The 72,089-nt window shown below is 36.5% G+C and overlaps 1 protein-coding gene across 2 annotated transcripts; it reads right to left on the bottom strand.

Annotated features, from left to right (window-relative positions):
* Nucleotides 1-11,852: 11,852 nt before the first annotated feature.
* On the bottom strand, nt 11,853-57,434 carry LOC129279841 (dystrobrevin beta-like). 2 transcript variants are annotated; one of them, XM_054915898.2, is made up of 18 exons: nt 57,263-57,434; nt 48,518-48,604; nt 45,454-45,534; nt 43,293-43,506; nt 37,516-37,601; nt 36,688-36,845; nt 35,090-35,204; nt 33,536-33,708; nt 33,003-33,124; nt 31,708-31,788; nt 30,771-30,864; nt 29,738-29,820; nt 27,297-27,501; nt 21,483-21,711; nt 18,566-18,625; nt 15,276-15,429; nt 13,338-13,509; nt 11,853-12,988 (listed from the first exon to the last, which is right to left on the bottom strand). In XM_054915898.2, exons 1-18 carry the CDS (start codon nt 57,303-57,305, stop codon nt 12,983-12,985), a joined length of 2,163 nt encoding a protein of 720 aa, XP_054771873.1. In that variant the 5' UTR covers nt 57,306-57,434; the 3' UTR covers nt 11,853-12,982. The 2 variants fall into 2 exon arrangements, with proteins under 2 accessions (XP_054771873.1, XP_054771872.1); XM_054915897.2 differs by having other exon boundaries at nt 12,318-12,992.
* Between the last annotated feature and the right edge of the window lie 14,655 nt (nt 57,435-72,089).

Here is a 72,089-nt window from a genome sequence, read left to right as displayed (position 1 = left end):
CATAGCATTAGTGATCTCGACATTCAAATGCTCATAACTCTTTTATTGCTAGTCCTATTTTACTCAAAGTTTTGTTGATCTTATTCTTTGATTTTTCTGCTTTCACAAAAGCTAACTTGCTCCAAGAGTTTCATTCTCCTTTAATTTTGGTGTAGAAGGGAGGGGTGTTACCTAGAGAGGAAATCTACCAAGTTTCATATAATATATCCTCTTTTCCAGGAAATGAGAAAAAAAAGTTCATGTTTTCGGTAACTGACATTACATACCATATCACATACTTCATCAATGTTTTTTTATCAGATGAATGAATTACTGGAGTTTCTTTCTATGGGATTTTAAAAAGTGTAATTATAATAGCAAGCTAAATCACAGGCGAAAACATCATGATCAAACCTGTTCTTTAAAAATCTGTCAAAACAAAATATGTATCAATATACTATTTTCAACACTTAATTTGTATCCATACTTTGGCAGCCATTTTGAAATAAAAAATGGCTGCCAGAGTCTGAAAAAAAAATTGTCTCAGAAACTTCAGGTCTTGTTTCATTAAAAAACATAAAGCATTTGACATGAATATTAACTTGATTTTTTTGCCTCTGTGTCCATCTGTGGTGAAAATGCCCCAGATGTTAAAGAAAAGCCAGGAAGTTAAATAAAAAAAAGAAACCTTCATGTGCCATATAATACACAGGTTGCACGGGCCTAATCACAACTGGCAGGCCATAGATATTCATTCGAGCCAACCCATTGCTCAATTGTTAAATTTGATATTGCTGATTGACAAAAATGAATGAATATGACTGACAATTTAACACTGATTTTAGGGAGGGTACCTACTGAACTTACTTTTTCAAAATGGGAAAGATGTATCACCACTATGGAACTATATTTTTACTGGCGGAAGAATTAGGGTCATTTTACTCTCTCAATTGATGAATTTGGTCCCGTCAGGTGTAGTCTTCATAAATGCTGATTTATTTTTCAAATGAGCGGGTCGAGGTACCCTTTTCTGGTCAGATATGGAATGTCGGACATTTATCCTATCCACTGGTAGTAAACATTCAACCCTCGAATTTCCTCCTTATTTTTTATGAATTCTTTTAAGTGCCACTTTAATACACGTGTCTATGGGAAATGAATTAGGCCTGTGAGCCCAATAAGCAAACAGAGAGACGAACCGGAAGTATACTCTGATTAGTCAGATCTTTCATGGTGCCCACGTTAGCCCCCTTTAGAATATTTTCTGCTTCTGTGATAAACCTCCGGCAATTTATAACATTCAAATTCAAATTTCAAATTCAAATTTATTTATTCACTTCCATCAAACAAAAACAAATTGTATACCATATATAAACATAAATATTTGTATCCGTTGCAAAAAAAATTAATGATACATATGTTGTGAAAAAACACTTAGACAATTTGGGCAACACATTGTAGTTTTAAATATGTATACTATATTTCAATAGAAATTAAATTAAGATGGAAATGGAGGGACCCACTAAAAAGCAATGCTTGTACAATGTGGGCCCCTCACAAAATAGATAACACAACAAATAACAAAATAACAAAGTATAAATACAGATAATCAAATGAGAAAAAAAATAAATACATGAGAGGGAAATACTCACAAAATAAATACAAAGTTATCAAAAATATATAGTTTGATAAAGGACAAAACAACCCGTCCTAAAAAATCCACCCTTCCCCACCCCACCCCCCCCCCCCCAGAAAAAGAGAAGAAAAAAGGGGAGAATGTCGAGGGGGATATATCCCCAATCCCCCTGGATTTACGCCCGTAAAATCAACACTCGCGTAGAAGCGTACGCATGGTCAGAGATGACATTTGAATGGAGAAATTTCGTTAAAATATACATAATACATCTTTATCCTTAATAGTCCCGAGTTGAGAAAATGATTTATGTTAGCATTACAGACCATTATTTCACCATTTAAAGCCTGGAACAGAGAAATGAAATGTGTATTAGGTACAATCGGCCGTCCGATGCACAGGAGGAGTGAAACTAGAGTACTCACTTTTTGTCAATTGAATTCAAAAGTTAAAATAAAACATGTTAGTCAGTTTCGCTATGTAATTTCGCCGGATTTTTTGGAGAAATTGAAAATTATACATTTTTTGAAAGGTTATTGTATAAGGATTCAGAAAAACAATGTTTCCATTTGCACCGTGGCCGCCATCTTGGATTTTTCAAAATGGCCGCCCAAAAACAGGGTTTTCGCACTGAACTAGAAATACGTGGAATACGTGTCCCTATTCCCAACGTACACAAAGCCGTGCGGCAACGAAGAGCATCGGGCTTCACGCTCGACTGAGCGCGCCGCCATTTTGCTAGGTCAATACTGGCTGGTCGACAAATTATGCTGCGTGTAGGCAGATGGGAGAAAGGAACGCAAAGAAAGTGTTCCTTGTGCTGTTTAAAGGTCAAGTCCACCCCAGGAAAATGATGATGTGAATAAATAGAGAAAAATCAAACTAGCATACTGCTGAAAATTTAATCAAAATCGGATGTAAAATAAGAAAGTTAGGACATTTTAAAGTTTCACTTATTTTTCACAAAACAGCTAGTGATATGCACAACTCAGTGACATGCAAATGAGACAGTCGATGATGTTCATCACTCACTATTTCTTTAGTTTTTTATTGTTTGAATTATACAATATTTCATTTTTTTTATTGATTTGATAATAAGGACCAACTTGACTGAACCATATAGTATTAAACAGTGCTAATTCCACTTGTTCAGGGAGGAATTAATCGTTAATCACTTGACAATGAGGAGAAAATTGGAAAATTTCATATTTCATATAAAAAAATACAAAAGAAATAGTGAGTGGATGACGTCATAGTCTCCTCATTTGCATACCGGCCAGGATGTGCATAGAACTGTTTTGTGAAATTAAGCGAAACTTTAAAATGTCATAACTTTCTTATTTTACATCAGTATTATGCTTGTTGGATTTTTCTCTTTTTTTAATTCAAATCAACTTTTTGTTGGGGTGGACTTGTCCTTTAAAGTTTTAGTTTGCTTTGTTACATCATGAACTTTATGTTTTTGAATACTTTCATAACTGAAAATGTTGATTTAGTCACATTTTTGTATTAAAGCGGAGTAAACATACAGACATCAAATTATAAAAAACTCGACCTTTTTCCCGCGCACACTGTGACAAAGAAAGGCCCCACAACAAATATGCTTTCTGTAGGGCCTAGGCCTACAATTTGTCTGCACAATAAAGGCCTACTAGCTGGTTGCATTAAAAAAAAATCTTTTAACGATTAGAAATCATGTCCCTTTTCTCTAGCTTTTTTTTAAACCTCCCTTCTCATTCAACTATTCATCTCAATCTCATCTCATTTTCTCTGATTTTCCTCTTCTGTCCATCTCTTGTATCCTCCCTTTTCTCCATCCCCTTCTATTTCTTCCATTTCTACTTTCATGCCCCTCTCTCTCTTATTTCTCCCCTTTATATCATCTCGATCTCCCTCTTTATTATTTTTCCTTTCTCTTTGGCTTCTTTCTCTCTGATTTTCCTCTTCTTTCTCATCTCTCTCTCTTACCTTCCCTTTCTATCTACCCCCCTTATATCTCTCTTTTATTTCCCCATCTCCCTAGTCCACCTCCTGGACTTGTTATTTGGTACGATACGACTATCAAACACATAACACACTACATCCCCAGAACACGCATACACACACCCCTGAATAGTCACTTTTTTTCGGGGAAAGTGAATCAGTGGGTTAGGTGAATCACTGGGGGTAAGTGAATCAGTGGAGGGCGTGTGTGTGTTGGTTATGTGTGCACGCGGGGGTATCGGTACGGTCCGATAGGGTTTGCCCCTTGGCTTTGGTTTGCCCAATCAATAAAAAATTTTGCACGATTTTAAATAAAGAACGAGTTGTGTATCTCAATCTCGCTTGCTGAACATTACAATCTTGTTTTTTTTTGGTACATCCGGAATTATTGGGGGGGCAAAATGATATGTTTGCCCCCCCCCCAATATTTTCATTGGTGGGGCGATCACCCCCCCTGCCCCCCAGGATCGACGCCTCTGCTACGTGTTAGAGACACTGCATTGCGAATTTTCATGTGGATACGATATTCAGCTCTCGGTGAATACAACAAGGTGTGATTAAGGACAACCTGATATCATTGACAAAATTGGAATCGGTATAAATCAGTAAAACACCAACGAGAAGTTGGTATGATCTGTAACTGGAGTTAAAGAGATGGGACGGAATCATTGGTCCATATGTCTATCCAGAGATAGGAGCTGACGTCAGACATCGTCAGGACACTCAACAAGAAGGGGGATCCACACTTTACAAGCGTTGCTTTTAGTGGACCCCCTCATTTCCATTTATGCTAAATTTTATACTTTTTTTTTTTAACGAAATATGTATGTAAAATTGTATCTGATTTATATTACTTTGTGTTTTGAATGGAAATGGATTAAAGAATAGAATTGAAAAAAAAAAGAAACCAATTAAGAATCAGATAAGAAAAGAAGAAATACATGTACATAAGCACCATCATTAATCATTGAATTGTATAAATCTGTTAATATCTGCATATGTTTATACTTTGTTTATAACCTGCAATCTTTGTTAGAATAGTTCACTATGATAAAGGTTTTCTGAAACTTAATTATTGGTGTGATTGGTATTCTGTTAACAAGACCACACACTGCTGTCAAAAGATTCCAGACACAGGGTAGGCCCAAATCTACTGTGACAAAACTACTACTACTACTATTAATAATAATGATGATAATAATAATAATGATAATAGCAATAATAATAACAGTAATAATAATTATTATAATAATAATAATAGCAGTACTAGTATATCTTAAGAGGAAAGCTGGATGAATTACTTTGCAGTTCATTGTTACTCAATTCTTGAATGCTTCTTGCTTCAAAAATGTGCCAGGAATTTAACCTGGGACTTTCATGTGTGTATTCCATGTACCTTTGATTTTTTTTTTTTTTTTTAAATTAGCATAAACAAACTTTTGCAGGATCGCTGGAGCAACATACTTTTAACATCAATCCCACTCTTTGTATTTACATCTTTAATTGCACACACAACAACAAAAATGATTTAGATAGGTACATGTATGTCTATTTGTTTCATTTAATTACAATATATCTAATATACAAGATTTGCGATTCAACATGTTCTTTCCTTCCTGACATAAATCACTGTTTAAAGACCAAAACATTGACTTTTTTTATACAACAGTAGCATCTAATCCACAAATGAGTACTAAAATGAAAATCTATATTATTTTCTATGCATACACTACTTCATGAATACAAATATTGAGTATTTTAAAGGTTATGGTTAATTTATCACTAAAATAAGATTTAACTCTTTACACCTGAACAACCAAGCAGGGGCGGATCCAGGATTTTCCAAAAGGGGGGGGGGGAATTTTCGGAGGAAAATTTTGACACGCCATAAAAAAAAAAATTCAACCACAAATTAAGGATAATTCGTACCCGAGAAAATTTGACAAGCCAAAAAATAAAATAAAAAGGTCTTCAATTTAAAAAGAGAGGGCACACCTCTGTTTTAATGGAAATTTTACATTACAAATTTTAATTTTGCTTCTCAAAGGGGGGGGGGGGGGGGGTGGGCACGTGCCCCCTCCTGGATCCGCCAGTTCTTGATTATCATCCCCATAATTTTAATACAAAGATTTATTCAAGATTTTAATGCTAAATGCATTGAGATCAATTACAGAAAATTGCATTTTGAAAATAATTGATAATGATTTGAAGTCCAAATATATATATATATAGTGCATCCCACAAAAAAGAAAATCTGTTTTCAGAGATAGATTTTGCAATTACTACCGGTACACGTTTTTTATTATGACTTTGATACTTATGGCAACAGTGGAACCTCATGTTTGAGACCAACAGCTTAGCAAATCTTTCATGCATGGCAGCTTACAAACCATGAATATTGAGGCCTATCAGAAACAATTTGTGCAGACACTCAAGTGTTAATCTCAATCCACACTCTTTCAAGGTTCAGCGAGAGAAACTTAACAAAGAATAGAAAAGAAATGCTCATGAGTCAATCATCAAATAAGCAGGGCAGTGGTATCACAAATCAATCTTGTCCAATTTTTCTGCGCAAACAGATTTTGACATTAAAATTTCAAACTCGTCTAGCTCATCAATACGTGAAGTGTTCATCACATATTAGGTTTCAAAATGTAGAGGAATGATTGAATTGTAAGATGATGTAAATGAAATTTTTTTTTTTTGGGACGCAATGTATAAACAGGTATTTATAGATACATATATATATAATACATACATGTATATATATACCTGTGCGTGTATATATATATGTAAGAAATTAATGAAAAGAACAATGGTAGGCAGAGCTTAAATCAAGGTTCCCCAGAGCTATCTGCCTATTGGAAAAATTGGTGATGCCGAAAAATGTACCTGCCGGGAATAGAACCCGGGCCCTCAGCTTTGAATGCCGGTGCCTTAACCACTAGACCACAGAGACAGGTTTATAGTGGCTCGGGCGACCCCGATCTGATTGACCGTCAGATAGACAGATTTTCAAAACCACCAATTAAATTTCCTTTGTTGGGTGAAGGTGAGTTTTATATACATATATATAGCTGAAGTCATGTTCATGAACTGAAATCTTTTTTTGACCTTGGAGAGTCGTCCAGAGCGATTACAGTAGGGGAGGGTAGTCACGTATTAGAACAGCCATCTTGTGCCTACTATATGAGTTGTGTTTGCAGGCTGCCCCAGGCTGTAGCAGAGCTGTTGACAGTGTAGTCTCATGAAAGGACCAAATAAATAATTCAAAGTAATAATTAATATTTAAAAAATTTGTTTTTGCATTTGTTGTTCAAATTTTCGTGAAGGTGATAATGGTTCCAGGCCCTTTCGCTAAGATTCGTCAATTCAGACATCCATTTCCACCCCGGCCTTGGCCAAGCTAAAAAGTAGTTCATGTAAAAGTTGAGATTCTGGCGGAAATTTTGGTACGCATGTCGTTCTGGCTAAAAAAATAACGAAAATGGTGATAAACTGCTCCAAATTTAACGATTATTCCGGAAAATTTAGAATTTTTAGATGTTTCGTTTGCGCTCGCCGCTTCACGTGACTTTCGCAAAGAGGTGAATTTTCCATCGGAAATCGTCTCTGCCTGCTTGAACTTAAGAGCGTGCACTAATTAATTGCAGTCGCATATATAGAATTTTGTGTTATATATTTTCTGTGTAAAGCAAAATGGAGTTCCCATTTCACGATCAAGGCTGCAAACCCTTTCTACCTTCTTTGTTCAAGTTTGTATTCATCATTACACTATCAACAGCACGTCGCTGTACATGCAGCCTGCAGACAGTAGGAATGAAGTGAATGTTCTAATACGCGACCATCCTCCCCTATAGTAACTGCTTTGGACGATAAGGTACAGTATATATACATATATATATATATATATATATATATACACATTTACTCGCACAGGATGCATGATCAGCTTTTTGTACTTTACAGCATTTGTCTTGTTGTCTATGTATGGTATGACCAGTTTCAACTATAAAGTCAATCTACTGCTCAGCATTCACCAACCTTGCCTATTCTGAGCAAACAACACTGGAAGAGGCCCATTTATTACACATACCTGCATACATTTGTATACAAAGCCTATATGTTACCTATGCCAAATCATCTCTGACCAATGTGTTTATTAAATTCAGGGGTGGCCCCAAAGTGGTAAAATCACAATTGGAATGCCCCCGGTACTCTCACATGTAACTCCAGTACTGCTAACTTTGAATACAATTATTTAATTTTCCAGAAAGAGGAAAACAAAAAAAACTTTCATTTTACAATGAAATCCTAGGTTTGTTGACCTAAAATAACCTTTAAGACCATGACCAAACATATTTCATACATGTATCATCAATGTTCAATTACCATCTCTTACAGTTTCATTTAATTTGATGATACTACTACTACTACTACTGACAATAATAATCTGTACGATTTAAAGAGCACATTTTCCATCTTCATTAAATGCTCACAGCGCTTCGCAATAAATACATTACAGGTTCAAACCTTATCAAGGAATACACTGAAATGAAAGTGACCATCCATCAAAAACACTAGGGCCATGGGGACAACAGGGGGTGCTGGTTTGATTGGATTGGCCCTGCATGAGAAAAGGCCCATTACCCTAAGATTTCTTAGAAACGGAACTAGTAATAAATTAAAAGTCGAGGATTGTAAAGTACGGGAGCATTGGTAATTATGAATCAACAAGTTATTATGACTAGGGGAAGTTTTGTAGACAATATGAAAGCCCAAAAGAAAAATCTTGAAGATTATGCATCAGGGTCAACCACTAAAGAATTTTCCAGATAGGGATGATGTGACTGTGCTTGCTGGATAACGATACGATGCATGCAGCTGCTCTTTGTAACTTCTGAAGTCTAACATTTAAAATATAAATTCTTATTCAAATTAACTGATCTGAAATTATGTTTGACCGTGAAGCATTAACCTGAAATTAAACTTATCTAATATTATGAGGCATGTTAATCATTATATCCCAAGTTTTATTCATTATCTAATAATTTCAAAATCCCTCTTAAAAATTCAAAATGTTGACCTTGGTTCAGGATTTTTTAATTAGAAACAAAATACCACATGGTCAAAGACTATTTGCCAATGCAACTCAGCAACTCATATGGTATGAATACATGAAGAGAATTTCAAGTAGATCCATTAAACAGCTTTCTTCAATTATCACCAGAACAATATACATGACCTTTGGTCTTTTGACCTCATAACATACTTGAAATACATCAGTCTTTTAATTATGAATAAAAATGGGATGGACTGATAACCTGAAAATATAATGACTAAGATAACCACCTACAGTGGGCAGTTGCATAAAAGAAAAAAAGAAGAGGGGGCAAAGAAAACGAAATATAAGATTTGAGCATGAATTGCATATTTGTGACAATTTTATTCTTACACAGAAAATAGGGAACATTGTAGCCAAGTAAATTTGCTCAAATCCTTTTGGAGCATTACACTTTGGCTACTAGCAGATGCTCCAATGCTTTTTGGTCAAACTATTTAACACTCACTAAGCCTACTGGCCATTTAGTCTATTGCAAATATGGCCTTGTCTCCTTACAGTTTTGCATTATTACAAATTTGGTTTATGAGCAGTTCATCTAATCGTACAGAATCAGTGGTGCTAGACTCAATGGCCCGTATTCTGAAGTCAGGTTTAACTTAAACTCAGGTTTAAAGTTGTGGTTTAAGTATGGACAGCCAATTGTTACATAAATCACTAACGGTAGAGATATCATATTTCAGCTCATTTGGCTCTCAAATCATTCATAATCGTCTAGGAAGTATATATAGATTATTGTCTTCACCATCGATGAATCAGGAAAGAGCACACTAAACATAAGAAACGTACAACTTAATAAAAAAATTTGATACTTTTGGCTTCCCATACTTAAACCACATTTTAAAACCTGAGTCTAAGTTAAACCTGACTTCAGAATACGGGCCACTGTATTCTGAAGTCAGGTTTAACTTAAACCATGGTCTAAGTCTGGTCTCAAATCATGGGGAGCCAAAAACTAAACAATTCTGCTTCTATTTCTTATATTTACTATTCTATATCCTTTTGCTTTCATAATGAAGAAAATACTTCAAAATAATTCAATTATCACTCCCTGAAAATTTTGGCGTCATATGAGTTAATAAATTGGATGTGTACTGTTAGAGATTTGTACCCTGATTGGCTCTCCATAGTTAAACCATAACTTTAAACCAGGGTTTAAATTAAACCCGAGTTCAGAATACAGGCCAATGAATATGTGAAATGGGTATATCCTATTCACCTGAAATTGACTAATTATAAATGAGTAAAATGGCAATTAGACCAAATTTGTAAGCAAAAAAAAAATGAGTGATAACAAGTTGCAATTGACCAATTCTTGTTGTGTCATGCTCACAAACGTGTACATCTTTGTAGTAACAGGAAATATTAAAACAATTAGGAAAACATATGAATCCCTAAAAATTTCAGTTTAAGGGTTAATAAATTTCTTGTTGCTATATCGTATATGAATATATTGAGCAGAAGTTAAATGCCATGTGTTCAGTAACATTTGTCATTCAGTAACAAAAATGATCATTAAGTCCCTAAAACTTGAGTTGTAGTACATTTATTGTAGGGCTAATTTGTTAAGCGCACATGAGGAATAATCAATCACATATAATAGGCCTACCCTTTAATCAAATCTCACATACTCTGTATCACAAAGTCACAATAATATGTACAAATAACTTACATGTCATACATTTTATCTTCTAAACTAGTTACTTCCTGCCAATATACATCTACTGAAATACCCTATATTGGTTTATTTTAATTCTCTCCTGATATCATAAAATTTGTTAAAAAAGAAAAGGGTAAACTTTTTATACACAATCTATTATAACAATTAAACTCAACTAACATTACATAAGCAAAGACTTTAAGCTTGTAAACTACATAAATTATATTTTAGTACAGATGAAAACAATAAAAATGATAATAAAATGTAATTAAATGAAATTAATTCATGACCTCTAAAGCAATTCACTATTATGCTTTAAAAAATATGTGATAATAGAGAGATCTTAATAAATAGCAGAGGATCAGACGTTAACACACCAAGAAAATATGCAGTATACATGTATATACAAATGAAATAAATATTTTGTGACAGCATGGCAAATCAAACTGGGAAAATACAAAGATAAATAGATTCTTATTTATGCACAGTTGAAATTCATGACTTCATCAATGCCAGTTCAGTTATGAATACATGCGCCAAACTTTAAAAGTTTGAAAAAACTTTTATCTAAGTAAAGCATCTTTCCAATATGAACTATGAACAGATTCTCCACTGGACACAAAAGTTGTTGCGAGGAGTTTTATGACCTTTAACCTTTGAAATCATAGCCCAAAAGTCTAATGAGATTATATTCATTTCATTTTATCTGAGACAAAATGGATCTAAAAATACCATCCCTTGTGTGTATCCCATACAACCAACACTGTGTACAGATAATCCCCCCCCCCTAAACCTGTGTAACTGTTTCAGTCATTTAAAATTTGGATGTTAACTTCCTGTAGATGATTGATCCAATCATTTAAACATGCAAGTGAAGGACATATGTAACAAACTGGTATGTTTGTACAATCCCATCTCATTTTCATGGGTCATTCTTTTGCCATTCATAGACCAATTAAATCCAACCAATCTCTTAGTTATTAACTTGTGCTTAGTAAAGATAAATGAAGCTTGCATGTGTAATAACATCGTTCATTTTGACCGAGTAGAATTTGTGCAGTACCCTTGTAAAATTATATTTTCAAATCTTGATCATTATTAAAAAAATCACTATATCAATCAATCAATCAATCAATTTATATATATATCTATATATATATATGCATACATCCTACGAAAGGGTGAAGTCTATGAATGGGTTGATTCCATCATAATACACATATAGACATAAAGACGAAGGTAGAGGGCGTTAAGGCGCATTACGAACATTGAAAGAAGAATAAAAAATTCGCCTTAAACACAGATGTAGAGAAATATACATTTACATGTATTTTTTGAACAAACATGCATTTTATATGTTGACTTTGCTGGCTTTCCTTAGTTGCGATTGCAATCGCAACTCTTTGTAAGACGGCACCAGTCGTCAATACATACCCAGTCCCATCAGGGTTAAAATCCATTTCAAAACATCTTTTCAATAATTTATACTTTTTAGTATCATCTCTGGGGCCCATCTTACGAGGAGTTGTGATTGATCTGATCAATCGCAACTATGGACAGCCAGCAATGTCAACATCTATTATGCATGTTTGTTCAAAATATTTTCCAACTTTGATGTATATTCATGCATTAACTGTTTTCTTGAAAATTCACTGTGCTTCTCTATGTTTACCAAGGACAATGTGCAAATTTCCTGTAGAAAAAATTATGACACTGATGGATTTCCATAGTTACGATTGATTGGATCACTCGTAACTCTTTGTAAGACGGGTCCCTGAAGTTAATTTCATTGGCATCTGGATTCATTGCAGTCATGCCTTATTTTGGCAAATAAAAAATTACATCACTGCAAAGAATACCTCCTGATTATCCAAGCATGAAGAGATACCACAGATATATGGTATCAAATTATTTGGGAGAAAGATTGTTTTCCTTAAATTGGGGATTTGTAAGGTGCCAAGTATTTTTTTACTCACTTGGCATAGTTGGGTTTGGAGATCTTTAGTCCCAAATACTTGGTATAAACTCCCAAGACTCATTTGGGACTTGCTATTTGTTTTTTGTACATTGTCTAGGATAAATCCAATTTAAACTGAGATTCAGAAGAAATCGTAATAGGGATTGGGTCTGACTTGATTCCACTTGTTTCAACCACAAAAGGTCTATCTAAGATCCACAGAAATTTGTAAGGACATTAAGAGAGGAAATAAGATTATAGGAATAATTTTTCCAACAGCATTGTTTGATCATTGTACTGAATTGTGCAAACACATTTGGTGAAAATGTGTTTTTTCTGTCTATTTGTACATTAATTCCTGAAAAAAAATACATATATCACAACCACAAGATTCAAATTCAAATACTCATAAAGCTGGTATTAAAAGATGCTCTGGATTTTAGCTCTAATGTAATGTTTGTCATGTCGAAACAATATTCAAAACAGTATTGAGAGGATGAGGGGTCGGTGCTTAAGGTAATACGGCCCTTTAGCGATTGATCCACTGGCGTACGTTCTCCTTGTGTCTGGTTTCATCATCAGATCCTCTCTTACCTTCCTCATCAGTTGTGGTTCTTGTAAAACTATCACGCTCAAAGGGCCCTCTGCTTACATCTAGCTGGAGGAAAGAGAGATCATAAAGTTAACAATTTGTTGATCTATCGCCCATGATTCACACATTGAAGTCATTTGAAGGAGTTGTAGTAACAGGGATCACAAATTAAAAACAAGGGGAATGGCTCATGCAGTCTTGCCTGGAAATACGCAATTAAATACACGCATGATTGAATTTTCAAGAAGAGGCAATAATTTTTTTCAATTCAAGGTAAAAAACAGTGACATTTTGTCTCGATTGAAATACCGATTTTCATGACTTCAGCTTTCAAGCTGCATGTTCCTTTTTATTGTTAATAATGCTAATTTTGAAATCAAAATTGAAAGAAAAATTTGTATACTTGCTTACCCTTGCTGGGTCGCGATGATCGTCATCTGTAACTGATCGTTGGAACTCGTCATCTGTTCTCATATTAATTTCTTCATCTGTCCTCACATATGAATCAGCATCATCGGTAGTTGCAATGTAGCTCTCATCATCTGTTCTTCCATATGATTCACCCTCGTCAGTATGACCATATCTAACATCAATAATAATTATACAGTGCATAATCAATGAAAACTACTTTGTGCGCTTTACACATAGCTCTACACTACCATGTACGACAAAATAGACATGTTTTAGATGTCCTTTAGAAAATCTAACTCATGTATTAGACTGAAGTTGGCAGGCAAATTGTTCCACAATTTAGGATTGTAAAAGTCAAAGATATAATTCCTCTTTTCAGGTAACCAGTGCAAGTGCTTCAACAAAAGAACCCTATCATGCTTGCTTTCAAAACTATCCCGAAAGCGCAAGTGTCAATGCGCAGCAAGCTTTCATATTCTGTTTTTTTTTATTCAGAAGTTTTAAATCTTGCGCATGCCATTAAACAAATACAAGATTGTTAAGAAATAAAGTGAAATGAAAGAAAGAGGAGAGGGGGAGGGAGAGGGGGAGGGGAGGGGGAAGGAGAAGGTTACCTTATGTCCAAGTTTCATGAACTAGGTCCATATATTTTCTAAGTTATGCTGTCATTTCAAAAACTTAAACTAAGGTTAAGATTTTGATGTTGATTCCCCAACATGGTCTGAGTTCATTGACCCTAAATGACTTTTGACCTTGGTCATGTGACCTGAAACTCAGGCAGGATGTTCAGTAATACTTGAAACCTTATGGCCAAGTTTCATGAACTAGGTCCATATTCTTTCTAAGTTATGCTGTCATTTCAAAAACTTAACCTTCGGTTAAGATTTGGTGTTGACGCCACCGCCGTCGGAAGTGGCGCCTATATTGTCACTCTGCTATGCAGGTGAGACAAAAACTGATTCTTTTCACAAACTTATATCCTGCAGATAAACTAAATTAAAGGTTAAAAATTTGAGCAGAACCCAATAACATGAGTCTCAGATATTCATCTAAATCTATATGTGGTAATAATAGTTTGTGAGACAATGGCTCATTTATATGATATATATAAAAAAAAAAACATGAATATTGAAAAGGTGAGCTTATTATTGTTTTTATGATCAGTATCCATATGAAATTAAGTGAAACAATGCTGAAATACAAGATGATGTAGAACAATTTGTCACCCCAAAACCTACAATAAGTTGCATTCTTTGTAAATAGCCAAAGTAGAAAATTGGTCTTGAAAAAGTGCCATTCAATATAGCAGCAGTGATGACTTTGAAAAACAACTATTGAATAGTTATTTAAAAATAAACAAAATTCATATGATAATGAAATATATTCATTGACTCCAAATGGACCTTTGACCTTGGTCATGTGACCTGAATCTCATGCAGGATGTTCAATACTACTTGAATTTTTTTATGTGTAAGTTTCATGAACTAGATCGATAAACGGTCAAAGTTATGATGGCAATTCAGCAAATACCTCCAATATGGCCAAAGTTCGTCGACACTAAATGGCCGAAAATTTGGTGCGAGAAGGGGGTCATCAAAGCGACACGTCCCCGTACCACCAATATATGTGCGGTACGGTAGGTACATGCATACATGTATTAACCTTTGTTAAGATTTTGATGTTGATTCGCAAAAATGGTCTAAGTTCAACGACTCTAAATGACCTTTGACCTTGTACATGTGGCCTGAAACTCACACAGGATGTTCAGTGTTATATCATTACCCTTATGTCCAAGTTTCATGAACTAGGTCCATATACTTTTTAAGTTATGATGATATTTAAAAAAACTTAACCTTAGGTTAAGATTTCATACTGACGCCGCCACCGCCGTCGGAAAAGCTGCGCCTCAAAGTTGAAAAGAAATTGAAGTTAAATTACCCATCAGTATGTTTCCTCGCTTCTTTCCTAGCAGTCAACTCAGCAATAAAATCTTCATCAGACATCCCTCTAGTCCTCCAACCTGCTTTTCTACCTCGGATTAGAATAGGCTCACCCGAGGCATTCTTCCCTTCTACAACAAGGATTGCACCATCTGGCAAAAACAAAAATAAAACATAGGTAGAAAATGCTTGGAAAGTCAAACAAAACGCAAAATCATTATTTTAGTCGTCGACCACACGATCACACCAGAAATAGGCACACATGTTTTCCATGGTACAATCTATAAAATTACATATTTAATCCATCAAATGATTGTATAATTGCATGATTTATGTTAAATAAATTCTGCTCTAAATCATGAAAATTACGAGACAATCGGATGTTATCCATCTACATGTACTTTTGCTTGTTCAGTTTAATGAACTACCCTTGAATATATAGAACACATATTTTTGCACAATAGCACCATCCCCTGGCAAACTCATGACCACTTCTACTTCCGTTCACACCCATATAATGCTAGCATGCACGTTTCACGTCCTCTTTGAGCACTTGCAAAAGTGACATGTTGCCACGCAAGGCAAGGGGACGGGGTGAGGGATAGGTATTTTCATGGTTTACATCAATAAATGTGATGTATCCATCTACTTTTGCTAGACTGGCACAGATAACAGTGGGTAACTTAGTAACTAAGTTCAAGGGAGATGCAGATGCTGAAGCTTTCAACGCTGTTTCCTCCTTGGAGGGCATTTGGGACAAAGTACTTCAACAATCTAGAATAGATTCTAGATTGGAGTTTGAAAAACGAGCTAAAAGGAAAACAGCCGATGCAGCAAAAACCGAACGGTAAAGCCCTGAATAGGTATGCCCCTGGCCATGAAGCTCTGTGAGCACACATGGCAAATCAATAGAGCATAAGCCTCTGTATATCTAGATGCAAGATAAAAGGGCAATGTATATATATGCATACATCCTACGAAAGGGTGAAGTCTATGAATGGGTTTATTCCGTCATAATACACATATAGACATAAAGACGAAGGTAGAGGGCGTTAAGGTGCATTACGAACATTGAAAGAAGAATAAAAATTTGCCTTAAACACAGATGTATATAAAAATATATATAAATATATATATATATATATATATATTTATATATATGCATTTACCTTGGACACATTTGCTCTACGGTGGCCATACGGCGAGTCGAAAACAGCCTTTTTAACATTTTTTTTGTCCAACTACATGTAGGTGGTTTGAATTAAAATTAATATAACGGCTGTTTTCGACTCGCCGTATGGCCGCCATAGAGCAAATGTGACCAAGGTATTAGTCGCATCTTACAGCCATGCATGCGTTAGTCGCATCATACAGCCGTTTCAATAACACTAATAACACTATATTGATTAACCCAAAAATCAGAATTTTGGTTTTAAAATTCGGAATTCAGAATGGAGGTCGAAAAATCGGTATAATTCCGCCAAAATCGGAATGGTTGGCAGGTATGCATTATGGCCCCCCTCCCTGAGATCTCGGCCATGAGTTGCCCGATTGCCTCAAAATTTTGCACAAGGGTCAAGAATTAGGTAAACTACAAAGTTGTATAGCTAAATTTACGAAAGTCCTTTCATTTTTTAAAATTGATTAATTTATACTAGTTTATGCGAGAAATCATAGATTTTGGCATTTCTCACTGAATAAAGCCTTAGGAATAGCAATTTTTGCTACATCTTTCATAACCCCCTCATCAATTCCTGAAAGAAAAAGATGTGGTAATTACCTATTATGTATATTACTGTTTTTCAATTTTCTTATGTATTTCTTTCTTTTCGTCAAGCGTTTTCACATGCGTATGTGTGGGTGTGTGTGTGGTAATTATTTACACTATTTGAAACAATGATGATTTACTTAAATTGGAAAAGCTCCTGATTTTGTCCATAGGGTTATACACAGTCATATAGAGAAATAGCAAAATTTCAGTGACATGTGTTTGGTAAATGTAATTGGACATCCGCACGGTAGGTCAGATCGCCATAAATCTGGTATCAGAATGGGCATGGAGATCAGGAAAAAACTTCTTGAAATTTTGTTTCGAAATTTTGTGGTGTTAGGAAGTACCAGCAAAAATCTGACAGGGGGGAGGGCATAATGCCCCCCCCCCCGGATTATTAGGGATACACAGCACCCGAGAAGCAGGTATCCACTTCAGCTCCCACCCCATCATGTTGAGGGGGGGGGATGCTTTTTGCCATGAAAAGACTCGGTCTTCATGCATAAAGGAATAAATCATTTCCGTAGAGCTGCAGGGAAGATAACACTTTCCTGTGGGTACGTTCAGCCTACCTGCCGCCCTTTTTCAAAGGCGGACATAAAATCATTCGCAAGGGGGATGCCCTTGAAAGAAATCAAATGACTCCTCTCCATTATCAGCCGACTAAGTCAGTGAGTAAGGATGGGGAGGTATCGCAAGAGAAGTGCTCATTATGTGGTGTAGGCTGGGAATGATTCGTCGACAGACAAATAATCTTCCTCAATATACTGCGGGGGGGGGGGGGGTCATCCCAATGGCGGCTTCCCTGAGCGTGGATAGGCCTCTTACACCTGGCTGATCACTATAGTGCGCTGGAGCACTGGCAGAGTCGATCTGTGAGGTGTAACGAGCCCTCGTTGCTCTAAGGCGCTATGAAATCAAATTTATTAGCGACTGAGTGCCCATGCAAGATGAGGCAGGATTGCAAGAGACTTGTATTCCTGTGACACGTCACTCTTCTTCAAAATCTGTGTACTATATATTCAAGGGCAGTTCATGAAGATAAACTAGCAAAAGTAGATGGATACATCACAATTATTGAAGTAAATCAAGAAATAAAGGTTCAAATATCATGATTTTGGGTCAAGAAACTCTTTGTGAACTTCTATGTAATATGAAAAAAATATATCAAAAGTAAGTAGAGGACAAACTAGACATTAAAAATTGAGAAGGGACTGTTTTTCTTAGTAATTCGCTGGTCAATTACAAATAAAAGCGGGGAAACAAAGAGAGAATCTGAAACAAAAAAACAAATTAGGCCCATCACATAGCAATTGTACAGCTAATTGGTATGATTTATCAGTCAAAAAATTGTCAATTAATCAAAATGTAATCAACTTTAAAATTCATCCCTTACCAGAATTATAGTAAGGATTATCACTATTAGAATTCTTCTGATTATTACTACTTCTATCATCAAGTTCAAAATTATTTTCATTATAAATATCACTGAAATTCAAACTGTTGTTTTTATTTACCATTGCTTGTATTCAATGGGTTTCCATCATCTTCATCGTCATCGTCATTCTGATCATCCTCTAAAAAAAAAAACGGAAGAACAATTGAAATTAAATATTGAAAAATAAATAAAACATATTGAAAAGCTGAAAACAAACAACGTGGACTAACAATTTCTTTCCACATTAACGAACACGAAGGTGATGAGACCAGCCTACTTGCGCTTCAACAATCACTGTCAAGATTGAATCCAAGTCAGCTTGTTGTCATCGGGGGCGACTTCAACCTACCAGGCTGGGACTGGACAAACCAGACAGTAAAAGCGTGCAGCCATCCTGCTCTTCACCATAAGTTTGGGGAAATGTTGGATGATCATGGCCTTACCCAACTTGTAGAAGAACCTACAAGACGGCATCACACTCTGGACTTGTTCCTCACCAACAATCCCACCCTTGCCTTCAATGTGTGTGTCCTTCCTGGCATATCGGATCATGACTGTCCTCTGCTGACCTTTGACATGAAACCATCAAGAAGACATCAAATGCCTAGAAAGGTCCCAGTCTACAGCAAAGCAGACTGGGAAGGGTTCAAGGACAGCATGTCAAAAGTAGCTGATGAAATATCATCCAAGCTTGAGGAAGCCTCCACTAGTGAATTGTGGGACATATTTCAAGCAGGAATCAAGAATGGTATCGAGGCACACATTCCTCATGCAATGTTGAAGCCCAGAGCCAACCTACCTTGGGTGACTGCAAGAATTAGAAAGCTCATCAAGAAAAGGAGTAGGGTTGTCAAGAAATGTAAAAACATCTTGAAATCTAGAGGACTTCTTTCATATAACCTTGAAGAGTATAGCAACAGTCTTAAGAGGATCATCCAGACAGAGATCAGGAAAGAATACTGGAAATATCTTGAGTCTATCTTTGATGGATCTGATGATGAAGACAATCAATTCATGGCAATGAAACGATTTTGGAGCTTCATTAAGTTCAACCGAAGTGACAGTGGAGGAATTTCACATCTTAAGTCCGCCGGAAAGAAGCTTACCGACCCCACTGAAAAGGCCGATGCACTCAACCATCAATTCCAATCAGTATTCACTGAAGAGACTCCAGTGCCTCCTGACTTGCTTCCCCCTTCTTCACCTTATGAAACCATGCCAGATGTCATCATTACAACGAAAGGTATCAAGAAACTGCTTGACAATCTGAAGCCAAGGAAAGCACCTGGTCCCGATGGCATCACCCCTCGAGTACTCAAGGAGCTATCAGGCATTATCGCACCGTCCCTGAGGGACATCTTCAGGAAGTCCTATAGCACCGGGGAGATACCAGAGGACTGGAGAAATGCCAATGTAGTGCCTGTCTACAAGAAGGGAGATAGAGCAGAACCAAACAACTACCGACCCATCTCACTAACTTGCATCGCATGTAAGTTGATGGAACATATCCTTGCAAGTAACATCATGAAGCATGGAAACCACCAGGATATTCTGTACCCTCTTCAGCATGGCTTTCGACAACACAGGTCATGTGAGCTACAATTGTTAGGACTGGTAAGTGACCTGACCAACAACCTTCAAGATGGAAAGCAGACAGACATCTTAGTGCTGGACTTTAGCAAGGCATTTGACAAGGTGAGTCACCAACGCCTTCTCCGGAAACTGGAGTTCTATGGAGTTAGAGGACATAACAACCGCTGGATTGCCAACTTTCTTCATAACAGGAAGCAGCAAGTGCTCCTGGATGGTTGTAGTTCATCTCAAGTCGACGTAACTTCAGGCGTGCCACAGGGCTCTGTCCTCGGCCCCTGCCTCTTTCTCTACTATATCAATGATCTGCCTGATCAACTCAAGTCAAGAGTTCGACTGTTTGCTGATGATGCTATCATCTACCTCACAGTTCAGTCAGATGCTGATGCTGACCAGCTGCAACAAGACCTCAACAGACTATGTGAGTGGACCAGTAAATGGATGATGGAATTGAACACCAATAAGTGTGAAGTCATCACAGTCACCAGGAAGCGAAACAGGATTGTACACCAGTACAAACTCAAAGATGCTATCCTTACTCCTGTAGAAGCAACAAAATATCTTGGTGTCACTATCACATCAGACCTAAAATGGAACAGTCACATCAGCAATGTTTGTCAAAAGGCTAACAACACCCTTGCCTTCCTACGAAGAAACCTGCGAGTAAACTCTCCCAAGTTGAAAGCTACAGCATACCAATCACTCGTCAGACCTTTGGTGGAATATGCATCTACTGTCTGGGATCCATCAACCTCCAAGAACATCCACAAGCTTGAAATGATCCAACGCAGAGCAGCTAGATTCACACTGAATCGATATCACAATACATCAAGTGTGTCATCGATGCTGCAGGAGCTAGGATGGACATCCCTTCAACAACGACGGGAAATCTCTCGCCTTGTGATGTTCTACAAGATCCACAACGAGCTTGTCCCATTCAACTCTGATGCATACATCACCAAATGTACTAGATCAACAAGAGCTGTTCACATTCAAGGATATCTCATGCCACAATCACGGACCCAACAACATCAATGCTCCTTCTTCCCCAGAACCATCAAGATGTGGAACACTCTCCCAGTAAATGTTGTGACAGCCCCATCAACCGAAGCCTTTCGTCTGCAACTGACGAAAGGCACCAACAGCTAGATCCATACCTGTTTTTACTCGCACCATGTATATATTTGGCACATGCACTTTACCCTTGTGACACACACTTCACCAAGTTCTGCAAGAATCTTCAGGATTGAAGGAAGCAGACTACAAAGAAGAAGAAGAATCTTTATGAACAGGAGAAATATGATGCTGTCCCTAATAATACACTGGCATATGAATTCTGGAGTACATGTATATAGAGATTATCTGAAGGTAATATTAAAAAAAAAAGAGAATGCCCAATATCATACCTGAATTGAGTTCTCGCACTAATGAAGACATAGCATTAGTCACTGAGTCTGCTGCTACAAGTAAATCATTGCGTAAACTCCTAGATCCAGCTGTTCCTCCAGTTTGCTCTCCATTTCTTACAGAGTCTGAAGTGATAGCTGCCCTGGAAGGTTGTGTGGAAGAGCCTAGGGTGAGAGGCTGATTAGGTCTTGGGCTGTGATTGGGACTGTTCCTTGGTGAACCATGGTTCTATGAAGAAAAAATGCAATCTTACATTATACTATATAAAGGAGTAAGAAACTATGAAGAGAGCAAACAAATGGGAGGATAGCAACAGTCTGGGAGTACATCTCTTAATCCTGGCTCACAACTTCGCGTTTTGGGCTTGTGTTCAAGCTGCAGACTGCTTAAATGCAGATAAATGCAACATAAACCAATAAAACGAGCTAATATGATGTCAATATGCAGACTAAATGCAGAGGCCTTGCGTTCAAGCTCAGAAGTTTGAAATTTTTCAAACATCTGCAACTGAACGCAACCAAACACAACCAAAATGCATCTGAGCAAAGACAAGAGGGAACAAGCAGACTTTAGCAAGGAAGTGCAAAAACGAGCAACAGCGAGTAGCTTGCACTGGCATTAACACAGCGTAAAAGCTCAATTTACCTCGAATAACCAACGCTTTAGCTGGCTTCACCTCGTTTTGCTCCATGCAATTTTGTACTCCAAGGCAGGCACGCCGGAACACTTTCAGTTTTGGGGGGGGCAAAATCCCGAAGGGTGCACAATATTTTTGACAGCGTGAGATACCGAGGGCGATCGAGCGGGAGAGGGTGTGGGACCCCCCCCCCACGGTAAGGACTTTGTGTAAAAATGGAGTATAAAAGTTGCGTTTCTAAGAGCATTCAAAAAATAAATTTCTTGAGAATTAAACATAGAATTCACTACGAAAGACTATACTCATAATCTATGAGAACCTATGAAATCTACGCGCAAAACGATCGCTTCGGAATGTGGTTTTCATGTCTGATCAATTAAATTACGTATTACGCTTATATTGACTCAAAATACCAGAAATTACATTTTTCATGCAATATCCTTTCAGAAACATTTATTTATGTACATTTACATACACGGACGATGCGAGAGAGCACAATCATCATAAGTTTCAAGTAATTCCTGTCAGAACAAGGAGTGTATTAAGCAGAAGAAGCGTAACAACAGAAACAAAAGAAATTCTAATGAATGTCTTTTCAAATTCAAAATGTCATACTGTTCTGACGTGACAAACGTCGATATGCACTTAAATCCCCATTCTATGCAAATCATTTCTGACATGAGCATTGGAGATATAGTCCCTGATTATCCATGCATGGGCAATACGTTTCATATTTTGTAACTGGAGGAAAAAGAAATATGACAAGCTTAATTGTCTAACAATTTAAAACTTTTCTGAAAATCATTAAAGTTTAAAACATTACTCGATTTATGTGTTTCCGTTTGCATGTTTTGTATGGCTGGGAAGCACTTTTGGATGACTCCTTCAAAATCTTCTTTTTTCTTTACATATTTTCTGGGGAAAATGTGACCATAACTAGGAAATGATGAATATCAAATTCCAGGAAATATTCATTTGTAAATAATCATAAACTGATTAACAAACTACCGCAGTTCATAAGTACATTATGTAACATTATTTAAAAGAAAACAATTACATTCCAATAGCGGATGTGGTTGACGGTACACCATGTAGAGTTTTCGAAAAAGTGAAATTGATAGGGGAGGAAGTGGACAGTTGATAGTCGAGTAATTTTTTGTTTAAATGAGCGTTGTTCTGAAAAAGACAGTAAACCAGAAAAGGTTGAAGAGTTGAAAAGGCTTGAGTAGTTGATAGATGAGTACTCCTGCTCTGCACTCCATTCGCCGACTCAAACTAGAATCTTCTCATTTATCCAATAATCCAACTACTCAAGCCTCTTTAACTCTTTAACCTTTTCTGTTTTACAGTCATTTTCAGAACTACACACATTTTCAAGAAATATTACTCTAGGACCTACTCTCAATCTTCCAATTTCTCGCCTATACTCTCAATCTTCCAATTTCTCGCCTATCAATTTTACTTCTTCGGAAGAAGTCAAATTGATAGGCGAGAAATTGGAAGATTGAGAGTAGGTCCTAGAGTAATGTAATATGACGACCTCGAGATGTTATGGTTTCTGGGCTTGACAGCTATGACATAGATTCCATAATATGTTGCTCGAGTAACTAGCGTTCACGCGCGTTAGTGATATCGGGTCCGGTCTGAGCGTGTCTAGGGGACCGCGCGTTTGTTAGCCGACACAGCCAGCATGCATTGGTGAACCACTTTCAATTTGCCATTCGGTTTTAGTCTGAAATGTAGTCATTAAAAGGTTAAACGTTACCACACTGTAATCAGATGGAAAAGAGGCTTATCAAAGGTATGTTTCACAGAGGGACATGTTCGTCAAAAGACGCGAGGCTTACTATGATATGTAATTGCCCCGTCAGGGGCAAAATTTTTTCATTTTTGACAATGGAAATTACAATTTTTAGGCAGAAAGTGCCTTAATCATTTACTTTTGTCCTTAAATAATTTCTCATTTTTCTACTTTTAGGGGGGCACATTGGGGGGCAAAAATCTTGTTTTGCCCCCAAATTTTTTTATTTTTATGCCCCCCCGCTTCCGGCGCCCTTGCTCCAAGGACCTCCCTGGAGTTTACCGAATTCCCTGTGAATGCAGTGAGACGGGTCGGTCCTTTAACACTCAGATTAAGGAACACAAGGCCCATGGTAGGAGAGACGAGAGGGACAAGTTTGCAACCATCGATCATGCTCATACGCATGATCACCGGATCCTCTGGGATGAGAGTAGATTGGTCACACGTGTCGCCTAGTGGCATCAGCGGAGAGTCAGAGAAGCGTTGGAGATTGAGGAACATAACACTGTTCCTCAAGACAGCGGCCTCCAACTCAGCAACATCTGGCTTACAGTTCTAGACAAAGAGGCTAATTAGACTAATTAGCCCCACACATAGTGCCATACGCTATTGTGTAGAGCCTGCCGGGTCGTTTCACACACTGGCAAGCATTGCAGTGATACCGGAGGAAGTGGCGGCTTTTGCAATTCATGCCATTTTCGGCGGGAATGATAATTTGACGGCATTTCCGGTCTTCGCTGGTATTGCGCCCCCAATTTTGTGTGCTATCACCCATGTCCGCATATGTGGATGTCATGTGACTTATCCAGCCAATCAGAGACATGCACCCTACAAGGTACCGTGCATACGGCACCTTGACAGAGTATACATGTATGAGGCCTGCTTTTACAAACTTTGCTCATTCTCCTGAAGACGACAAGAACACACTTGTTGAGACGTCGAGTTTGGGTGGTCCTTTTCAGGACCAACACTTGCCAAAGAAAGATACATGGTGTACCGTGAAACCTACACCATTCTGTACTCCTACAGACCTACACAAAGGTATGATTGCGACCAAATATTTTGTTGGGTAGTAAGCGGCATTGAACTTTGTGTTGCGTTTTTTGGTGAGCGCAGCAATATGCAGCTTAAAAGGTGTGAGACAGGCTTTAACCCTAATTAGACTGGGCTATTTCGAGGCCTAAGAAGACTAAGGGGGGGGGGCTGATTCAGCCCCCCCTTATGATCTTGGCTGTCGATCACGCGGTCACGATGATCTTGGCTGTCGATCGCGCGGTCACGACGAAAATTGGCATGCGCATTACCCATGGCATTATCTACAAAACTATAATATCAAATTCTGTGAAAAATCTCATTGCTCATTAATTACGTTAATCTATGCGTAAAACAAGAAGTTTGCTGTTATTAACAAAATAATGCCCCTAAAATGCTAACTTTTGTTTCACATACTCTTTATAGGCATCTGATTAAATTTATTTTTTTTAATGTCAACATCACATTTATTTTTTTTATGTATTTTATTTTCTAAATTTCTTATGTATTTCTTTGTTTTTTCGACTTCTTGTTTTTTCAATGGAAATTGTCGGAGACTTTATTTTGTCCATAATCAAGATAAAATTAATTGATTTTAAGCAGTAAAAGGAAAAATAATGATACTTTTATGAATTTTGGCTAAAAACACTATTTGCATTGGATTTGTACACAAAATCATGTTTTTTTTGCAATTTTGGGTCTGCATGCTCTTACGAAAATTTACGTAATTTCGGAACCACGTACACGGTGGTCACAATTTGGGTTTCATAAGTTGCGGGAGACATGAAAGTAAAAAGTGACGCGGTCAAAAAATTTCGCCTGGCGGATTTATTGCGAAGAATGTCAAGGGGGGGGGGTTTCTTAGGATTAAAGGGGAATGAAATCTTTGTAACAAATGGGCTTGTGTGGAAAGAGAAAAATCAAAGAAAGTTTGAGAAAAATCGGACAAATAATGAGAAAGTTATGAGCATTTGAATATTGCAATCACTAATGCTATGGAGATCCTCCAATTGGCTACGCAACAAAGATGTGTGATGTCACATGTGAACAATTTTCCCTGTGAGGGACTATAAAATACCCCTGAAATGTCCTTTTTTGCTCTTTCTGATAGTGATACAATTTCTTTATCCATAATGTATTCTTTAAAAAATCTGTATTACATGCCCTCTTATAGAAAGAATACATGATCTACTGATAGATGTGATAAAAGAGGCAGTTTAAGTGAAATATATAGAAAGGTAATGGGAAAGTTGTTCACAAGTGACATCACACATCTTTGTTGCATTTCCAACTGGAGGATCTACATTATGATAATGATCTTAACTTCAAATGCTCATAACTTTCTTATTATTTATTCAATTTTTCTCAAACTTTTGTTGATCTGTTTCTTTGATTTTTCTGTTTTAACACAGGCTATCTGTTTCAAAGGTTTCATTTTCCTTTAATATACACATTGGCTTGCTACATGAAGCTGATTCAATTTCTTTTTTTACTGTGCTCTTGAAATCCCAAACAGAGTGTCTATACATGTACACCAAAACGGAAATTTTTGGAGCATATTTTCAATATATAAAGAAAATATTCTAAAAGTATGCATAAGTAGCATCTGAATAATTTTTGAACAATTAATTGTACAATTCTTTGATTTCTTTGTGCGTGACATGCTTCCTGCTAGCATGATCAACTGCTAGGATATGTGAATGGGGATACAGTCCCCCATTCTAAGAGAAGAATTAAAGATCAAGTCCACCTCAGAAATGTTGACTTGAATAAATAGAGAAAAATCAATCATATTGCTGACAATTTCATCAAATTTATTACATTTTTAAGTTTCGCTTATTTTTCACCATATAATTATATGCACAATTTAGTCACCTGCAAATAAGAAAATCGATGATGCCCCTCACTCACTATTTTGGTTTTTAGTTGTTTGAACTATACAATATTTCAATTTTTACAGATTTGACAAAAAGGGCCAACTCTACTGAACCATAAAATGTTAAGTAATGGTAATTCCATGTGATCAGGGAGAAATAAATCTTTGTTTCACAGGACAATGAGGTGAAAATTAGAATATTTCATATTTGATATAATAAAAATACAAAAGAAATAGTGAGTGAGTGATATCATCAATTCCCTCATTTGCATACCGACCGGAATGTGCATATAACTGTGTGTGTACATGTAATTAAGCGAAAATTAAAAATGTCATAACTTTCTTATTTTGCTCTTGAGTTTGATGAATTTTTCAGTGTTATGCTTGTTTGATTTTTCTCTTTTTATTCAAATAAACTATTTTGGGGGGTGGACTTGTCCTGTAAGTATAGTGTTTCATAATGTTACCTTCAGTAATTTCATTAGTCCTTCTAGTTGTACCATAAGCTCTCTCCTACTCTCTTGAAGAGCTGCCATTCTGAGTTCTAGCTCATCTTTGCGTTGTCTCAGGAGTCGTAGCTCAGCAAGAAGAGTTGGATTACGCTGAGAGTGAGATGACCGCACAGCTTCATCATGTTCCTGTCGTAATCGTTGGATTTCTCGCATGATCTCTCTGGAAAAATTGAAAATCACTTTGAATTGTCAGTTCAAACTGAAAATGAAATTTGAAATTGAAAATTGTATTAAAATAAAAATTAAAATGGAATTTAAAACATAGGGACTCAGTAATAAAGGTAATCATACCTGATTTTGTTATTCATAAGACAATTGGATATATAGTGGAAGCGTCGTGGTGTAGCGGTTCTGACTCTCGCCTTGTAATCAGAGGGTCGTGTGTTCGAATCCCACCATGGCCTAGCGTCCTTTGGCAAGGCGTTAAATCAAACTTTGCCACTCTCCACCCAGGTGTTAAATGGGTACCCGGTAGGATGTGAAAGCCAACATGTAGTATGCCTAGCAATTGAGTCTTGGAACTCTTGTTGGAATGCTCCCCAGGGAGTGGAGAAGGTGCATACATTGTATGCGGGCATGCAATGATCCGATGACTGGGGTAATAATATGTCTGTAAAGCGCTTAGAGACGTCGTTCTGATGTATTAAGCTCTATATAAATGCGGAATATTATTATTATTATTATAGCTTTTCCAAATCTAAGTTGTTTTCAACACATTCACTCACAAGCTATGAGTAAACTGCATAGACTCCAGCTTCACATGCATTGAAGTGTGTCACCATATTGAGCTGAGAAAAACACAAGGACATTTTGCTTTTCAAGAAGAGATTTAGGAAAGCACACTGGTAGATTCATTCCTAATCATTTTTTATTGATAAAATCAGGTAATATTGTTCTTTTTCACTTCAATAGGTACATGTAGTCTGTAGATCTATCACCTTGTTTAAAAACGAGCATGGATAAACAACTGGAGTCAACTAGAAACAGCAGCCTACAAAGTTTGGGGAAGTACCATTAACGCTGTTATTTTTGCGGGATTAATTTTTTTTCGCGCTTGACGGCTTCAAATCATATTTGCGTGTTTCATACATTTATTTGCATAATTAATTATTTCAAAAATATAAGCAATTTATTTTTTGAAAATTTTACTATAGTCTTGTAACTTACATACGGCTCTATGCGCGTGCAAATTTTCGCGGCGATCACGCAATCAACGGCCGATATCTGAAGGGGGGGGGGGGGATCAAATTGACCCCCCCCCCAGTATGTGTTGGTCTGAAATCATTACGTCAAACCCTCTTGCAGATTCACCGTACCAGCTCATGGCCTTGCTACGGTCCTATACCCCAATAACAAAATCCTCGTTGGAGGAAACAAGATATTTCATTTCCAAGCGCTATCAACCCTGAATCGCCCGATAATCCCTCTTATGTAATGTTTCTTCTCCGCAGGAGCAAGCCCGAGGATTAGACCAAACAGCTGTGATTTTAGGTAAGAGCAGCTCTACCTGTAGTAGGCCTTTCAGAATTAAATTACTGTACTTGATATTTATTCAAGTTTTCAAAGGCATATTGTATTTTGAAATTCAATGTTAATTTGTTTTCCATTTCGAACAAAGAAAATCGGCCCCGAAAAAAAGGAAACTGAGAATAAAAATGATTGCATGCGCTGGTGGACCGCATAGTTTGATTGAATAGAGATGCTGCGTATGCAATAAAGAAAGAAAGAAAGAAAGAGAAAGATTTAAAGGTAGAAGCCGAAGGATGGAAGGAAGAAAGAAAGATAGGAGCAGAGGAAGGAAAGAAGAAAGAAAGAATAACATTTAAAGAAACAAATATAAATGTAAAGAAGGAAAAGTACAGAGACGTAAAAGGAGATTGAGAGAGAGACAGAAAGAGAGAGGATCCATGATATTTCAATTCCAAGCTCAACCCTGTATCGCCGATAATCCCTCTTATCAGGCAAGCCGAGGGTAGACCATAAACAAGCAGCTCTGCCTGTATTAGGCTTTCGGAATTCAATTATTTTTATTTGATATTCAACCAAGTTTTCAAAGGCATATTGTATTTTGAAATCCAATGTTATTCTGTTTTCAGTTTTGAACAAAGAAAATCGGCCCCGAAATAAGGAAACTATTAAAGAGAAATAAAAATGACTGCATGTGATGGCGAGCGAGTTTGCTTGAATCGGCGCACTGCGTATGTAATTGCGGTTTAGTTTTTTTCAGACCCATCGAGGTCAAGAAACACATGTTTAGATACTTAAATAACTGGCCCGGGGTGATTGAGGTTTTCCATGCTTCGTTACAGGGGTTTGCCTTCTCCAACGATGGAATTGCCTCATGATAGCCCAGTTAACATATGGTTAAGCACTATATATATGTGTAAATACCATACCTGTTCTTAGATTCTAGCTGCATAATGAGCTCTCTCTGTTCTCTATTAGCATCCAGACCAGGAGGCAATTCAGGGCCAGAGTTCTACAGGATTAAAGGAAAATAAAGCGATGTGATATCATATAAAAACAGGTGATTGGTTCTACCCTTTCTCATCCCCGCCCCAACCCCGTCCCAATCCTGCCCTTTTATTCTTTCAATCCATGGCAGGAGACTTATTAAAATGACATTAAAGCGACCTTTCATTGACAAATCATGGGGAAATCAAGGCTTATCTCAGAACAGAGAAGGGATTCAAGTCTTTCACTCGGCTGCATGCCTGGGGTGTTATGTAATAGATGCCTGCCTGGGGTGTTATGTAATAGATGCCGGCATGTCTGGGAGGTCTATAGGAGAGCAGTAGCAGTAGTAGACTAACCAACCAGAAGTAAACTGCGTGTTTTCACTTTGAAACATGTAACTTCACAGTGGTTATTTATTTTGGTTTAGCAATCAAGAGACCTGCTAAAAGTCTAGGAATTGGGATTGTTGAAAACTGGAACTGCGATGATCCGAAGTAAATAGCCATCACGAGTTCGGTCAAATTCGTGCTGTCCAAACTTTTATCGCATTAGTCTGACGGGCGCTCATGACGGACGGATTATATTATGCAAGTCAATTGGCCTTTTGCAAATTTCGTATTGTTTCAATTTCCCCATGATTTGTCAGTTGCTGGGCCCTTTAATTGGAGTCTGGATGCAATATGGCACAGATTCATCAACCCCAAGGACCTGTAATCAAATCCCATTGCATCACTCCTGTCCTTTGACATGGTGTTTATCTACATGTACATTTGCCACTCTCCACCCTTGTGTAGTATATAGGTAACCAGTAGGAAGAAATTCCTTGGATGCTCAAGCACTTGACCAGAGAAGCCGTGCTCAATCCTGGGTAATAGTATGCAGCGCATCGAAACATTGTATAGAGCACTGGACTCACATATTATTTCATATGGGAAAATAGAGTGAAGAAAAGATCAAACAAAGTTTGCTTACCGGGTTTGCAGTTGCATTGGCGAGGCGTGCAGCATATCTAGCTATCAGTCTATGCTCATCATCTAACCTTGCACTATCAAGACTGTTGTTCATCCTACAAAAAATAACATATTTTATATCCTACATAGATTAAATCCTGTATAGTGATTGGTTCAAATAGGATCATGTGACCAAATATATTTCAACTATGATGTTGCGTGACGTCATACCTCAATATATTTTTCGCTACACCAATATTCTGACGTCATTATTTCAGAAAACTGGATATTTGGCTAAACTCTTGGGCGCAACGGTCAGCGAGCTGTCTCTCCTGGGCAAGTCAGTGACGCATCGGCACAGGCACTAATCAGCGTTCCGCTTGGGGAAAAGTGCGTCATTCAACGCCAGTAACCAGACTCTGCAAGCTTAGCGCATGGATTTTTGGTTCTAAATTCTAAAGTACCATATAAAACAAATATATCAGGCGTTTCCTTCGAAAGCGTAGTGGGAATTATCCTCGGTTGGACTGGCAAACTACTAATCGGGAAAGTAATTGCCAGACCAACCTCGGATAAATAATTCTACTGTACTTTCTGAAAACCTGATATATCTGTTTATTATACAATGGTTGTTTGGATCCTGAACATGTGAGATTAATATAGTTCTGACTATTGTGGCCTAATGAAGATACATGTATCCCTTATTGTCAAATCAGAAAAATATGAAATATTTATTATTTAAAAAACAAAAGATATAGTGTGTAACATTGGCTGTGTCATTTGCATATCACCACTTTAAATTGTTTGGTAAAAATAAACCCAAATTTAAAAATGTCTTAACTTTTCTAATTTTATATCAATTTTGCTGCAATTTTTAGCTTTTTGCTTGCTGATTTTTTTTTGTTAATTGAAATTAACATTTTGATTGGATCAACTTGACCTTTCATAGTTGAACTTACTTCTTGAAGTCTTCCTCTGTTCGTAGTATCTTTGTACTGTCTGGACTGTCGTATGTCAGAATTGTGATGGGGGAAGGTGGCCTACACATAAAAAAATACATAACATTATTTGTTATATACATAATATCGTCCTCATCTAATAATTGACAATGGAGGTCTGACCCTCATCCAGAGAGCATTAAATTTTGAAGCCCAAATCACATATAAGGGCAAGTCCAAGAATTTGTGCGCGTTACATATGGGACATTTCAGAGGCTTTAATGACCTGAAAGCTAGTGTTAAATGACTTTGATTGCATTGAATACCCTTATGATGGTAGACATCATCTAGGAGAAGAAAAAAAAATTAAACATTTTTTTTTCAAGTTGAGAATTCTCTGAAAGTATTTCATTTGACAACTTGTAACTTGGTGTGATAGAAGTCACAACACTCTAGTATATCTATGGCAAGTTTCATGTCATAGGCCAAAACTCTACAGACTGAATTGGCCTGAATATTTTAAATGCACACAGAATGCAGTCAGAATTGTCAGAGTGTAGCACAAATTTTCAAACTGACTCTATTATGCCTTTAGTGTGACTAGAGTGTGATAAGTCATCTAGTAAATTTACCGTATTTTAACTCCAGTTAGGGTGAATTCAAAATCCACAATAATTTTTCCATAATTCTAATTATCACTTTTTATTCCAGTAAATTCAGCTGGATTCCTGTTGATTCCAGAAAAGTTTGATGGGACCTTTACAGATATTCTACGTATCCCACAAAAAATGTTAATGGCACTTGAGATGAATATAATATCAAAATTAAAACATTGTATGGTGTAAATCTGAAAGGATGTTCTTTTCTTTAGGACTTGGAGATGACCTACATGTATTCATTCATCTGATGAATAGAAGTTTGATTATGAAATTGTTATGAAAATTGGCACACACAGCACACGCGTAACATGAAATCAATTGCTTTTATTCAGTAGGTAAAAGAATATATTTTATGAATATTGGCTACATACAGAATTTGCGTTAGATTTGTATACAGAATTTGCATTAGATTTGTATAAGAAATAACATTTTTTGTAATTTTGCGTCTGTCGGCCAGTGGGACTAGGCCTTTAGGAATAGCATATAAGGCATTGCAAATATAGTCTAACAAGTTGTGCGAGACTTAAAAAAAAACCTCATGAACATCACAGCACAATCTTTTCACATTCCAGATTTATCGCGAAAAATTTCAAGAGGATGGGAAGGCCTAAATAAAAAAATAGAGAGACCAGGAGCTGAGGGCATTAATTAACTTACACAATATGAGAAAGATCAAGAGGTCTTTCAGGTTCCTCAGGATAGTGTGGAACTCGTGGTTGTTTTAACGGTGATTTAAAAGGTTTCTTCAGTGCTTTACCCATCTTCTTCGCTGGAGATTTCTGAAATTACAATAAAATCATAATCCTCAAATTATTTCAATGATAAGTAAGGATATGCATACTATCTGATTAAAAATAGTTCCTATCAAAGTATTGATATTCACTTTATAACTACATCTATGAAAGTTAAAACTATTGTAAAACTAGGTTGTCTATTATAAATGTACATGTGCATTTAGATGAGCAATACAAAAACCTGTACCAGAGATGTATGTGTACTAAAAACTGTAAGTGTTCTTCAATTATCAAAAGAGGGGGGAGGTTGATGATTTTTATATACATGTATATCTGGAAATACAAATTTTTGAAAATACTCTTTGTTGTTCAAAAATACTTTTTTTTCAAGAAAACTTTTTTTTTTTTGGTAGAAGGTTGGCAAGGTCTGTTATTGATCTACTAGTGATTATTTACCTGTACATATGAAGAATATTCTTTCATTTCATGTTCCGTTGAGTGATTTCCTGACGTATAACCTCTCCAGAAGCAGTTTTGACACAACTGATAATTTGAACAACGCTGACATTTATATCTGAAGCCCATCATACTATCACCGTGACAATGACTGCATTCAACAGGATGAAATACTGGAAAAATACAACAAATAATCACAATCAAATACAAGAATTGAAGAAAAAAAATTGTTTCTCAAATCAAAATTACCAAATGGAGTAAAATAGGCATTAGTACTAAATATTGTTTCTCTTCTGCTTCAATAATACAGAGCCAGAACTTTTTTTAAAACATCAAGAAAGAAAGCCTTTCAGGTATACTGTTTAAGCTGTTATTTTTTTGCAGATTTCACGAATTGCCAATCAGCCACGAATTTAATAACGCAAGAAAATATTGACACATTTATTAATCAGTGCCAATGTCCTCAACACTGCAAAGCTTTACTATTGCAAACATCCTGTGTGGTTAAAAATTGAGATATGCACCTATATAAGAAATAAGGTTGAGAAAGTACAGTTGGCAATTCGAAAAGTTAGCTAGAATTTCACTTTTTTATTTCTCAAACAAAATCAGAGCCTAAATTATATCCTAACATATTTTTATCAATATTTATTCACTCACTGTTATATTACAATGTATTTTCCATGAAATAATTTAATTTTATTGTCGCCTGATTGGCTCTATGCACAGGTACACTGGCAGCTATTTGCATACTCATTAATATTCAAAAGTCACATGACCAGAGGTTTTCAAGGAGTAAGATTCTGTTCACAAAATTCTACATTTTTGCACTTCAACTAACTTTTAAAAATTAATCTACATGTAACATAACTTCCAAAGATTGATTTTACAGATCAAACTTTGACATGATGAATTATCAGATCTTGAGGTACAAAAAAGTGAAATTTAAGCCACTTTTTTCACACTTAATAACTGTTTTTTACAGGTGCATATTCATGTAAAAAAGACACACCAGCATGGGGGCTTTGAGGAGCATATTTTTGCACATTTTTTGCACTATTTTTGCTTCTCTAAATTGCTGTGGAAGTACTTGGTACATCTTCCGATCGCGAATTCAACAACCTGCAAAAATGTTGGGAAAATTCTGTACGGGAAAATAACAGCTTATACTCCAGTATTTGAACCTATGACGCAAAACAACCTTGGAGCTCACTATGTAATCTCTGACACCAGTAAAACATGAAAGTACCTCCATTATTATGCTCTTTCATTTGATATCAAATTGGTCATGGTACCGGTAGTATGTATATTTTGAAGATATAGTAAATTTTACGATGTTTGGCAAGCGAACAAATTTCACTGAATTCCATGGGTGTATGTAAACTTTTGGCCTCAACTGTATAAAGCAGAGAGTCATGATGTTGATATCACTAACGACGGAAAGGCGGCATTTACAGCAACAAAAACTGAATATTATGATGTACATGTACATTGTTTACAAATATACACATATATGTAATTTGTTTGTTTAGGAAGGACTGAATGAAAGCATACCATTCTCAACATTAGCCATCCTATGCATGAGAGGAAGCCACATCAAACACTGCGGTCCTGGTTCAGCTAGTACTGTATCTAAGAACTCATTCAGACTCACTCGCCGATTTGCACTCTGTACGAAGTAAACAAAATATAACAAGACACGTAAAACATTTTGCACACATATTTTTCTCCATGAATCCAGAAATGAAATAAGAGAATAAGAAAACGATCAACCCTAAAATGGCAGGGGGGCAGTTGATCTAAACATCCTCCCTGGACATTCCGCCGCAGTGCAAACTTTGTTGACCAAAATTGTCTTTCACTTTAAGGTCTCCTGCACCTTAATAAACCAAATTTGCAACACCTGCGTACCAGCAAACAAAATAACACATTATTCAAGTGCATGTCAGACCCAAAGTTCCTCCAAAATGAGATATTGTGTAAACAGTCAGTGCAAATTGAGTTTTCCCACCTGACCTATAACTATATGATTATTTTTACTTTCCTTTGCTGAGATTACAGAATTTTAGCATAATTATGATTCGATAAGATTCTGCAATAAATTTTGTAAAAAAAAATTAACAATCATATAAACAAAAAGAAATATTCAAGATATTCATAAAATAAATTAATAGAAAAATGATTTAAGCTCATTTAGAATGTTACAAAGAAAATTTGAAATTAGCAATCTAGGAATTTATTCAGTGAACTGGAGCAAAATAAATGAATTATAAAAACAAATGAGCATAAATAACTAATAATATATATAATAAAACCAAATCTGTTTGTGCCCCTCACGTGAACAGTGGCATGGATAACCAAGTTTGGGACAGGAGCAGAGCTACCGACCTGAAAAAGAACATTTCACTATTTAAAAAGCTCAGTATTTTGGTGAAAAAAAATCAGCATTTTGAAAGAAACACCACTGGAAAACACACAAACCTAAACAAGGAAATCAGTATTTTGCCTGAAACCATCAGTATTCTTCTCATTTTTTCAGTACTAAATACTGAAAATGAATATCAGTTGGCAACTCTGTGGGAGGAGAGGTGTTCATTCATCCCCAACCTTAAAACACCTCCTCCCAACGACAAAAAAACCTGGCGGTTGAAATAATACATATGGCAAGTTCCCCCAAGTCTGCGCAGCCCCCCTTGTCTGCGCACTCGCGTATCTGCGCGATTCTAGTAAAAGAAGATACGCAACGAACACAGACTTTACACATGCAATACATAGACAGGTATTCATTAAAAAATCTGACTCAAAATAGTGGAAAAATAATGAATTTAGGGCATTTCATGTGACGGCCTCAAAATGCAGCCTTTCTCATCAAAATCCCCCAATCATGTGCACAGTGAATGAGTGCGCAGACATGGGGTACCATTTTTTTTTCAATCTGAAAATGACAGCCCGAGGTTTTTTCAAGAAAATCCTATATTTTCTTTCATTTTTCAATGAGAAATTTGGTACGCTTACTCATAATAATATAAGGAACATTATTAACTGAAAGATTTTGTGAAATAAGAAGAAATTCATGTTAAATCTTAACTCAAATTGTTAGGCGCGCAGACTTGGGGACCACCATCATAAATGTGTTTGGTTTGATTACGTACCGGACCTTGGCCAAAGCATGCTTTAGCAGTGTTCTCATCATAACCAAATGAAGGACCTTCAAATACTGATGTAGGAAGCTGAAGTACTAGCTTAAGATACTCATCAAACTTTGAATGTATCAAGATTCCATTACCATCTGATATCTGAGAAAATATGTCTGAAAATTATACAAATAAAACATATAAATATGGATGTCTCATGCTATATGAAAGAAAAAATGAACTGTTTTTAATATGGGGGTTGGTTATGGCTATCAGTCATGCATGAAAGATTACAGTGTATGAATGATTAAATGTGATAATGCTTTTCAGTCCCTCCTGCAACTACAGTATTGAATTTTGACTCGTTATGAACAATCAATCATCACACATATTTCTGAGAGAAACAGGGATATCCTTCCATTTGATATAAAATTCTGAGACTTTTAATAGATTGATTTTATTCTTTGACAAAAAATAGAATATGACATATAAATACCAGTATGAGCAAGCCTCCAAGCAACCCCAATACCAAAGTCAATGAGGCAACAGCAGTTAGACATCCATTTGTCCAAAAACGTTTGCTTAATGAGTATTACTTGAAGAACTAAAGATAGTATATCAAATGACATCAACAGATCATGAAGAAAAATATAATTCCAATAACAATTCTATGATCACAGAAAGGGCAGAGAATATGTCATTCCGCCAAGATGGATCATATTTTGCAATTACATGCAGGTGAAAAAACTATAGTTTTATCGCTCATAACTGATTTTATGACAGCCAGGTTACAATCATTTCTAACATAGTCCATCTTCTCATTTAAGAGTGTTGTACAATACTCACATCTGAGTTTATCTGAGAGCTTGCCAGCACACAATGTAGAAAGTGCTACTTTGAGGGCGAAGACTGTCATCTTGCCAGTAGCTCCACTGTATTGAAAGAACAAAACAAAGGAAGGAAGATAACATACATGTAGCAAACATCACTTCTAATATTACCGTCTTCACATTGGCCTCAAACACCGCGCTAGTCCCGGGACTATCCCGAGACTGAAGCTGTGTTGCCTTCAGTGTGAATGCTTGGATCCGCAATAGACTACCCAGGGATAACTTTGCCTTGCTATAACTATGCAACAAACTCAAACCATAGTCATAGCAGCTACTGTCCTGGGCTCCATAACACAAAGGTAAGCGATGAATTGCAAATATAAAAGAACCACACTGATTGGTTCCCAGTCAGTATTTTAAACAGAGTGCGCAAGCAACAATGATCTTGATTGGTCATTGGTATTTAGCGATTGATTGCAAACCTTTGTGTTACAGAGCCCAGGTCTGCCTTCAGTATGAAGGCAAACTGCTACATTGGGATAAACCAATCGTACTACTTTCTGACTATAAGCCAACAAATCAATAATGAATTAATGAAATATTTAACAAAAGTTAAGATCAAGGATCCAGCGAACAGATGTGTTTCCGGCAGTGATCTGTAAATTAAGATTAGAAGTATTAAGACGAGTTTCATGGTCACTCACGGGGTCACGAGCTTACATGATTGTGTTTGATACAGAGGTTATTTCAATCTCTGACTGCAGTGTGAGGAGTGGTTCCATGAATTTATAACTCTTCAAATGTGAATGCATTTATAGCGGGGTTTCATCGGTCCCGCGACAGCACTGGGATGAATCCCGGGGGGCCACTCACATTGACAAGTGGATACCATGCGCGACCAAAAAAACACATAAAAGGGATGTCTTTTTCAAGATAGGGCACGTTACGTACATAACGTAATAAGGATGTCAAAAACACTAAAATAATGAAAAAAGGGTATCTATTTGGCTAGGAAAGCTATACGTGTTTAGGGTCTAATTTGCAGGGGTATAAAAAATTAAGACTAAAATGTTTTATAAAGGATGTACTTTTTGCCCCAACAGTCAACACTACGTGTTTAGAGTACGATTTGCGCGAGGTGTGGGAGGTGGGCCGTACACTAAACCCAATGATGTAGGTAAAGGTAAAACCGACGACCAACGTCCGTGACATAACAATTAATATCTCGCTGTACTTGTTTAGGGGTTCAATTCAGGGAATACTTGCCAAGAGTATCGTTTTGTTTCCAATACTTGTTAAGGGTAGGGTTACACACGCCAATACTTGTTAAGGGGTGCTTTTTCAGAATATGGAAAATACTTGTTTAGGGTGCTTGACCCAATGGTCGCGCATGGTATCCACTCGTCAATGAGAGTGGCCCCCCCCTGGGGATGAATTTGAAAACCACTGTGAAGACGGTATAAGATTATCAAAAATATTGTCAACAAGAACTGCACATCAATTTTCTGAGATTTGAGTAATTTATTATTATCTGCTCATATGGTTTGTGCAATACATTAAGGCATTCCTGCACCAGCCCGAGTTTGCTCAATCTCGAGATTTTAGCCCGATCGGCCCTCTTCGCAATTAATCTCAAGATTCAAGAAATCCTGTCTCCACCATCTCAAAAAGAGCGATTCAATGCATTATGGTGTGACGCCATGAATAAATAATCCCGAGTGCGTCTGCACCTGCGAATTAGCGTGATAATTCATAAAATAGCATGATATTTTGCAAATGATCACAAGTTGACTTGGGATCCAGCGAGCTAGCGCTATAATTCAATCTCCATTACAAATAATCTTGAGATTGTTTAGATTGGGATAACTTGCCGGATCAGGTAAAGTGCCCTAATTTGAAAACTTGGGCTGGTGAAGACGGCCCTAATGTGTCAACCCATGGCCTTATTCTCAGGGACCAGGGAAGTGGGAGGTTAGAAGGAAATGCAAATCAAAAAGTTCCCTTTATCGCATGCGCAGTGCCGACGTTTTTCTCCATAACTGGCTTAAACCCACTAGATCAGGCAAGCTCATAAGAAAATATCAATATCAATTACAATTATTTAAGCATTTAATAGTTCAGTCAAGCTGGTATTTACTGTCAAATCTGTAAAAAGAGTGTCGCTAGGGCGAGCACATACATGTAATACGCCTGCCTGTAACGTGGAAAATGGAGTTATTGGTCAAGCAAGTAAAGTGAAAGGTGGCGACCTTTGATCTTTTGACCTAAAAATCAATAGGCTTCCTGAGATCCAAGCTAGTATCATGCACAACAAATTATATCGTGTTTACAAGGACTTCAGAAGGGTAAGATGAAAGCATGTCACTGTGACCTTGACCTTTTGAACTATTAAAAAATCAATAAGATTCCTGGGATCCAAACTAGAATCATACACAACAAATTATATCGCGTTTACAAGGACTTCAGAAGGGTAAGATGAAAGCATGTCACTGTGACCTTGACCTTTTGAACTCAAAATCAATAGGATTCCTGGGATCCAAACTAGAATCATACTCACCAAATTATATTAGCCTAGGTTAAGTTAAACTTATACCCCTTTCATACTGCGCTTTTCCCCGGTCCGGCGAAGTTCACCAGCGAAGGGGAAAGTGTCCAGTATGAAAGGTACACAGGAGAACTTCCCCACCTCTAGAGGTGGAGAACTTCGCCAGTGAAACTGTTTCCTCGGCAAAGTTCGCCGGTGAAACAGCCAGTATGAAAGCTAACCGGAGAACTTCTCCTCTTTAATGACGTCAGAGGTCATTTTTTTCTCCCCGAAATCCCCTGAACTTAGATTCCGGGTGCTAGTTAGCTATTATTTCCGTGGCTAAATGTAGATGGCCACGCTTTATGAGAAATTTGATTATTCCATAAAGTTAAATACCCTCGAGCATTCAGTTTTTTTTTTTTACTAACGATAATAAAAGTGATATTTTACATGCTGAAAATGCGCTTAAAATATCAAAATACTTTGATTATTTTTTGTTTTGCTTCTAATATTTCTAGAACATGTTGTAATTTTTTTGTTTTTACACCTTTTTGTTATCAGTAAGAAGCAGTGTTTACAATATTCTTTTCGTTCATTCTAATTCTGCATGCACGTGCCGAGTGAGCTGATCAGCAGCAGCCGTCATCTCCAAAACTTCCCTGATAAAATTAATTAGGTATCTGCAATTAAGGAAAGAGTACGATTAAAACTCAAATTAAAACAAGTGGAGCACCTCTGGTAGTCTCATCTGCATCACGCAATTCAATATAGCAGCAGTGCTGACTTTGTAAACTACTATAAAATAATTATTCACAGAAAACACCATTCATATAATGATACAATACTACGTTCATTGACAATAAATGACATTTGACCTTTATCATGCAACCTAAGACTTGTCAGTGATAATTGATTACCCCTATATCCACATTTTATAAACGATATCTATGAACTTTGAAAGTTATGACAGCAATCTAATAATTGGCCTCCAAAATGGCCAAAGTTCAATTACCTTAAATGACCTTTGACTTTCATCATGTGACCTAAAACTCGCACAGGATGTTCAGTGATACTTGATTACTCTTATATCCAAGTTTCATGAATCAGATCCATAAACTTCTAAAGTTAAGATGGTAATTCAACAGATACCCCCAAAGTGGCCAAAGTTCATTGACCCTAAATGACATTTGAACTTGATCATGTGACATGAAACTCACACAGGATGTTCAGTGATACTTGATTACTCTCTTATGTCCAAATTTCATGAATCAGATCCATAAACTTTCAAAGTTATGATGGTAATTCAACAGATACCTCCAAATTGCCCAAATTCATTGACCCTAAATGACCTTTGACCTTGGTCATGTGACCTGAAACTCAGGCAGGTTGTTCAGTACTACTTGATTAACATTATGTCCAGTTTCATGAACTAGATCCATATACTTCCTAAGTTAAGATGTCATTTCAAAAACTTAACCGGTGTTGACGCCGCCGCCACCTTCGCCGTCAGAAAAGCGGTGCCTTTAGTCTCACTCTTCTATGTAGGTGAGACAAAAAGCGCAAGCTTTCATTGACAACGGGTCTGCACTTACTTCCGCCCGAGCAAATCACCCGTCGACTTTCGCCAGGGAAGAGATGTCCGTGCGAAAGGGTACATATTTTTCTTCGCCGGAGAAGTGAGGAATGCGTGCCGGAGAAGTTCGCCGGGGAAAAATGAAGAGGCCAGTTTGAAAGGGGTAAAAAGTTATCGCGTTTACAAGGACTCAGAAAGGAAAGATGAAAACACGTCACTGTGACCTTTTGACATTTTGATCTCAAAATCAATAGACTTCCGGGGATCCATGCATGTGAGTATCATACTCACCAAATTATGAGCCTAGAATATGTTAAACTACATGTAAAGTTATCATGTTTACAAGGATTTCAGAAGGGAAAGATGAAAACACGTCACTGTGACCTTGACCTTTGATCTCAAAATCAATAGGCTTCCTGGGATTCATGCTAGTATCATACAAACCAAATTCTATGAGCCTAGGTTAAGTTAAAATGAAGTTATCATGTTTACAAGGACTTCAGAAGGGTAAGATGAAAACATGTCACTGTGACCTTGACCTTTTGACCTCAAAATCAATAGGCTTCCTGCTAATATCATACACATCTGAAATCATGAAAATGACGTCAAGTTATCGGCATTGAGTTACTGACATCAAAAGACAGAGCGGGGATTAGGAGCGGGGCAGGGAAAACAATAAGAGTTGGCCTTGGTTGCATAATAATTGCAGCCTGCGGGGGGGGGGGGGGGGTATCAGCAGTTACCAGCGGGGTGTCCCCTCTCAATTTCACTTCAGATTTGGCTAAAGGGGCAATAAAATCTTTCATTTCGAGTTTTATTTCCTTCTAACCTCCCACTTCCCTGCAGAGACCATCATAGCCAAAGAAGACAAAAACAAATAGAATGTTACTCAGCTAAATGACAACCACAAGTTTATAACCAATGAATGCCCACCTCTTGGTAGGTCGATGCTACATCACTGTAACATTCTTTCTTGTATACATATGATCTAATTATTAAAGCAAAAGTTTCAAGCTTTGCGTAGGGCTCCACAAAATTCAGCAAAATGCAAGCAAAAGCAATATAATTTTTAAGCAAATACTTGATCTTTTACTCCTCCAGAGTTCAACACTTCATGTAGCAGGTGCTTCAGCCTTTTGAAAAAAAAGTTTGCAAACAATTGCTATTTCAAATTCATTTGGCGAATATAGCTGTTTCTTTTTGTCACTGGCAACTTGCGATTAATACCAAAGATACTACAAGGGGAAGATCGGACAGTACATAGTGAGCGCAATGAAATGCTCTGGAAGAGCACCCTACAGCATTGAGTAAGTATCAACCTTTTTTACCCTTGCGTATGGCGATATGGTTGTGTACAAAATATAAGAGAGACATGGTGAAGGGGTGAAGGAATAGACGATTTTACATTTTAGAATTTTCTTTATTCAAAGTTTTTTACCTTAAATCAAAGATGGATATATTTCAGAGGTTTCTGGGTAATAAAGGTGGAATTAGTTTCATGCGCCACCCATGAGCCCTCTTCAAAATCCCCTCTCTCATTTTCCCCATATTTTTTATACACAGTCGCATGCTGATGTGCGGTTTACTCACTCAACGATCATGGGCGCCCTACCCCATGAGCATTAATCGAACATTTCAAAAAAATCACCAAAGTGGCCGATCTTCCCCTTGTAGTATCTTTGTTAATACATACTCATCATATGCTGTCTGAAGGAAGTTACAGAGCAAACTAAGGAATTGATCCACATTAATCTGATGTACAGCAGGCAATCTCTTGTTGAGTTGATAATAAATACTTGATAAAATGGTTTCAACTCGACTCATTGATAGTTCATCCGACAAACTCATTGTATTGAGCCCATTCTCTCGGAAGGCTTCTATCATGTTCCAGATGTCAACCAAGTGCACTGTTAAAAAAAGAACAGAATAAACAAAATACACATTTTACTGACAAAAAATGACTGAAAGAGCATTTTATTTATACGTCAACTATGCACGCGTAGGTATCTTCAAAATCTTTGCAGATGGTCATTCTGAAAATTATTTATTCTTCACGATAATTCAGGTACATCCATTTTTATGAAATAAGCAATAAGAATTGTAGCACTCTCATTGCACTTTCCAGCAAACATTTGCACAGTGGTAGTGTGTGATATAATCTACAAGGCTGTATGTATGGTTAATTTTTTTGAACTAATAAGATTTTTCATTTAATGAATCAATTATGCTAATTTTTTCATGAAATAAAACATTTGCTCTAATCAACTATCATACTGCCTCAAAATTGCTAATTTTTTAATCAGACTCTTTGTAGGATCCTGATCAAATGTACATGTACATGTACTTCAAAAAAAAGTTTGGTATCTATCGCAATTTTTTCTTATGTATTTCATTGTTTTTTTAATTTCTCATGTATTTCTCTGTTTTTTACTTTTTTTTTTTTTTCGTTTTTTCGATGGATAACATTGCAGACTCAATTCTGATCATAAACAAGACAAAATTAATTAAGTTTCATCAGTAAAAGTTGACATGATGATACATCTATAAATTTTGGCTAAATACACAATTTGCATTGGATTTGTACATGAATTCACATTTTTGAGCAGTTTTGGGTCTGACATGCACTTACATGTTGCATAATTTCGTAACCGCGTACACGAGCATTGCAAATTCGGTCAGTGAGCGGCGCGGTCGAAAAATTTCGCGCAGTGGATTTATCATTAAAATTAGAGGGGGAGTGGAATCCCACCCCCCCCCCCCGACCTTTTAGGGTTAAGATAGATCTAAAATTTAATCTTATTTCATATTTTCTCTAGATGAAAGTGAAAAAGACACAAGCACAAAAATTGCAAGTTTGCCTTTTTTTGTGGTAGGCTGGAGAAGAGTGATACAGATCTAACAAATGAAGCACCTCTGGCAGTCTCATTTACAATTCGCTATTCAATATACAATGTAGCAGCAGTGCTGACTTTGAAAACAACTATAGAATAATTGTTCACAAAAAAACATCAAGATTAACTAGACATTTCAGGCAATACAAAATTGTTTAAAAATATTTCATACTGGTGCGTGCGAACCCCCGTTTTGCAACTCAACTATTAAGCTTGGCTAGGAATTCAATGTTGAAAATGCCCATTGCGAAAGCGGCGCCTATGAAATACTAGATCAAATGACTCTCAGAAAATACCACGGCGGACGTCTGAAATGAGACAAGAGGCTGGCTTTTTAATAATGGACCATCAGAATAATAATCCAGACAGGACTAATACTCTCAAGAAAACTCTTTATAATCCTCTAGTGTGAATGATGTAAGATGCTCTGACATGTATGTTCATTATGGGGAAGGGCAAGCTTTAATTAACCATCCTTGCCTGTTAACTGTAGGGGATTTCATTTCAAACACTTCGTGTCAAGATTTTTTGTCATAACAACAAATTTTAAGAATAACAAAAAAAAATCCTTTATTTTTCTGGTTCCATGCATTATAAATGCACACTGATCAAATAAAATAACAAACCAGGAATTTTGCAGAGCTATACAGGTACAGTAGCAGAATACTGTATTATTTTATCGTCCATCCCAAACTATTCGCCAAGCTCTGTATACAGTACAGCACTTGTACTAACTAGTAGAAACATGTTTAGAGCGACTTTGCCGTTGCCAATTTAATAATTATGTAATGGTCAGAGCTCATTAATACATGAAGATATAGAATACGTTCTGTAATTCTACAATCCTACAAGTTTTTTTACTACCGCGAAAATGAAGTCAGGGCGCACGCACAAAACAGATATGTGTGGAGGTATAAAAGAAGAGTTAGAGTCAATCAACAAAAGACAAGAAAATGTACTTACGGCTGCATCTCTTCTGAACAAAACGCAGCTTACAGCTGCATCGATAGGTGGCAAAACGAATAACATCAAAGTTCTGACTCCCTAAAGGAAAGCAGACAAAATTGGAAATTTAATAAAAGATGCAGAGCAGATATGACACACAAAGATTGAAAATATGATGTTAGAAAAAAGATAATCTGGGTGATTTTCTGAACATCTTTTCTAGATATTTTATCTTTTCTGACACTCTATAGTTGGGCAAAAAATGCCAAACTTTTAACCAACCCTGGGCAATATACATGTCCAAACAACTATTGGTTAAAAAATGTCCAAATTGGGTAATAAAATCTCGTAATTGGGTAATAAATTTGCTCAATTGGATAATAATTGCCCAGAATAAATATATTTGTATTACTTACATGCATTACCCAACACAGCGGACAATATGTTGACCAACACTTTAAGTGTGCAAACTGCATGCCGACTGTATGTTATACACATAATTACATTGTTTAGATTAGATTTTTGTAAAGATTCCCTTATCATCCAGGATCATTTTTAAAGGTCAAGTCAACCTCATAAAAAGGTTAATTTGAATCAACAGAGAAAAATTAGACAAGCATAATGCTGAAAATTTCATCAAAATCGGATGTAAAATAAGAAAGATATGACATTTTAAAGTTTTGCTTATTTTTCTCAAAATAGTTATATGCACAATTTAGTCACATGCAAATGAGAGAATCAATGATATCCCTCACTCACTATTTCTTTTGTTTTTTTATTGTTTGAATTATACAATATTTCAATTTTTACAGATTTGACAATAAGGACCAACTTGACTGAACCATATAAAGTTAAATAATTGTAATTCCACTTGTTCAGGGAGAAAAAAACTTTGTTTCACCGGACAATGAGGAGAAAATTAGAATATTTCATATTTCATATAATAGAATACAAAAGAAAAAGTGAGTGAGTGATGTCATCAGTTCCCTCATTTGCATACTGACCAAGATTAGCATATAACTATTATGTGAAATTAAGCAAAACTTAAAAATGTCATAACTTTTTTATTTTACATCCGATTTTGATGAAATTTTCAGCGTTATGCTCGTTGGATTTTTCTCTTTTTATTCAAATGGATATTTTGTTGGGGTAGACTTGTCCTTTAAAGACATTTTTATCATGTAACAAGAAGTACATGTAGGCCCATGTATCCTCTTTTCTCTCTCCTGTTTTTCTTTTTACTCTCTCTTCTAACAAGAGTGTCGCTTGGGCGAGCACATACATGTACTATGCCCGCCTGTAGCACGAAAAATGGAGTTATTTATCGAGCAAGAAAAGTGGAAGCTGGCGACTTGACCTTTGACCTTCAGTAGGCTTCCTGGGATCAGTGCTTGTATCATACATACCAAATTATATGAGCCTAGGTTAAGTTAAACTGATGTTATCACTTTTACAAGGACTTCAGAAGGGAAAGATGAAAACATGTCACTGCAACCTTGACCAGTTGACCTCAAAATCAATAGGCTTCCTTGGATCCATGCTAGTATCATACACACCAAATTATATGAGCCTATGTTTAGTTAAACTGAAGTTATCATGTAAACTTACAAGGACTTCAGAAGGGTACATGTATGTAAGATGAAAAAATGTCACTGTGACCTTGAACTTTTGACCTCAAAATCAATTGGCTTCCTGGGATCCATGCTACATGTAGTATCATACACACCAAATTACATGTATATGAGCCTACGTGAAGTTAAACTAAAGTTATCTCGTTTACACAGAAAAGTTAATGGGCGGACACACAGACAGACGGACACCGAGCGTGATACCATAATTACCTGCATAATATGTCCCGTAGGTCGGGGGTATGAAAAAAAATCATAGTGATTTAAATCACGATTTCAAAACGTGATTTAAATCCACCAACCCTACCATCAATATTCTCATACTGATCCAGGGTGACCAGATTTCACAAAATAAAATACGGGAAAATCGACAAACAAAGAAGTCTACACAGTGTTAGACTTGTGAAAAAAAATATAGAATTGGAAGGGAGGGTGAACGAAAGAATGAAGGAGAGAAAGAAAATAGACAAGAAAGAAAAAAAATGGAGAAGAAAGAAAGAAAAAATGAAGGGAAAAAGAAAAAGAAAGTTAGAATAAAAGAAGGATGAAAGAAAGAATAAAAGAGAAAAAGAAAATGTTTCCATCATTCTTTGAAATGAATATAGAAAAAAGAAAGGAAAGGAAGATGAACAAATGTGTGAAGCTCAAAGACAAAATAAAGGAGAGAAAGGAAAAAAGAAAGAATGAAAGAAAGAAAAATGTTTCCTTCATTCTTTGAAATAAAGAAACAAAGAAAGAAGAAAAACATGAAGGAAGGAAGGAAGGAAGGAAGGAAGGAAAGAAAGAATATGGGGAAGAGTTAGAACGGAAAAATAAAACAAAGAATGAAAGAAAGGAGGATAGAGAGGGAGGGAAGAATGAAGGGAGGAGAGAATGAAAAAAGAGAAAATATTGGAAGGAGAGAAAGAACGAAAAGAAAAGGGAGAAGGAAGCAAAGAAAAGTTAAGGAAAGAAAGAATTAAGCAAATAAAAACGGATATTTAATAAAGAAGGAAAGTAAGAGAAAGAAGGAAAGAAAGAAAATGAACACAGAGAGAAAGAGAAAGGGTCAGGAACGAAATATAGGAAAGACATTTTATTGGTGTCTCTGCTTCGTCATCTGGTTATTTCATGAAAATTTGTCACTTTTAAATGTACTATTAAATACATCTTGTTCAATATTCTGAAATAAGAGACAAATAGGCGTCCTGGGAAGGGTTTGCCGGGACAAAGGAGCAAAATACTGTCACCCTGTACTGATCAAGATCATCAAAGATGACAAAGAGTTGGGTTTTTTTTATAATTTGTTCCAATATTGTATTTTACATTATACATGTATATTAAACAGATTATATTTAATACAGTAAATTCAATACAAGCCACCTGATTAGTCATGTTGAATTAAATTTCAATTTTTATCATTGTAATTGTTCTTATTACCATTATCATCATTATTTTCATGTAACTTCACTTACTCATTTCTGCAATGAGTTGCCTTCTTTCCCCTCCACTCTTCTGTGATAAACCATCATCAAGACTTTCATCTATTGAGCCACTCATCCCTAAACAGGAAGAAATAAATAATAGAAAACAAATTAGCATCATTTCTCCCATAAACTCACCCCTGTTTTAAGCTAATTAAGCTTTGTGACGTGTGGGACAAATGTGTGACGTACAAGACACACCATAGGATTTCTATGTCATTCTCATTAGGGTTATTTTTCAATTAGGAGCAAAGATAAAGTAAATTGAGATAAATAATATCATATCAGTGGTTGAATATTAAAAAGGCTGATAATAAAGTTATGATTTGTAATAAATAACAAGGGTGCATATATTAGCATAACAATTTTGGTCTAGTGTTTAGGCACTCACACATATTGCGAGGTTAGTATTAGTATACTAACCTCGCACCATGAAACGTGTTTGGCAGTGGATTTCTTACTAGTGGGTCGCGCGTGCAGGGATCTCACTTCTGGTGTCCACAACACACAACTTCTATGGCTTGATTTTTCTGTGCGCGGCGGCATGAAATGAACCCTTGGGTGGTGTTTAGGTAGACCAAAAGCTTCAGTCTCTGTATTTTGGTTGTTCCGCTGAACTACGTTGGCTCCACTCACCAATACATAGACTGAAGAGCTTCGAGGCCCGTACGTACGACCAACATATAAGTGAACTAACGTTTTATAGGTCGCGATTTAAAACTGTTTTTAAGCGAAATTTACAGTTTCATGGTTTCCATTATCAGGGAAATATAAATTACTTAAGTAATTGCGTACCTTGGACCCGAGTTATTGAAAAAAATCCTCTGGATGATTGAGAAATCTTTCATCTAAGACATTTTCACCTGAGCTGACGGTTTTTCTTGCAAGTTGCCATCTTGAATGACATCATTATCGTTATTAACTTTTTAATGTCTCGATATATCGCGATTATAACTATTATCGTTTGTCTTCGTGTAGTGTATCGTATCGTATTATTGTATTTACTTTTATAAGTTATACTTATAAAAGTATGTACGCATATACTTTTATAAGTTTTTTCTCTGATGTTTGTTAAACTCATCTGGTAGTGGTACGATGCAGTGTCTTAGAATATTATTTCATGATGTGCATAATGTATGAGTTTAAGAAATTTGTTCGAACTATTATTTACAATTGTTACTTTGTAAACTGCCTTAATGAAATTTGATTTGAGAGAAAAACAACAAGTGGAATGCCTCTGGCAGTCTCGCCTGCATTACGCAATTTAATATAGCAGCAGTGCTAACTTTGAAAACTACTATAAAATAATCATTCACAAAAACACCATTCATATGACATAATACCACGTTCACTGACCATAAATGAGCACTTTTAGAAATGTACGTCCACATAGTGAACTGGTACGAAATGACGTCATTTTTTGGCCTGCCATATGCCTCACGTCCTCACACACGTCCACTCTCAAAATCGAGAACCTCGCCACATCCATTTTGCGGTTCTCCTAAATCATAGACGACGTGCACGTGAGTGACGTCATTTTAACTGTTCAAGCCCAGCATGAAGATCAACCTTTCCCTTTTAAAACACAGTTTTCAGCGACTTTTCACAAAATTAATGTAAGTTGTACAATGAATTATGTTTATCATATTTGAAATTGCTCTCTGATCTCCAAAATATACATCGAAATATATCCTACTGTAACTCGCGTAAAAAGGAATCAAAGCAAGTGAAAGGGCACATGTGCACAAGTTGCACCTTCGCATCACCCGACCGGGTCGCCATGCGATGGTGCGCCAGATCTTCCGGGTCGGGCAGCCTGTCATGACCCGCTGGTTATCGCGCTGTTTCATGTGTACGTACGTACACGTACAAGTCGAGTGAAATCTAAAGTATTCGCATCTGTAGTGAACAAGGGCAGACGACGACGTTGACTCGAAGGATCAGAGGACTGCTACGTCGTTCACGTTCACTGCTCCTAAAACCCTCTAATTACATTTGAACGGAGACTTAAGACTGTCAACTACACCCATGTCCACATTTCATTCACTCTATCCATAAACTTTCAAAGTTATGATGGCAATTCAACAATTACCCCAACATGGCCAAAGTTCATTGACCTTAAATGACCATTGACCATGGTCATGTGACCTGAAACTCGCACAGGATATTCAGTGGTACTTGATTACTCTTATGTCCAAGTTTTATGAACTACATTTAGATCCATAAACTTTCAGAGTTAGGATGGTAATTTAACAAATACCCCCAACATGGCCAAAGTTCATTGACCTTAAATGACCATTGACCATGGTCATGTGACCTGAAACTCGCACAGGATATTCAGTGGTACTTGATTAACCTAATGCCCAAGTTTCATGAGCTAGATCCATAAATTTTCAAAGTTATGATAGTAATTCAACAAATACCCCCAACTTGACCAAAGTTCATTGACCCTAAATGACCTTTGACCTTGGTCACGTGACCTGAAACTCGAGCAGGATGTTCACTAATACTTGATTAACCTTATGCCCAAGTTTCATGAACTAGGTCCATATACTTTCTAAGTTATGATGTCATTTCAAAAACTTAAAGGGGTGGTCCAGGCCAGGTTTAATTTATATCCACTAGATAGACAAAAACCTTCTCTTTCCTATACTATATTTTTTTATAAAAGAAATAAGAGGCACAGTTATTTTTTATTGAATTTTCAATTTTGCCAAAATCATATTCATTTTTCTGTGACGTAGCATCTCCACTTTGGCTTCGCTGGCTGCTGCTACGAGCGCGAGCGATCTAGCTAGCTAGCTAGCTATCGCTCGCACGTATATGCGTATAGCTCATAGAGATGTATACTAATTACGCGTTATTAGTATATATCTCTATGGTATAGCTAGATCATCAGCGCCAGCGCGGCCGGCCGCATATACGTACGGTATTTAGCTACATGTAGTTTTCGACTTGCATTGATTGCAGCCACCGTCGACCCTGTAATTCACAATTTGTTTCTCGCCGTTTATTTCATAATTTGAACAATTAATATGTCGGGTCCTGCGGGATATGCATTCCAACCAAGGTGGAATGCGGAAGAGTTGGAGAACCGTCGAAGAATAGAAGAAGAAGAGGTGGAGGAAGATCCGATCGTACCGCAGCCAGCGGCCGATCGAGTGGGGAGAAATGACTGGTGTCGGTGCGGGAACTGCCCGGTGATGCCGACGGCCAGAGAGAGCATTTGGTCCTCGCAAACGACTCTACTCGCGTTATATTTGTATGTTTTTATGTCAAACTTGTCAGTCCCAATATTGTGAAGCCACTGGGCACATCTCTCTCGATCTCGGATCGGATTTGGTATAGAAAACGCACTTTTATGGTTATTTTCTCCCGGCCGAACCGAGCAGCCGTATGCCTGACACATAGGCATATTGCAGCTGTGAGACGTCGCGCGCTGGATTGTTGCAAAACCAAAGTGGAGATGGTACGTCACAGTCACGTGACCGATCTCGCTACATGTGCGCGAAATTTAATTCTTTTTGCCCCAAATAACCGTTACAAGAAATGCTCTTAAAAATCTCCAAAGTCGAGTAAGGAGATAATACTTTTTGAAATGGCTCCTGTAATTATTTACTACGGGCTAAATATTTTTTGGAGCTGGCCTGGACCACCCCTTTAACCTTCGGTTAAGATTTTGAAAATAATTTTCCCAACATGGTCTAAGTTCATTGACCCTAAATGACCTTTGACCTTGGTCATGTGACCTGAAACTCAGGCAGGATGTTCAGTAATACTTGATTAAACTTATGTCCAAGTTTCATAAACTAGGTCCATATACTTTTTAAGTTATGATGTCATTTCAAAAACTTAACCTTAGGTTAAGATTTGATGTTGACGCCGCCGCCGCCGTCAGAAAAGCGGCGCCTATAGTCTCGCTCTGCTATGCAGGCGAGACAATAAAACATCTTTAAAAAAAAAAAGGATTCGTATATTGTAGGTGTGCTGGTGGTAATTCAATTGTTAAACTGTTTGCTGGAGGTAATTTTGTTATATGATTCATCAATTTATTTTAGTAATTATGGCTGACTACTGTTGTTGTAATTGTAACTGTAATTTGACTGATTATCCTAAAAGAAGAACTCTAAATGCAAAAATGAATCACCGAGATTATACAACTGCTGATGCAATCAAATCATTAGGAATTGAAATGAGCCCCAATCAAGAATAAAAAAAATTCATTTGAAATTTTCATTTTGAAATTAGCTGAAAGTAATTCAAGTGTAATAAAAAATAAATCAAAATTAAAGAAAATCAGTAAAATCAATGTCTACGTGGGGAGGAAGGTGATCAGTGTCCATGCATCACCTTTTCTTCGAAGGAAACGGAGACGATTGTCGTCTGCTACCTGTGATCGCAGCGGTTTTGCTCGCATATTTTTTGTAATAATATTTATTAATCATTCAGTTCAAAATCAAAGTGATGGTACATTGTAAAATATTACAATTCAATATTAACAAAACACTGTTCACAAAAGACAAATAATCGTACAAAATGTCATGGTATTAACATATTCATACAGTGGATAAATTCAGTAACAAAAATTAACCATTTATAACCAAATTCACAAAATCATACAATAGTTATGCAGAAAATTGATTGCTCAACATTGATTTGAATGAAATTTATAATATAAAAAAGAAAAAAAGAAAAAGGGTTCCAGTGCTCACTCCCCACACACGCCCATAAAAGAATGAAATTCGCTCTAACACCCAACCCCCCCCACACACACACACAGACAAGACACAAAACAATTAGACAGTACAAAAAAGAAAAACAATACAAAAAATAAGAAAAGCAGAAGGAAAGAAAGAAAGAAAGAGAGAGAGAGAAAAAAAAAAAAAAAAAAAAAAAAAGGAGAGAAGTAACATGCAAAGTAAAGAAAAGAGGACAGTTTATAGTGACATACAAGACCAGCAAACCCCGCACGTGTGCAAACCGGGTAAAGCCATCCCTTCCTCATCCTCCTAATTGTTTTTTAGGTGTTCCCACTTTTTATGGTGCTGTCTCAATGTTTTTCGCTCTATAGCAATTTTCTTTTCTTCTTCTTTACTTTTAAAAAGCTTTACTTGATCTCTTCAGCAGTTGGTGGTTTATGATTCCCCCTTCCGTGATATATTAAAAATTTGATAAGTAAAATGATATGATTTAATAATTGTCTATTTTCTGTTGTCTCTAATTCTAATCCAACATGGATATCCTTCCACTGTAAGCTTTTAAGAATCGGAAATGTTAATATATATTGTTACACAGTCTCCATAATACTTTAACCATTTCACATTCATAAAAAATAGGTCTATAAGTTTCTTCATCTTTACCGCAAAAAGAACATTCATTACTCGATACAAATCAAAACCTATATAAATGGTGGTTAACAAAGATAATATTGTATAATAGTTTATAGTGAAACTCTCTTAGCTTATTATCTAATGTGCAAAATCTTGGACGATAAAATACTTTTTCGATTTCTTTTTTCAGGCATGTTATATGACAATTCGAGATTGTAAAAACTGACAGGAGTGTCGGCAATCTTGTTTATACATGATCTATACAGCTGTTTTGAACAAACTGACTCAAACTGGAAAACATTTTTAAAGAAAATAAATTCAATCTTCAAACCATCAACTAAGGTATTATTTTTTAATTCCACTTTCCATTCCACAGGAACATGTGCAAATATTTAATTAATTGTTACTATTTCGTCGTCATTTAGACCCATAGATCTAAGTATTTGATTTCAGTTCACCATGTTCATCTACAATATGGTGCAATTTGTATGTGTTTTTTAAGAAAATATTTTCATGAAAATACGCTTTTCCTTCATTTTTAATATGGAGCAGATCGTATAATATCGAAAGCAATATCGATATCACATTCGTAAATTGTTGACGCCCTCTCCGTTCGTTGGTAAATACCTCATATTTTGGCTGCCATTTTGGGGGTGATGCTGGAGACCAAGACAAGTAAACATTGGTAAAGTACCTTTTTCATACCTTTTGATCTATTTCGTTGACATTTAATTATTTGTTATAAGTATTCAAGATAGAATTTTTGTAGTTTATAAATCCTTAGACTGTAAATATGATTATAAAAAAGTATATTGAAGTCTGGACAGTCAATCGGCAAATGGGAGGATGTGATAACACATGCGAGCTCACACTAAAGACTTAAAGTAACACACTACCGTCGGTGAATGGGGATGATAGTAAAATGTCAGAAATTGTTGAATAAATCCCCAGAAACGACGGTTATTCCTGTCTAGTGTTTAGGGTGCTTTTCGAGACCCCATGGTCGCGCATGGTACCAACTCGTCAATGGAAGTGTCCCCCTTTGGTTGGTGTTGTTTCTTTTGATCTTTTGCAAAGCAAGTCTCCAATAAATATGGGAGATTGTCTCCCTCAGACTTAGTGGAGTCTCCCATATTGGCCGTGCGCCTATACTGCCCCCCCCCCCCAGTAGAGGCGCACGGCCAATATTGGAGACTGTCTCCAATGTGGGAGATTATCTCCAATATCAGAGACTTTTGTAAAGAATTTGGGTATCCAATTTCAGAGACAGTCTCCAGTTTTGGAGTCCAATTTCCTTTGTTTACAGTTGCTGCAAAAGGATTACCTTGGCGGCAAATAAAAATGTGATAAGCAGATTCCTCATGAAAAATTACCCCTTTTCACCGTCTACTTTAAAAATTCACCGTCTACTTTTATTCTGATAAGGAATTTTGTTGTCAATCACACGCAAAACAAATGGGCTTCTGACCTCAGTGAGACAAAATTTTGGGTGGAAAAAATCATACTTTTGTAGGGACAGTGATTTTCCGCGATCGCGGAAAACGGACGGAATTCACGGAAAGGGCCTTTTGAAACGGAAAGTGGCATTTCAAACGGAAAATCACGGAAAACGTATTTTCCCTCAAAATACACAGAATAGCAACAGAAATTACTCCAAAATCACAACAAAATGAGAATATTAAATGGCCAAAAAAACCCAGAAAACACGATCTCACTTCGCTACTATCATGACAATTCACACATCGTGACTGCACTCGACATCAGCACACTCGATTGTACCCCGCACCGTACCCGTACCCCCGGCCGGCCGGGTTGGGCTTCACATGCACACATATCGTTCAACTCCTTACACGGTCGTGTGTTGCTGCCCTCTACGTTTGAAGATGTAACAGCACGATATCGTGGTCTTAAAATCCAAGATGGCGGATTGGCAATAGCCGTTTACTGATGATAACGATGTCCAAAAAACCCCAAAATTATCGATGAAATATCATTTCACCGTGAAATAATGCTAATAATATGAAAGGTGAGGATGTATGCATGCAAAATGGGTGTGTAAAAATATTTTAAGCACCCGCATAGATCCGATTAGAACGGATTTTATTGTGTTGTTGGTACGGTAGCAGATACAAATTTTGACCAGTGCGAGTGTGCGTGTTGTGATTTTGCTATTCAATGTGTAAACGGAATTGTCACTTTTCCGTGTGTACAAAGTCTATGGGGAAACGGAATTTCCGTTTTCTGACATGCTGAAACGGAATTTGAGATTTTCTGAAACGGAAAAAGCAATATTTTGAAACGGAAAATCACTGTCCCTACTTTTGTTGGTGTTGTTTCTTTTGTCCTTTTGCAAAGCAAGTCTCCAATGTGGGAGATTGTCTCCCCTATTGGAGAGAGTCTCCCACATTGGCCGTGCGCCTCTACTGCCCCCCCCCCCCCCCCCCCCCCGGGATCTGACACATCTCCATCCCAAAGAACATGGCTTTCCATCCTTGAGTGTAAATCTTGTAATTTGTATAACTAGGAGTATGAGACGAACAAGCGTAGTGTGCGATAGTGAAGTGGAGTGGAGCCCAGTAGTACTAGTAGTACCGTATACCGGTAGTATACCCAGTTGTTGTGTGTCCGGACGATCTGTACTAGACTTTGTAGACTTTGCTCAACGGAGGAAGGGAGCTCCACCCACTTCCTTGCTTCCTGCCCAACCCTCAAACCCCAACGGTCTGTTCTCATTCAACATGTCCTATCTCTAAGCCTCCCTGCTTCAGTTAGCCAAGCCTCACCTCTGCTCATCCCCTCATCCTTGCCACTAATATCTTATTACCCTCCTCTGACTCGCACCTATCTGTCACTCTTGCTGCCAATGTCATGAATGTCATGACCCACTGCCTCAGATACATTCTTAAAATTCATCATATTCGCTTAGAGAAATTGCTTCAACACAACAACCAACCTGCGGATAGCCGCTGATCCTCAAATACCGGGGGAAGAACAACAAAGAAGAAGAAGATCAATTTTAGAAAGTCATTTGGAAAAATTTACAAGCGAAGTTTCATCAATTTTTAGTGCAAAATGTAAGGAAATATTATAGAGAACAAAATGGAAGATGATTACAACTATTGAATTCATATTTTTAGTGTAATCCAAAGACAAAAAAAGAAGGCTTCAATTCAAAAATATAAAGTGTCCGGACACCCGACCCCCATCCTACATGTACCGGTAGGCGGTACCGCCTACCGCCGGTATCTACACGAACATCACTGAGCCCGAGGCCGAGCCTTAACTTGTTCCTAGAGTAGATGTAGATGTAGATGTAGATGTAGATGTAGTACTAGTAGATCTAAAGTAGGTTATGGCCTTGGCCTACATTAAGTAGTTAAATTGCAAAGAAGAATAAAGTCCTTACCTCCTCTGGCACCACCTCTAGGTGATTCTTTTACTTCGGGCATATCATTTAATTTCCCAAACCGCACCCTTCATCTGCGACATCACAAGAAACAAGATCAAGATGCACAATTAGCTAGCATACAGCGCAGCGCAGCATCAATACATTAGCTACACGTACCGTACTATACTATACTACGTACGGTACGTATACGCTGCGCTAGTATTATATCGACACTAGAGGGCGTACTTCATCAAAATACTGTGAAGAATGCTGTGGAGGTGTGGCCGAGTGGCCACGCCTGGCTAATACAAAAGTCCGGGGTTCGATCCCCGGCCGCAGCACCTATTCCCGTGAGCAAGGCATTAATCTACATTGCTCTTTTATCCTGCTTTAAAGTGAATGGAAATGCTATGTGCATTATTGGTAACTAGGTGTGCACTTGTTAAAAAAAAATAAAAATAATTAATTTGAAATGGTCACATTTTTAATTTTTTTTAATCAATTATGTTGTACCCGTTTAGGAAAAAGCTTTCATCTCAGTATGGCATTTCTGCAAACTTCCCTTTCTGCCAGCTGATACATTTGTAAATCACTGTCTACGAAGAAATGACACCTATACATGTTATACCCTGTATAATACATGGTATTGTTAATAATAATGGTCTTGATTCATCAAAACATTCTTGGCAGCCAATGGCTGAACTATAAATGTTTGTACACGTTAAAAAGATTCACATATGAATTTTACAGAACAGTATACAAAATATCCAAAATACAATATATATATATATATATATTCTTTCAGGTCATGTGTTTGAATTGTTCAAAAAATGTTGCAATATACTGAGGGAAAACTTTTGATCTAAAACATGAAACAAAATAATTGTTAAAAGTTGTTGTTTTTACACTTAATTTCTGTTTCAGCCCAACTGGTTTTTAGCTTATGATCAAGCTGAAGATCTAAGCTTTAATATGATATAATTTTAGTTTTAGTTTTAGTTGGGCCAGCAGCCAGCTTTGTGATTGGCCAAGTACATTTAGCAGCTCAAAAACAAAAATACTGCGCTCTGATTGGTAATAGAGATCACACACCCACGCACATTCCATAGTTCCCCACACTGGGCCTCTGCAAGGTCACACTCACCATAATCTCTTCAGATTACCCGCGCCTGTTGTGTTGAAAACATTATTCAGCCAATCAGAACTCTTAAGTTAATGTTACTCAGAAATTTCAGAAATCTCGTCTTGCATCTTGATGGAAAAAGCAGGCCGCTGACCCATCTAAAAGGTGTCACATATCAAAAGTCACATTGTATGAAGGTAGAAAGTTTGAGCTTTCTGATGATATCAATAATGTTTGTGCCTAAAACACACAATTTTGCACAATTTGCGATAGAAAACAGAGGAAGAAAACTCCGTTTGAGGCATCTTTTCAGGCCTGAAAGTCACTTATTTATCATAATATTTTATTCAAAAGAAATAAGCAATACAAAAGAATACCGTTTACTTTTTCCCATGGTACAAGAATAATAAATTTTACCACAAGTATAGGATTTCGAACCAGAAAAAAAATTGACAAGCAAAAAAAAAAAAAAAAAAAAAGGTTTTTCTAGCTCGTCAGGAGGGGGGGGGGGCAAAAAAGGTCTTCAAGTTCGTCAGGGGGGGGGGGGCAAAAAAGGTCTTCAGGGGGGCAGGGATACGTCCTTTGCATGGGTTGTGACTCGTCTGGTGGGGCAGACTGCCCCCCTGCCCCCCCCCCCCCCGTAGGTACGCTAGTGACAGGGGGTATATATGCCTATATAACTGCGTACATAAAACTACCATCATTCACTCGAATGAAGGACTATCACAATGATGGTTATATTGTAATGGATTTGTTGTGACGGAAACTACTGGATTACAGTTAGTATCCAAATACGAGCGAAGCTAGCGAGCAAATTTTCAAGGGAGTGTATGAATTATGGGAGAAATTGCGGTGGTGAGCGTAGGTAGCGAGCATTAAAAAATTGCTTCAGTCGATTAAAATGATATGAATTAATACAGAGGATGATAAGGGTATATTATCAATAACGTAAACTTTAGAAGGATATAAACAAGAAATATATGAAAAGAGCAAATAGGGATTTAAATAGTCGAGTTTTGTTCAATGAAACTCATTGCTCAGTGGTCAAAGATCAGATGAGAATGAAAACAAAAATAGGATCAGAATTTCAGGAATAAGGGTGAACTGATCATAGGCCATCACATGCATGCAACAATATAAACTTCCAGAAACGTGGAAATATCACAATGATGAATACGATAATGAAATATTTCGAATAGTCTTTAATACTAAATTGGGAGATGATGCAACATTCTAAATTTTGAGCAAAATTAATTTATGAAATATGTATTACAATGTTGTAATTACTGCGATTTAAAGTCCCCTATAAATGGATGAAATGGTAAATATAACGGCATTGATTTGATCAATGTCTTCAGTAACTGGATATTCTAAGCACTTCTTGTAACCATGAGCATGATGGGTATCTATTTAAAATTAATGCGAGCACGAAGCGCGAATTGAAATTGTTTGACATTCCGACCCAAAACTTGTCCTTCTAAGAACATTTTGTGACCATGAACAAGATTGATTGATATTAGTATCTATTTAAACAATATTATTATTGATGCGAGCGCGAATCTCGAGCTGAAAATTGTTGATCTTCTTTTATCTTTTGACCCAAAGTGGGACATTCTAAGCACTCTATCTAACCATAGACAATAATGCGAGCGCGAAGAGTAAGATGAACATTTTTTTATTCTGATCTTAATTTTGACTTTCTAAGCACTTTTGGTTATCATGAACAGGATGGGCATCTCACAATAAGCATTATTTTGATGCGAGCAAACATGAGTTTGGCGCCCCCCCCCCAATGTATGACATTAATTTGGCACCCCTCCCTAGGTTGAAGATGAACGTGGCGCCCCAGGACAAACATCAAGCTGGCGCCCCTATGTATAAAAAAAAGATCCCCCCGGCAGGGCACCTTTCTTTTGAAAAGGGCACAATATTTGATTTTGATTTTATTTTATTTCAGCATTTTTCCAACAGAAATAATTAACAAACATAATGTACAACATAAAGAAAAAAATAGTGATACATTTCTTTTTACAAAAAAAAATACAAATAATCATTCATTTGCTAAAATGTATATAGATAGTATTAGTTTGCAATATTATAAGTTGTACTTTGTTGAGTAGACAAAAAAAAAATGCTGGAGACCGCTACCATAAGCAGTGCTTGACTAGGGTAGCGGCCTCAAAACGTATTAGCGAAATAGACAAAAAAAGAACGAAGTACAAATCAAGCATTGACTTAAATTAATTATATCAGATATTATTAATACGATATTTACATGCAAGAACCTTGTATGCCTGATATTATGTGCACATTTGACGTATTTGCATGTGTTTGTGCATGTGCAAACGTGTGCGCGTGTGCAAATGTATATTTAAAATTGTATGTGTATGTTAAGTGTGTGTGTGTGTTGAGAGTGGGTGTGCGTGTATGTGTGTCGGTATATGAGGGTGTGGGGGTAGTATTAATTAGGAATTATTGAATGGTTCCAGGATACAGCTTGAAATGATAGAAAAGTTTGATACTATGACTTAACTTTTTTCATTTTCTGATGTAACAGTTTATGAGATCAGATAGAAATTAAAAATTTACCAAGAAAATTGAAAATTGACCAAGACCCGTAGAACTCTTTTTATATATATGCATAAATTATTCAGAATTGTATTTGCGTGTCATAAATTTTTTAAAGGATGATTTGAATGAGTTAAGAGAGGGACATTGTTTTAAGTATTGTGGTAAGGAATTCCAGGTATCTGGTCCATGATGGCGAACTGATTTTTGAGCAAGAATAAGTTTGGGGTTGTGTAGATGATAATCAGAAGAGTGGCGAGTTGGATATGCATGTATATTTGAATTTAAATTGAATAGATTTTGGAATAATGATGGAAGATTATTGTAAGTGTATCTAAACATAAATATACCTGTTTGTAGAGTGTGAATATCCTGTATTTTAAGTGCATTTAAACGCTGAAATAGAGGTTCTGTGTGGGAAATATAATGCGAATGAGTAACGTTACGAATTGCTCGTTTTTGGAGAAGTAGAAGAGAGTTTATTTTCGTTATACTACAGTTACCCCATACAATATTGCAATACATCATATGTGAAAGTACTAGGGAGTTGTATAGAACCAATAATGATTTTTCAGAAAGAAAGTCTTTTAATTTGTAAATTATTCCTATGTTTCTTGATATAGATGTATGTACATTGTGTATGTGGTCATTCCACGTTAGATTGGAGTCAATTGTTACTCCCAAGAATTTGGTAGAGTGCTTTTCAGTAAGAGGTAAACCGTCAATTGATAAATTGGGAGCTGGTAAGTGTGGATTAGCTTCTCGAAAGTGTATAAAATTGGTTTTGCTTATGTTAAGTGAAAGTTTGTTTGTTTTAAACCATTGGGATATTTTAGAGAGTTCTGAATTAAGAATATGAGTTAGAGTATCTAAATTAGCATGGGAATAGAAAATACTGGTATCGTCGGCAAAAATTATGAAATTTAGAATTGGGGATGAATTTATGATATCATTAATATAGATAATAAAAAGTAGGGGTCCCAGAATTGATCCCTGTGGTACGCCGCACTTGATATTTTGTTTTTGTGAGTTTTGAGATTGGAAATGTACGTATTGTTGTCGATTATGTAAATAGTCTTCAAACCAGGATAGTGCTTGTCCCCTTATTCCATATGACTTTAATTTATGAATTAATATTTTGTGGTCGATTGTATCGAAAGCTTTCGAAAGATCCATGTAAATTCCAATCGCATGTTCCTTTCTGGTGAAAGCTTCAATAATTTTGTCGTACATATATAATAAGGCATAATCTGTTGAGTGTCCTTCTCTAAAACCGAACTGATTAGGAATAAAAATATCATTGTTTTTCAGAAAAGTAAAGAGCCGTTTATAAATAATTTTTTCAATAATTTTAGATATTGATGGTAGTAAAGATATGGGCCTGTAATTGCTGATTAAGGAGGAATCTTCTTTTTTATAAATTGGTATTACTTTTGCGAGTTTCAGGGAATCCGGGCATTTGCCTGTTGAAAGAGAGAGATTAAATATATTGGATAGTGGATGAGCAATGTAATGAACAATTTGTTTAAGCAAATAAACACTAATTCCGTCATGCCCACAAGACTTGCTAGATTTCAGTTGTTGAACAATATTAATTATTTCAAGTTCATTAGTTGGTCTTAAAAAGAGTGAGTTTTCACATGCTGGAGATAGGAATTTAGTGAAATGTGAATCATTTACATGAATGTTTGAGGCCAGATTGGGACCTACATTAGTGAAATAATCATTGAATGCATTTGAAATTGTTTCTGGGTTAGTAATTTCTTGACCATCAACATTAAAACTATTTGCAATATCATGTTTTTTCTTACCTAAGAGATCGTTGACAGTTTTCCATAAAAAAGTAACATTATTTGCGTTTTCCTCTATATTTTTTGAATAGTACAGTTTTCGAGATAGACGAATAATGGATGTCAATTTATTTCTATATTTTTTGTATTTGTCAAATTTTACCTTACATTGAGTTTTTAGAGCTTGCTTATAGAGTTTATTCCGTGTTGATATTGATCGTTTAATGCCCTTTGTGATCCATGGTTGTTTATTTTTTTTAAGGACCTTATCTTTTACAAGAGGTATGTTTTTGTTGTAATAATGTAAGAGTTTTTGAATAAATATTTCATAAGCAACATCGGCGTTAGTTTCGTTCAATACTTCATTCCAATCTTCTTCAGCTAAATCAGTTTTTAGTGCATCGATGTTGCGTTGGGTTTCTTTTCTGTGCATTTCTTTTTTGTTTTTATTTGTATGTTGTTGAATTTTAGCTTGATTAGAAATAACAAATATAGGTAAATGGTCCGAAATGTCAGAATAAATTATGCCATTTATGAAGTTTTTGTTAGTTACATTTGAAATGATATTGTCAATGAGGGTTTTAGACGTACTTGATATTCGTGTCGGATTACTAATATGCGGGTGGAAAGAGTATGAAAGCAATGAGCTAATAAATTTTAGAGTGTAATTATTGTCAGTATTAATAAGATTAATGTTATAATCTCCCATTATGTAAATGTCTTTATTTTCCCGAGAAATAAAACTAAGACATTGATCGAGCTTATCTAAAAACAAATCAATGTCACCATTTGGGGGTCTGTACACATTACCTACGATTATGTTTTTATTTTTACTGTTTAAAATTTCAATGAAAATATCCTCCGTGCCTTGGATATGTATATCTGCCCTTACTTTAAAATGTATATCATTGCGCGTGTACAAGGCAACGCCACCCCCTTTACCATGCTCACGGTCAGAACGAATCATTTGATAATTATCAATGTTAAATAGAGGTGGTGAGTTTTTGTGCAGCCAAGTTTCTGATATACCGATAATAGAGAAGGGGTAATTGTTAATATTGGAAAGGAGTAATTCAATCGAATCAAATGATTTATTTAAACTTCTAGCGTTGATGTGCAAAAAACCTAAAGAATGACTAGACAAAATATGATTTTGGTCACTAGCAATGCTGTTAAAAGATGTGTTGGTTTCGGTTGTAGTAACATAATCATTCGGTGAAACGTTGAATTTATTATTAAAATCTTCTATTGTGAAATATTTACTTTCTGAGTCTATCATGTCTTGGTCATGCATGCTTTCGTCACGGGGTATCATTTAGACTTTTTGAATGAAACCGTATTGTGGATGAAGAACTGTGTTGTGAACTGAGGGTAGGTGTGTGTGAGTGTGTGTGTTTGTGCGCGCGCGCGCGCGCACGCGTGTATGTGTATATGTTGTGGTTGGTAGATTGTGACGGGTTGTGCGAGTGCGGGGGTGAATGTGTGTGCGCACGGGTAATAACAGGGGAACATACTTGCATGGAGTGATATGATGCATGACATGAAAAACAAGCGGCTTGGGCACGATAGAATACCATGTCCAACTGAGATGCTCCTTAAGTGGATTTTTGTAACTTGCAATAGGAAAAAAAACAAAAAACTCTACTTGGCTTAGAAATACAAATTGTTAAGGACGGTTGTAAGCACCGAGTGACAGTGGCGGACCGCGACCCGGAGGAGACAAAGCACCGGAGGGGCACAGCATTGTTCACAAACAATACAGTGCCCCTCCAATGCCCCGCCTCCTCCGGGTCAGGGTCCGCCACTGCCGAGTGAATTAATTCAAATAAGTATGATAAAATTTATGTTTACGACAGTCTATCCTCTCCGCCAATGTGTATCGTGTTTTGTTGGAATATGGAAAAAAAAACAAAAAAAGTTACCAGGCATTTTTATTTTTGTATAGGTTTGGTTTCAGAATCTATACATATTAAGCATATACCATGGTCAAAGAGGATTTGATGGAGAAGTTAGAATTGATAAAACTCTGGAATTGTTTCCTTTGGCTAGTATTCGTTTAGAGACTCATGTAACAATACGAGAACACGCTCGAAACACTTAAGAACATGAAACATTTGATGTGGTTATGCCTCTTAAAACGAAAAATGATCGTTACTGTAAATACAAAGAACAGTCTTGGTAGGGCTTGTATTATAATACATCTCCACATGGATGGAATACCGGAGCCTGCATAAAGCACTGAACGCTAAATTACTAAATTAAGTGTCTCCACTCTGATAAGCAGAAAGAATGGAAAGCGTTTCACACCTCATGGCAATCTTGCTGATTTGTGAAAGGGTATACAGAGCATGTCTTTATCAAATGGTACTGATCTGGCTAAGTTTGTTTAACAAGGTATTATCCCTATTTTGAATAAAGTAAATATCCCAATTGTTGATTACTTTTATACTTGTAGTTATGCGACACTAGTTAACAAATGCAAGTAATTGTGAGATTAATAGGGTTTCTTATAGCCATCGTTCTGTATTTAGTATTAGCATGTCACATATCTTCCTTTTTTTTGGGGGGGGGGTGCTCCATAAATAGAAGTATCAGCTTCTTCTCTCCTGTAAGCGGATAGACACTTAAAAAAGTACATTATGTTATGAAATATGGCTTTATGATATAACATATATAGAATTTGGTTATAGGTTTGTTTTATACCGGTGTATAACCGGGATCAGGTATAAAGGAAAATCATTTCAGGTAAGTATACATGATGCATAAATCCATTCACAAATCCGTGATTCATAAATTCATTTTTGCACATGTAGATGAATGTGTTACTGAAAAAAAAAAAACGTATTTTGTAGCTCAATGAATTTAAATAAAACAATCCATACATCACTTGTAATGATATTTAAGATATTTATGTGAATTTATGGCAGTGATTAATCTTCTTTTTTTTTTTGCCAGTTAATATTACGAACCAAAGATTACCAATGTTCTTCCAGTACATAAGAATCTGACAATGACATGTCTAAAAGGACATGTTGAATGAAGTTAGGGATTGAATTGTGTGCAATCGGTTGCTGTTTAACATGGGGCCAGACAAGCGATTGTTTACAACTCGGTTTCTCTGCTAATATCGATTAAATGAGATTATAAAACACGTGGAGTATAAGGCGATAGGCCTACTGAGTAGAAACTGAGAAGACATTAGTAATCTTTTGTTTACATTTCCTGTACAGTTGGGTAAGCAAATGATTGAATAAGCATCACAGGATTTCCGTTTCTCTTATTGAACGAATATAAGGCAAAACAGAATTGCCTATCAGACAATGGAAATCAGCATTGAAACGCTATAAAGCATAGTATTGTTGTACAACAATTTGGAGTGGAATTCACGTTCATTTAGTTGGTTGCCTGATTTAATTGGTTCAGTATAGAAAACAGAATTGCATATCACAACAATGTAAAACATCGAAACGCTATAAAGCACAGTATTGTTGTACAATAATTTGGAGCGGAATTCACGGTGGTTGCATGATTAATGTTAGATTGAAGTTACGGACTACATCTGTCCGTATATCTAATCGTTAGTCATGCTGGGAAGAAGGGAGAAAATGCCATGTTTTAGCGTATACTTTCCAGTGCATAATCACATACAATACCGGGCGTTTCAATCACATTTGAATGCAATATATAGTTTGTCATGATCCAACCACAATGAGAAAACAAATGGTATAGCATACACAATCTGGAGTAGATATGAAGTAAATACAAAGTGTTCATGAATAAGTACAGCGGTGGGTATTCAATCATTTTCAAGTTCAATGCGCAAAATGTTTATTTTTTGGACTCATTTCCATTCAAACTGAGATTGATGACGCGTATCATTGGCAGGTTGGAATTCACTGATTTCTCATTGTGGCTTTTTCATAGATTTTTGGTATAGGCTTTACGTGCATGAGCGTCCACAAATGAAATTCCACAATATTAGCAATTCATTAGTGATTCAAATACTCTACTGGATAGTATACTAGATAGTATTAAATAGGAACAATACAAGCATTAGGACACGACTTATTTAAAGGTATGCTGCAGTTCAAAATAAGCAAGGTAGCCCTACCATGACACAATCTGATATAGACCTTAATACTCTGATATTTCCTCATTAAGTTGAACTTTTAGCAGAGCCCTTGCCTAATTATTCATAAATTAAGAAAAGTTCATGATTTTATTTTAACCAGAATATGAATGTGAATAGGTTGCATAAAGAATTTTTTATAATGGTGCCTACATGTAATTTCCAGCAAAATAGAGAAACCAAATTCAGATTGTGCCTGGGACGACAAGTAGTACAGCAAGAGTAGGAAATTTTATTTAAAAAAAAAAATAAATAAATAAATTTTAAATTTGTTTAGGAATCATATGATATTTAGCAATGAAATTCCATTGTGACCAGTTAACCATGTAGTCAGTGATCTGTCGATCACATTACACAAGTAGAATTGAAGTTGTTTAAATAAAGAATAAATAAATATAGAATTATAATTTGTGAACATTTCAGCTCAAGTGTACATTAATTTACTACATGAAAGAGAGAAAAATCTCATAGTTTTTTTTAATTATAAATTATATTGCCTGTAAAGTGAAAAGTGTTATTTCTTGTATTCAAGCAGATTGTGTTTGCATATATACATGAATTTTGCTGTATGAAAAAAATATAAAATAAAAGAAAATTACCTTAGTATGTTTTGCAATTAAATAAGCTGAATACAAAGAAATATTCCTTTCTGGTGTTCAAACTGATTTTGTTATGGTACTATTATGAAAAAGCTTGTTTCATAAATAGAGGGAGGATATGTCATTTTTCTTATTAGTTTACCAATTATTATAAATATATTGAATTCTAATCATTTTCTTTTTATTTTATTGGGGGTGGGGGGTAAACATAAAGGGCCAATATGTACCGAATGGTACACATCCAAATTAATAAGTTAATACAATATGACTATGTTGTATAGACAAAATCAAATACATTACATGGGTGCTCTTGGATGAAGATTACTCGGACCAATTAGCCCAACGATCTGGCGTGCCTCCATTCTTTACAGGTTTGCGTGTTTGTAGCAAAATATTAAAAACAAAGAGAAATGACTTATCTACAGTGGCGTAATGGGGCAAAAATTTTGAGGGGGCTAGATATGTCGTATCACGTAAATATATAAGAAGCTGCGAGAGAGCGAGCAAAGTTAAACATAAAATATATTAAATTTTGTAATAGATTTTGACAACTTATATTAAAAAAAAATAACATCATATTTGACCCTTCTCTCTTTCCTTTTCTCTTTTTTTCTCTTGCCCCCCCCCCCCATTTGTGCGCCTCTGCTTATCTATCCCACTCACATGATTCATAAAGCTTAAGGTGCGTAGGATTATCCTTACAAGTTTTGTAGTAAAATATCAATATGAGAATATTGCTTTCTTGTTAACACGTAAAGTTGGTCCTTCTTAGGTGAAAGGGGCACAGAACACGTTCGTGAGGGGCGTTTTACTGTAAAAATGGGCAAAGATTCGAGAAATGGCACTTTCTAACACACAAAATGAGTCATTCTCAGGTGATAGGAGCACGGAACACGTTTGATACGTGGCACTTTTACAAAAAATGGCATTTATACGACAAATTGCACTTGGTATCACCTAAAAATGCCCCTCCCCCCGCTCAGGTGAAAGGAGCACAGTTGAAGCACTTTTCTTGGGTAAAGGGGTGGGGGTGAAACTGATTCGAGAAAGGGCACTTACAAGAAGGCAAGGGGGCACTTGCTCACACATAAAACGGGTCGTTCTCAAATGAAAGGGGCACAGAACACGTCAGTGAGGGGGCATTTTTCTGTAAAAATTGGAAAAGATTCGAGAAATGGCACTTTCTAACACACAAATTGAGTCCTTCTCAGGTGAAAGGGGCACAAAAACGTTCGATACGGGGCACTTTAACAAAAAAATGCACTTATACGAGAAAGTGCACTTGGTAACACCTAAAAAAGGGCCCTCCTCGGGTGAAAGGAGCACAGTATACACCTTCATGAGGGGGCAGTTTTCTTGCGTAAAAAAGTGCACTTTCAGTGCTTTAAAAAGTGGGAGGGGGAACTGTGCCACCGGCCCCCAGGATTGCTGCCCCTGCCCCAAGGTTGAATACCAATTCGGCGCCCCCTATGTCGAACATCAATTCGGCGCCCCCCCCCCCCCCTAGGTCGAATATGAATTCGGCGCCCCTTCCCTCTTATTCACCACCTTCTCTCTTTCATTGCCCTTTTTTCTTCTTCTTTCGCTTCTTTTTCCACCGCTTTTCTTTTCCTCTCTATTTTTTTTTGGTGCCCCCTTTTCGCCTAACGGGGGGGGGGGGGGGGGCGAAAGCCCCCTTCCCCGAATAAGCGCATGGGGGTCATTTTAACCACTCTTCAGATCTCGGCCGCTGATTGAGCAAACGCCGCTAAATTTACACACCCGTTAAACCGGATGTAAATTACAAGAGTGTATACTAGATAAAATGATAATAATAATGATAAAAATAATTGCTTATATAGGTACCGGTATTTTTTCATTACTTAATCATGGAAATAAGTGCATGAAATTTGTACTAAATGTGTTTTTGTGTCTCCCCCCTTAACTCATTCAATATAGAAATTGGTGAAAAATATAACTTTTTACCTTTTTTTCTAAACTAATATCTACAAAAAAAATGCCAAACATAATTAATTTCCTATGTATTTTATTTGTGTAGATGTTTCTTTGTTATTCCGAACCTTTCTTGTGTTTTTTCCATGAACTTTGTAGCGGACCAATTTTGCGATCATAAATAGCATAAAATAAATCCATTTAAACCATCAAAAGTAGAAATAATCATAAATATATGATTCTTTTTTTTTTGCTGAAAACCTAGTTGAACTGACTTAGTACACGTAATCCGTGAACATTTTTTTTGGGGGGGTCTCATGACCTAATAGGGGGTGCCAAAAAGGAAAGAAAAGAAAGGGAAAAAGCGAGAGAAAAAAGGGAGCGAAAATGGAAGAGAATACAAAAAGAGGAAAGAAATAGAGAAGGAAAAAGAAGAGAAAAGTGGGAGAAATGAAAGGGGAAAAAGAACAGAAGGAGGAAAAGGGAAAGAGAAAATTGGAGAAAGGGGAAGAGGAGAGAAGAGATGTTAGAAAGTGGGGGGGGGGGGTGGCGCGGCAAATTCATGTTCGACCTAGAGGGGCGCAAGATTGATGTTCGACCTATATGCCACCAAATTGATGTTCGACTTAGAGGGCATTTACGAGTAATCAATCCGCGAGCAAAGCATACCGGACAGGTGTAAGTAAAGATCACATGTCTTTATTGGAATTATTAGAATAATTCATCCAAAATAGACAAAATGTTTGTATATCAAAATATAAATGATAGAAATTATGCTATGTTCATTCTTTTTCATAATTAGGGCCTTTGGGTAGGCTCGAGTGCATTTTTGTATTTCATTTCAATCATTATCAAAAATTATTTAATCATTATGTGGGGGCGTCGTGGTATCATGGTTACCATGGTTACGACTCTCGTCCATGTCCCTGGGAACGATTTTTCATTACTGGGGCTGCTGTTGTCAATTTGACAAGCAAAATAAAAATATTAAAAAAAAAAGATTCATTAAAAAATGAAGGTCATTTTCGTCCCGGGAAATTTGTCAAGCAAAAAAAAAAGATTCTGTAAAATGTAAATGTTGGTCAGTTTGGTTTAATACATTTCTCGATTTGTTCATACTGTCCATAATTCTTGGAGGTGCTGCCTATGGAAAATAATACACGCAGCACTCCCAAATAAATAAGACTGCATTTTAGTATTTCATTTTAATCATCATTATCCACAATGCAGTTCCAGTTCTCTCGCAGTGAACTGACCAAAATTATGGTTAGTCTTATTTCAGGCCATTCAAATATTGTTTGAGCTGGACAAGTACTCAATAAACATATCTAGTTTTACTGTACTGTTCATTATGACTAATGTCAGTGAATTAAAGCAAAACCTATCGTAGGGTTAATTTTTGATGATTTTTTGATGAGCTGTGATTATGATATGAGTGTAACATCCCCGTATTATACATACAAGCCCATTCGTAGACGTCGAACGAGTAGAAATTAAAGCTGCAAAACCATGGAAAGCGCACATAAAATGTGAATGGAACACTGATTTTTACATTTAATGAGGGGCGTCTATAATGAGACGTTTTCTCTTCTTTTAACACGTTTAGTCAGAATAGGTATTGAATGCAAGGTATCAATCTCTTCAGGAGAACCCACTCTTTCTTTTGAGACCAAAACATTCAACTTTTTTCATTTGACCCTCAGTATAGGGCACATGAGTGTTATTCTTCCTCGCACAAAGCATGCCGGACAGGCGTAAGTAAAAATCACATGACTTTATTGAAAAAAAATAATTCATTAAAAATAGACAAAATGTTTGTTTATCTGAATATAAACATGATAAATGATGTCGTTTTCATACTTTTTCATAATTAGTGCCTTTGGGAGGCTAGACTGCATTTTTGTATTTTATTTTAATTATTTTTTTTCCACAACGCAGTTCCGGTTTTTCTCGCAGTGAACTGACCGAATGGTTAGTCTTATTTCAGGCCATTTAACTTTTGTTTGAGCTGGACAAGTACCCGATTTACATATCCAGTTTTTGCTGTACAGTCAGTCGGCAAGCCCTCATAAAGTAGCTTCTTTTATCCAAGTGATATTCATGACTAGAGGGTTTTTGCATTGTTAATGAGCTTGGTGTGGACGAAAACACCTCTTTTTATTCGGCCATTGCTGCTCTAAATATTGACCAAATTTAATGTTTTTGGTATCTTTATATAGATGAAAAGTCATTGTTTTAGGTCATGTGTTTGGATTAAAAAAAAATTGCATAATATAGGTGAAACTTTTGATCTAAAACATGAACGAAAATGATTATTTTCATGCGATGAATTTGTTATTTTTCCACTTAATTTCTGTTTAAGCCCAAATGATTTCTAGATTATGATAAAGCTGAAGATCTAAGCTTTAATATGATATAATTTTTATAAGAAGATGAATTTTGGATGGGTCAGCAGCCAGTTTTTTATAGGCCAAGTACATTTAGCAGCTCAAAAACAAGAATACTGCGCTCTGATTGGTCATAGAGATCACACACCCACGCAAATTCCATAGTTCCCCACACTGGGCCTCTGCAAGGTCACACTCACCATGTGGTAATCTCTTCAGATTACCCGCGCCTGTTGTGTTGAAAACATTATTCAGCCAATCAGAACTCTGGATAAAATGTTACTCAGAAATTTCAGAAAAGTCGTCTTGCATCTTGA

The sequence above is a fragment of the Lytechinus pictus genome, chromosome 17 (assembly GCF_037042905.1).
Source record: "Lytechinus pictus isolate F3 Inbred chromosome 17, Lp3.0, whole genome shotgun sequence".
Classification (NCBI taxonomy): Eukaryota; Metazoa; Echinodermata; class Echinoidea; order Temnopleuroida; family Toxopneustidae; genus Lytechinus; species Lytechinus pictus.
The sequence above is the reverse complement of the archived record's forward strand: the minus strand, read 5'-3'. Positions and strand labels throughout refer to the sequence as shown.

Excerpts from the sequence above, each read along its gene's own strand:
- LOC129279841 (XM_054915897.2), bottom strand. The coding sequence starts at position 57,305 with ATGCCCGAAGTAAAAGAATCACCTAGAGGTGGTGCCAGAGGAG. Across the intron at positions 15,430-18,565 it reads CCCATTGAATACAAGCAATG|ATGGTGCAATCCTTGTTGTA; the intron begins GTAAATAAAAAC and ends TGTTTTTGCCAG. Across the intron at positions 12,993-13,337 it reads ATCATCGCGACCCAGCAAGG|CTAGATGTAAGCAGAGGGCC; the intron begins GTAAGCAAGTAT and ends TCTTTCCTCCAG.